Here is a 72,089-nt window from a genome sequence, read left to right as displayed (position 1 = left end):
CACCACCCGCTTCCTCAAGTACATATGATGCAACGTTGCATTTAAGTGCTACACAATATTCACATTCGTTTGATAGTATCATCGTGAAACATTATCTATTGAATTCTACGTACAAATTTTTCTGAAAAAAAATGAATTATTGTATTCCTTGCGATACGGTATGCACAAGTAATGAGTAATTATTATTATCGTCATTTTTTCTTATCCCTTTTTTTTTCTTATCATCATTACTTATTGTCGTTACTTACCTTTTATTCTTTATTTACTTTTCTACATGTAACAGGAAACAGCGTTTAACGCCTCATATACTGGGAAGGAGGTTTGCCCTCACATCCACAGCATACAAGTATTTGGATATTGCAATCGGTGTAGGACCTGTATCCACCGTGGAAATTATTCTTGGCGATACTCGAGGAAATACATTGTTGCTGTCTTACTCAACATGGATGGTGTTTATTCAGAAACGCGAGGATATCAAACAACATGTGCTATCAGCTCCTTCTTCAACATCGTTATCAATTTGTGATTTGGTGCTTACGGTTGTTGCAATGCATGATATGAACATTGTACAAGTGAAATTACATGATGCTTGCATGTATATGAAACCGTCAACTCTATTATTTTTATTCGAACTGGAACAGTGCATCGAGCATGCATATTCGTGGCTATGCCAAAATACGCACTATGTTGGTGAGAAATACCAAGAATTCACAAATATTTTAAAACGGAATAGTATTATGCGTAAACGTGAGGCTGACAAAATCCTTCGTGAATATTACGACAAAAATTCGCCTGTAGATTGCGAGCTGTTGGCATATGCGCTGGATAACATTTTATATGATGCTATTAATAATTAAAAATAAAAAACTGTATCTAATTTTGTGGAATAGAATTACACAATTTATACTCACACTGAATTGTGATAAAAAATTAAATATATCACTTTTTTCGAAATAATCAAAAGGCGTCTAATTTCATTCCCCACCTCCTCTTTATCGACCTCTGATAATTACCACTTCTTTTTACCAGATGCATCTAATTTCTCTCCCCTTTTCTTTTTACCGATACCAGGCAATTATCCTCTTTCTTTTTACTAACCTCTGCTAATTACCAACCGTTAGTACCAATTATCGATCGTTGATACTAATTACCGACCATAGATACTAATTACCGACCGTAGATACCAATTATCGGCTGTCGGTAATAGTTACCGACCCCCCCCCCCCCGGTCCCCCCTCCCCCACCCAACATCTGTCCCCTCCCACGTACCCCCCTCACCCTCATCGCTCCCCTCCCCCGTACTCCCCTCGGAGCCCCCTTGTCCAGAACTCTCCTTTCTCACCTACTTATAAATTTACAAGATACTCGTGGGCGAGTCAAACATGCTAGGCGACCTCAAAATTATATTGCCACAAACAAAAAACTGGCATGTGCCGTTTGTAAAGAACAGCACGAAGAGTATGCGTGTCCGCGATTTTTACAAATGTCGGTTCGCGAGCGATCAGAAGCAGCGCGCCATACAAAACTGTGCACTAATTGTTTAAGGGTTGGCCATAATGCGTACGCGTGCACATGGAAGGGTTGTCCAAAATGTGGCAAAAAACATAATTCTTTGTTGCATTTCCCTAATAGCATAACTCAAATTAATTCCGCGAGACCCACCGAAAATGAGCCGAGTACATCGACTAATTTCGAGACAACAAAGACCGCATTAACCGTAACTTGCGAGTCAGAAGCTTTGCTGGGAACGGCACAAATAAAAATATTAGATAAATTCAATCGAGAACACAAGTGTCGCGTGTTGCTTGATGGAGGCTCACAAACTCATTTTATCACGGAACGGTTAGCAGATTTGTTACAATTGGAGAAAAAGAAAATTGATTTAACTTTTTCGGGTCTTAGTCAACTACGTACACGAGCGAAATATACGGTAAATACGACCATACGATCTCACACTAGTTCGTTTGCTTCGAACGTAGATTTTATTGCGCTACCTGCTATTACCGGCTTGTTACCCTCTCGACAGATTGATCGCAAGCAGATCAATTTACCAAAGAATGTTAGGCTAGCCGATCCAGAATTTCATAAGCCGGGAGAAATAGATGCCTTATTAGGCAACGTTTTATTTTATCGACTACTCAGTCTTGGGCAAATCACAGTACGTGATGATTCAATCATTTTGCAAAAGACGAAATTAGGTTGGATAGTCACTGGAAATTTCGAATCTCAGTGCCCAACTTCTGTAGGTCAAGGCAAATTATGCCATTTCACAAGTCCATTGGACAAGCAACTCTCCCAGTTTTGGGAAATTGAAGAAATGCCCTCTAGAAAATTTTTATCGGATGAGGAAACCGCATGTGAGGAGCATTTTTCCTTAAACACATGACGAGATCTTAACGGCAGATATATTGTTCGTCTCCCCTTTAACGAGAAGAAGGGGTTAATAGGTGAATCGCGTAGTTTTGCGTTAAAACGCTTTTATTCATTAGAACGTAAACTTCAAAAAACTCCGACGTTATTGAAGGAGTATACCGAATTTTTAAACGAATATCAAACGTTGAATCACATGAGCGAAATTCCAGAAGGCCAGGCCGAGGAAGGTTTTTATCTCCCACATCATGCAGTAATTAAACAATCCAGTAATACAACAAAGGTTCGAGTAGTCTTCGATGCCTCCGCAAAGAGCTCGACCGGTATTTCACTAAATGATACACTCCTAACAGGTCCAACGATTCAGGACACACTTTTCAATATTCTATTAAGATTTCGCTCGCATACCATCGTTCTAACTGCAGACATTGAGAAAATGTTCCGTCAAATTAAACTACATACAGACGACACTAGTTTTCAAAAAATCCTTTGGCGTAATTCAATGGAGCAGCCTATAAAAACTTATAAATTGAATACTGTAACCTATGGTACAGCTTCGGCACCATTCTTACCCGTTCGATGTTTAAGGCAGTTAGCAGAAGACGAGTGCGAGAAATTTCCGGTAGCATCGCAAATATTTAAAAGAGATTTCTATGTCGACGACGTGCTCACGGGAGCTCCGGATTTTGATTCAGCCATAAGATTATGAGATGAATTGAGGGGTTTAGCCAAACTAGGTGGGTTTAATTTGAAACAGTGGGCGTCTAATAATTACAATTTAATCAAGGATTTAGGTGAGCAAATTGAGCAAAAGGCGCTTTGCTTAGACGTCACTGAAACAAAGAAAACGTTGGGTGTCTTTTGGAATCCATCAAGGGATGATATCATATACACGATCAAGCCATTTGACAAAACCGAGCGAATTACAAAACGCGTAATTTTGTCGCAAATAGCCCAGCTATTTGGTCCGTTGGGGTTACTTGAGCCAGTGATTATTAAGGCCAAAATAATTATGCAACAACTTTGGAAGGAAAATCTAAATTGGGATGAATCCGTTCCATATAATATTTTTACTTCGTGGTTAATATTCAAAAATGAGCTAAATTTACTAGGTAGTTTTGCTACTGCGAGAAAGATAACGTTAGAGTTCGCAGTTGAATTCCAATTGCATGGATTTTGCGACGCGAGCGAGTCTGCTTATGGAGCTTGTATTTTTATTAGATCGTCCAATAAACATAATAAACATCACGTTGCATTACTCTGTGCCAAATCGCGAGTAGCGCCAGTTAAGACATTATCTTTACCCCGTCTGGAATTGTGTGCTGCCAGATTATTAGCAAATTTAGTGCAGGAGACGATAAATGCATTACCACACATTAAATTCAGTAAGATCAAATTGTGGTCCGATTCCACGATCACCCTGCATTGGATAAGAACGCCACCTCATCTTTTAAAAACTTTTGTCGGAAACCGAGTCAGTGAAATACAGGTCATAACTGATAACAAGAACTGGTCTCACGTATCGATGGCAGATAATCCTGCTGATTTCATCACCCGAGGGCAAACTCCAGCTCAATTTTTAGAAAACAAAATGTGGCTAAATGGTCCGTATTGGTTGTCCCAGGACGAAAACACGTGGCCAGCTAGAAAATTACCCTTTATTGAAATACCTGAAAAACGCGTTTCGGTCTCATTAATAATTAAACACGACATAACCAATATAACAGCACGTTTTTCTTCTATCCAGAGATTAAATAGAGTCGTAGCATATCTGCTCCGTTTCCATAAGATTTTACTGAAGAAAGAGAGAGACATCGGCCCACTTAGTCAAAGGGAGATTCACGAAGCTCATTTACGCATAATAAGGCTAGTACAGGCTGAAGTGTTTTCGCGCGAAATTCATGAATTAAAGCAGGGTAAAACTATCAATAAAGGCAGTAAGTTAATTAACCTAAATCCGTTTATTGACAACAATGATATCCTTCGCGTGGGAGGTAGATTAAAAAACGCACCAATCAGTTATACGCAAAAATATCCGATATTACTACCAAGATCCCATCACGTTACCGAACTAATTATTCAACGCGAACACGATCGTCATTGGCACTCAGGGATTCAGGCAACTTTAAATGCGGAACGCCAAAGATATTGGCCTATAGATGGGAAAAATACAACGAAACGAATTATCCATAGATGCATGCGTTGTTACAAGGCAAATCCCAAAATGCCAAATTATTTAATGGGCAGTTTACCTAGTATCCGAATAACACAAGCCCGACCCGTTTTAAATGTCGGTGTCGACTATTGCGGACCCTTCTTTATAAAGGAAAAGAAGGAACGCAATAGAGTAAGGGTAAAGGCCTACGTAGTTGTTTTCGTATGTTTTGTCACAAAGGCTATTCATTTGGAGCTTGTCATGAATTTAACGACTGAAACTTGCTTAGGAGCAATAAAACGTTTCTTTGCAAGAAGAGGAAAGGCAAAAAATATTTATTCAGCTAACGGAACAAACTTTGTAGGAGCAAAAAACGAAATATTGGCATTACAGGCATTCATATCTTCCTAGAGATTCAAAGAATCGATACACGAATTCGCAGTTGAACAAAATATATAGTGGCATTTCACGCCACCTAGATCTCCGCATTTTGGGGGCTTGTGGGAGGCTGCCGTAAAATCCTTTAAACGACATTTTCACAAGACAGTAGGAGATAGTTTATTCACGTATGAACAATTTTATACTTTTATCACTGAAGTCGAAGCCATATTAAATTCCCGTCCCTTGATTCCACTATCATCGGATCCTAATGATCTTGTCGCGCTAACTCCAGGCCATTTCCTAATTAATGATACGTTGACCAACTTACCGGAGCATGAGCTTGCAGGAATACCAAATAATAGGTTGTCTTCGTGGCAACATATACAAAGGGTTAAAAATCATTTTTGGTCCAGATGGCACCGAGAATACTTGCAGGAATTACACACAAGAAGTAAATGGCATCTAGGAGATAATTCACAGATTAAGGAAGGCATTCTAGTCATGATACAGGAGGACAATATCCCATCAATGCAATGGAGACTGGGCAGAATTATCGCACTACATCCTGGAGAGGACAACATTGTACGTGTCGCCACAGTACGAACAGTACACGGAACGTACAAACGCAGCGTCAAGAAATTGTCCCCTTTACCTATCGAAGATTATGAGAAGGCAAAATCAAGTACCAACTAGACTTAGCTAGTTAAGATTATATACTGCATTTCAGTAATTTAAATAATAAGTTTGTTTTTTCTTTTTCACTCGCGGATCTACACACTAGCTTATAGGCCATTAAAAACATCTATAATGTGGGCAATTATACGTGCCGCTTTCGAAGAATCGGCACCGCTGCCGACAATCGGTACCGCTACCGGGCACGTGTCATCGAACACGTGCCACCGGGCACCGGGTTGCGTATGTATGAGTGTGTGTGTGAATGGGTATTTTAGGGAGAACGGAGAGAAGACAAGTTTAGTTTTAGCCCGGACTCCTTGGAGGCCACTCTTATGAATAAAGCCTGTTTTGAGAAACTTTAACGTTTTACGCTCAACCATCCTACAAAATCAGAAGTGGGATAAGCTTGTGAATAAGTTCACGGGTGAACGGGCAAGTGCAACGATGACTAGTCTTACGCTGGCAGTGCTAAAGGAATTGTGCGAGAAGCAGCAACTACCAACGGGTGGAACGAAATCGACATTAGTCAACCGGCTATTAGAAGCAGGAATTCCGAGGGAAACGCTGCAGCTTACCACGGATTTCGCTATAACTCAGGAGAACTGGACAATGGACGCCGAGGTGCAGCAGAACACGAGCTTACAGGAGGCAACCCGGAACAGGCCTCTCACCGAATTAGAGCTGCTACATCGGGAGCGAGAGTTAGCACAACGGGAGATCCAGCTATTAAGAAGAGAGCTAGAAGTCGCCCGTCTGACCCCCAACTCGCGTGACAGTCCGGTGCGTACGCGTGAAACCAACTGGTGCAACGTCAAGGAGATGATTGGGAATTTCGATGGCAATAACTGCAAAGTTGGAGTTTGGGTAAGACAAGTGCGGAGGCTGGTTGACGCGAACAGTCTCGACAACCAAGCAGCGAAGGCTCTCGTCTGCCATAAGTTAACAGGGAAAGCCCTCAAGTGGTATTATTCGAAGCCTGACTGTGTCGACATGACTTGCGACGAGGTGTTGAGCGGACTGTGCGGTATGTTCGAACAAAAACTTAGTGTCCTCTCAATGCGTCATGAATTCGAGCAGAGAGTCTGGAAGACAGAGGAATCATTCATTGATTACGTGCATGAAAAAATACTATTAGGAAATCGGGTGCCGGTAGCGGACGACGAAATTGTCGAATACGTTATCGAAGACATCCCTGACAAGGGTATCAGGTCCCTTGCGCAGGTTCGAAGCTTTGAAACTATCGATGAGCTAATACGAGCCTTTGGGAAATTAACGCTATCGCAAGACGTGCAGCAACAAAAAATTTTACGAAGGAAGGAAACATATCAACCCACGGAGAAAATCAGCAAGGATCGGCGCGAGCAGAAGGAGCTGCGGCGGGTGAGGTGTTTCAACTGCAACGGCAGCGGGCACTACGCGACGGAGTGCAGAGAGCCGAAACGCGAACGAGGTACCTGCTACAAGTGCGGCAGTCCAGGACATAAGGTCGAAAATTGCCGAGCCCCGCAGAGCAGCGTCAGCTACGTCACCACACCAAGGAACGTGGACGACGAGGTTTTTCCAACGGTAACACTAGAGATTACCGAAGAATGTAAGTCGTTTTCTTCAAATTTAGATGCGTTGATTGACTCTGGCAGTCCCATTAGTTTCGTAAAAGAGAGTTGCGTACCGCGAAGTTATATATGTTGAGCTGTAAACGGTAACGGATTCTCGGGTATAAATGGTAGCGTAATGCAAATTGTTGGGCAGATCGAAGGGATTATTACTCTTAATTGCATGAAACATAATGTAAATTTGCGTGTAGTAGAAGAAGGATCAATGAGGAATTCAATAGTGTTGGGCAGAGATTTCATGAAGGTCGCAAGAATGTCAGTACAACTAGACCCGGAGGTTTTTGAAATTATGAATATAGAGTCACGTTTAGTGGAAGATAGTTCAACGCCACATCTGATAATTAACGAAAACATCCCCCACACTGTCCGTGAGCAAGCGCGCCAAATTTTCGAGGAATGTTACGTAAAACCAATTAGACCCGAGATCCCGCAAAACCAGAACACCATGGAATTATCGCTAACTGACGATAAACCTTTTTATTGTAATCCGCGAAGGTTATCTTACGCAGAAAAATCAAAATTAAAAGAAATTATTGAAGATCTATTGGAAAAAGGTGCAATTAGAGAAAGTACGTCGGAATACGCGTCACCGATTGTTTTAGCTAAGAAGAAAAACGGAGAATTGTGAATGTGTATCGATTTTAGGAAATTAAATAAAGTAACTAAGCGGGACAATTTTCCATTACCACTGATAGAAGATCAGTTGGATCTGTTGCAAGGGAAAAAATATTTCACATTATTAGATTTAAAGGACGGATTTTTTCATATTAAGATGCACGAAAATTCAATTAAGTATACGTCGTTCGTTACGCCACTGGGACAGTACGAGTGCACGAAGATGCCATTCGGTTTAAAGGGCGGACCACTGAAATTCCAACGATACATTACGCAGATATTTAGAGATTTAATCACATCTGGGGATGTATCGGTGTATTTGGATGATTTTCTTATTGCAACTGTTACAATAGATCATCATTTACGGATTTTAGAGCGAGTTTTTAAGCTATGTGTCGCGAATAAACTCGAGTTAAGATTGAATAAATGCAAGTTTCTGCAGACTAAATTAGAGTATTTAGGCTACGTCGTTACGAGCGAGGGCATTCGACCGACCGAACGTGGAATCAACGACGTAAGGAAATTTCCGGTACCACGTAACGTTCGCGATGTGCAGAGTTTCATTGGCCTTTGTTCATATTTTCGTAAGTTCATAGAGAATTTTTCGACAATAGCCAAACCGCTTTATAATTTAACGAGGAAAGGTGTGGATTTCACATTCGGACCGGAGGAAGTTCACGCGTTCGAAACATTAAAAAGTTTATTAATTAAAGCTCCAATATTAAGTATCTATTGTCCACGCGACGAAACAGAGCTACATTGCGATGCGAGTGCAATAGGGTTTGGTGCGATTTTGATGCAAAAGAAAACAGATCAAAAATTTCATCCCGTATTCTATTTCTCAAAGAGAACTACGGACACAGAAGCTAAATATCACAGCTTCGAGTTGGAGACGCTAGCAATCATTTATGCATTACGAAGGTTTCGGACGTATTTAATGGGTATCCAATTTAAAGTAGTTACGGATTGTCAAGCTCTTAGTTTAACCTTGAATAAGAAAGAAGCAAATCCGCGGATAGCTCGATGGGTTTTAGAATTGCAAAATTTCGATTTCACGCTTGAGCATAGACTTAGCTCCCGGATGGGTCATGTAGACGCGCTCAGTCGGCAAATTTTGGTAATAAATGATAATTCGTTTGATAGGAACTTAGCATTATGTCAAAATAGTGATCCGGAAATAGTTAAAATCAGAGAAAAATTAGAAAATTCCAACGATAAAAGTTTTGAAATGACAAATGGTCTTATCTATCGGAAAATAAAGGATCGTGCTCTATTTTATGTTCCCGCGCTATTAGAGTATAGTATATTACAAAAATACCATAACGAAATGGGACACGTAGGTCCCGAAAAAACAGTAGAAAACATTTTAAATAGTTACTGGTTTCCAAAACTAAAAGAAAAAGTAAACAGTCATATAAAAGCTTGTTTAAAGTGTATCGCTTTTACGCCAAAGTCAGGAAAGGAAGAGGGGTTTTTGCATGGAATCCCGAAGGAGAATAAACCGTTTGTTACTCTCCATATCGATCATTTAGGACCAATGTCGAAAGTCCGGTCTGCGAAAAAACGACACATTTTCTTGGTTGTCGATGGGTTTACGAAGTACATTAAATTATATGCGACAAAAAGCACGAGCTCGGCGAAGGCTATTAAGAATTTAAAGAATTATTTTGAAACGTATAGTAGGCCAATAAGAATAGTTTCGGATAGAGGTACGTGTTTTACTTCTTTTGCGTTCGAAGATTTTATGAAAGAACAAAATGTAATGCATATTAAGGTTGCTACTGCCTCACCGCGAGCTAACGGGCAGGCCGAACGTGTGAATCGGACAATTCTTCCGATAATAGCCAAACTGGCGGACGAGAAAAATTGTAAATGGTATGAAATTTTAGCAGATGTGGAATATGTGTGTAACAATACTCTAAATAAATCTACCGGAGAAACCCCGAACATGCTGTTATTCGGAATGCAGCAGCGTGGTCAAGTTATTGATAGTTTGAGAGATGCGCTAGAAACCGCGGGAAAACAAGGCAACGATCGAGATCTGATTGCCAAACGTGCAAGGGCAGCCGAGCAAATAGAAAAACGGTCGTAAGCGAACAAGCGGAATTTTGATAAGAAACGTAAGCCAGCGCGAGTGTACCAAGTAGGAGATAAAGTCATGATTAGGAACTTTGAAAATAGCAGTAATACGCCTAAATTAGTACCAGAATTCAAGGGTCCATACGAAGTCGCGAAAGTATTAAGGAACGATCGGTACGTTATCAAGGATATTGAAGGGTTTCAAGTATCCCAGATCCCATATAAAGGGACTTGGGCGGCCGAAAATATGCGTTCGTGGCTCCCATAGCAAAGATAGGTGTGACATTATATTAATTAGGGTATATTATTATAAGATTATTATTTATATTATATTGGGTTAATTATGTTAAGTATCGGAATAGTTTAATCGGGACGATTAAAGGTCAGGATGGCCGAATTGTGGACAATTATACGTGCCGCTTTCGAAGAATCGGCACTGCTGCCGACAATCGGTACCGCTACCGGGCACGTGTCATCGAACACGTGCCACCGGGCACCGGGTTGCGTATGTATGAGTGTGTGTGTAAATGGGTATTTTAGGGAGAACGGAGAGAAGACAAGTTTAGTTTTAGCCCGGACTCCTTGGAGGCCACTCTTATGAATAAAGCCTGTTTTGAGAAACTTTAACGTTTTACGCTCAACCATCCTACAATAAGATTATATTTAGTTAAATTAGCAATTGTAATAAGATTATTAAGCATTAATTAACTGTTAAGCCAGTACTACGACATTGACAATTTGTTAGATTTCGACACCTTACTTCTCATACCATTGTAACCTTATTCATTTATTGAACGTAACCGTTCAAGGCGGGCGGCATGTCGCGAAGCGAAATACTTAAGAATAGGCCATTTTAGAACAAAGGGGATTTGAGCCCAATACAGGTAGCTGGATTTTTAGGACTGCGACCATCAAGTATTTTCGCGACCAGGACCGTCCATAAACCCAGAGTTCCACGACAGCTGCACCTCACGTGTTAATTACCCCAATAAACTGTGGGGGGATCGGGATAGGCAATGAATAATAACTCGATCCACACCACGACACTGCGGGAGTAACACAAACGTTTTATTATAATCTGTTTTTGGCTACACAAAATACAGGTCAGCGACTCGCGTCGGCAATCGATCGATCCCAAGTGGCCTCCACCTGTTCCTCCCGGGGTTTTTATATCTGTCTACGACAAACGACAGTCCGCCTCCGATTTTCGCCTAAAACATCCGCCAAACGCGACGGCAACAATCGGCTTCGACCATGCGGCCGACCCCGGCGATCGTCTGGACGACAAAACGCCTATCGCTCCGAAATAATACATGGTGACGACAAAGTCGCTACAAAACCTTCCCGGTTAATTAAACGAACAAATTTCCCCAAAATGTTTAAACATCCAAGCTCCGCCCCAAGATTATTTCCTGATCCACCCTCTTCGCAACCAGCCTATTAAAATTCATACATCCCACCTTTCCACAAAATACATCTAACCAATCGTAACCGTGACCAAGTCGAAAAACGCGCAAACACAACTCCGTCGGCAGAACTTTTTCGAACTCCGATTGAGACAGACCATCACTCTAGACCTCGTCAGCTTTAACTTTGTAAATAAAAAAGTTAACGTACATTAACTTGTCTTGCTGTTTCACAAAACCCTAAACACTCACACTAATTCAAGTAGGCGTGTGAGGTACGCGTTCAAGAGAGCAAATACGCATTTCAATACGCGTACAATACAAGTCTCGTCTTAATTTGTAAGAAGTGTATGTATATGTATGTTTGGACCGTGGAACCGTTGGCGTCGATGGTGTTTAGACTAAGGTAGAGTACGTATCGAGTGAGGTGTTTAGGTTTAGGCTGAAATGCGTTCGGGGGGCTATGCCTCGAACGTGCGTTTGTTTAGATCATTATGAAGAGAGCATTAGGAAATGTTCGACTTTGACTGCAGGAACTCACTCTGCATCGAACGTTAGTCAAGAGTAGTTACAGTTTTACGTTTATGGTTTTTTACGTTTACGTTTTATGTCCTTCTTTTTATGTTCTTTATATGAAATAGTATCAGTAAATATTAAATAATACAGGGTGTTCGGCCACCCCTGGGAAAAATTTTAATATGGGATTCTAAAGGCCAAAATAAGACGAAAATCAAGAATACCAATTAGTTGATGGAGGCTTCGTTAAAAAATTATTAACGTTTAAAGTTCCGTCCGTACTGAATTTTTTCTCGAAAATGCGCAAGATTTCGGGGATATGTGTATTCACCAAAAATGATTGTAATTGACCCCCGCAACCGAAAATAATTTTTCCAGAACGATTTGAAATTTTTGAATTTAATTGTTAATAACTTTTTAACGAAGCCTCCATCAACAAATTGGTATTCTTGATTTTCGTCTAATTTTGGCCTTTAGAATCCCCCGTCAAAATTTTTCCCAGGGATGACCGAATACCCTGTATAGAAGTATATAGAAAGAATAATAATATAGATAATTTCTCTGCTTGCAATCTGTTTATTTTCCCAGTTAAAATTAACCCTGCTTTTGAGAATATTCTTTCGCATGGTACTGATGTGGCCACCATGCAAAACATTCGTTCCACTAATTTATTCATTGCTGAAAATTAAAGTTGGTGTTCTTTCCAACAAATTAATGGATCTCCAATTCTATTATAATACGTGTCCTTTAAATATTGTTCTATCTCCATTTGAATTATATTGCCTGGTGTTATAACTTTGTAGCGGCCATTGTATAGCCACTACGCACTTGCCAGAGTATAAATGGTAATGGAATGCAAGGCTAGTTTTAAGCTTTCTATTTTTCCATTTTCCCAGGGTCTCGTGCGAGCCTGTTTTCCTTCAAGGTTTCGCCTGGGCCTCGGACCACCCCGATCCGGGCCCGGCGAGCCTCTTGACTTTTATTACCCTCTTTCACTCGCTAAACTTTTCCTACGCTAAATATTTTTCAGTTTCGTTTTTCCATCTTTCTGTCCTATCTCTTTTTCTCTCCCTTTGTCTATTAGGGTAAGGGATGTATATAGGGAGTAGGTTTTAAGAAAGGATAGGCAGTCCGTTAGACTCCGCGAGGCAGTCTGTTAGAGACGTTGTTGTTAGCCAGTCCGTTGAGGACGTCGTAAAGGCAGTCTGGTAAAGACGTCGTCGCGATTCGCATACACAGTCAATATAAGCTTAACCTACGTGTGGTAGCGTTTGCCCCACACCACCATCACTCGCGCATTCATAATAAATAATAATAATTGTGGGGTAGTCTGGTCGAGTGGTTATTTTACCTCCTAGCTCCCCTCAACTTCTAGACTATTTTTTTTAACACTGTTTTCTAAAGCAGTCCCTATTGATAATTCATCTGTATCATATACATCCGACATTTTCATGTCTGTTTTATTTGCTATTGTATTAATATTTGTTTTCAATTAACATGTTTGTAATATCTTTCTTCATTATATTTAACTTTTTTTGGTGGGGAAAAGGCATTCGTAAATCTTGGGTCTAGAAATATATAAAGTAGTACTATTGTATCTTTTTCTATTTCTTTAAAACAGTCTAATATTTCTAATTGAATATGGTGTATTATTTTGTGGCATCGAACCGCGCGCCAGCCGCGAAATAACGCGCGACTAGGTGCGCACAAGTGTGTATGACTGAGCGAATCGAAAAGTGCGGAAGATGGAATGTTTGTAAACGATTGTATGATTGGTAAGGATGAGGACAGAGAAGCATGGCAGAACGAGTGCGAGAGAGATAGAAGATGAGAGGAACGGTAAGCGGTTGAAAGAAGTGTGCCAGAGTTTGAATGATAGCGAGAGTGAACGGTATAGCGAAGAAATTTATTAATAATGCAGTTGTATTAAATACAAGTAATTCTTTTCAACTCTTGATCCCCGGGGTTCCAACAATTTGTTGTGTACATACTGAAAAATCTTTTTGTTTTAATTTTTGCAAATACTGATGTAGGATAGGGGTAAGAGAATTGACTTACTTTTTATCTTTAATATTAAATCAAGTAAATTTATGTTATACGCAGAAAACTGTAAGAAGGATGCTATTACGGTCAGGATAGCCGTCGGGCGTTTTAAATAAAAATTAAGACACGGTGGGCTTCCTAAAAACTGTATTCGATGTATATCTGCTCGCGGCAAGAGCCAATACAATTCTGTACCCTGACAGAGAACCACGGTCGTGAGGGTACCCTTGACAGTACGGCCCTCCTTTTTCCAAGTATCCTGGCCGATCCTCCTTTAAGAGAGGGACACGCGCCAAAGAGAAGCACATGGCCCGCTTCGAGCATTTATTTATTTCAACGTTTCTAACAAAACGTAGTGTAATTAAAAATTAATATTATATACAAACTATATTGAAATATTTTATAAAAAGTAATTCAATCAAGACCAAGAATTGTAATCAAAGAGTAAATTCACGCAAGCACGATGACATTCAGAACGGAAGAATCACTATCACGGTCGCAAATAAAGTTAAATCACGAAAGTGATTGTGTTTTTACGATCACTGTGATAAATAATAGTGATTTTGCGCACCATCTCTAACCACGAATGCCGTATATACATACAGGGTGTTCGGCCACCCCTGGGAAAAATTTACATGAGCGATTCTAGAGGCCAAAATAAGACGAAAATCAAGAATACCAATTAGTTGATGGAGGCTTCGTTACAAAGTTATTAACGTTTAAAGTTCCGCCTGTAGAATGGCAATCTGCGTACAGCTGCGTTCGCGTGGAAGGTTGCGGCAGGGCAGTGCTAGTGGTTCTCACGCAGCATGAAAAACTCTACTTACCGACGTTATCGACAGCCTTAGATTTTTGCCCACTTATGGAAATGCGAACACCTTACGTTGAATAAGATTCAACCTGTCTTATGAAAATCCAGAAGGGCATATCAAAACTCGCCCGACGAGATTTTCACAGAGAAAGGGTAAATGTCACTTGCAATACCACAACGTTGTGCACAAAAATCATCCATACGCGATCATACACGCCCCACGATTGTCCACACTGTCCGCAAGTATCCACAAAATAATGCTTTCAGGCACTAACCATTATGCAATTAAATGAACACGCACCGCGATTATGTTATTCGTGAGTAACTATGTGTACGTACACCACGATTCTCCAGAATTACTTACGAATAGAACTGTTATTAATTTTTCAAATACACTTTAATTTGAGAATATAAAAAGGAATTTAGTAAGTATTCGCTGATTGTTTACATCACTATATTTCTTACGTGTTACTTAATACATAACTGAATGAAATATGTTTAAAATGTGTCGCGTGAACTGTCTTGACTGATTCTTTTTTACGACTGACTAGCTGGCCGAACACGTGCCGATGTTGCTCTTTGTCTCCACTGAGTGTAGAGTGCATGTGTTTGTGTGTATGTGTGTGAGTGTGTGAGAGAGAGAGATAAGCGAGACGAATGACGTAGAATCGGGGACCTTTTCGGCATTTGTTTCTCAGAACCTCGTCGATCGATGGCACAGTCAGCTGTTAGTATTGTTACATTCTTCGACGTGAACGCAAATCGATGCGAAAATTTCATTTATCCTACGATTCCTTTTTACATTTTTAAATTGTAGTGTATTTGAAAAATTAAAAACGTTTCTATTCGTAAGTAACTCGGAACAATCGTGGTACACGTACACATAGTTACTCACGAATAACATAATCTCGGTGCGTATTTATTTAATTGCATAGTGGTTAGTGCCTGAAAGGATTATTTGTGGATACTTACGGACATTGTGGACAATCGTGGGGCGTGTATGATCGCGTGTGGGTGATTTTTGTGCACAACGTTGTGGTATTGCAAGTGACATTCACCCTTTCTCTGTGAAAATCTCGTCGGGCAAGTTTTGATATGCCCTTCTGGATTTTCATAAGACAGGTTGAATCTTATTCAACGTAAGGTGTTCGCATTTCCCTAAGTGGACAAAAATCTAAGGCTGTCGATAGCGTCGGTAAGTAGAATTTTTCATGCTGCGTGAGAACCACTAGCACTGGCCTGCCGCAACCTCCCGCGCGAACGCAGCTGTACGCAGATTGCCATTCTACAGGCGGAACTTTAAACGTTAATAACTTTGTAACGAAGCCTCCATCAACTAATTGGTATTCTTGATTTTCGTCTTATTTTGGCCTCTAGAATCGCTCATGTAAATTTTTCCCAGGGGTGGCCGAAAAGTCACTTATAACAGAAGTGATATGAAAGAAGTCCATTCGACCGCTCGACCACATTATGCTGATTTATCAAGATATATTCAAACAATTAAATTACCGTCTAAAGCTGTCAGTTGAAAAATTCAGGGTCAGAAAATCCTACTACCAGGTAAGTTATGTTTGAAGAAAGTTTATCGCTGTTAATTCAATATGTTTTTGATTTTGGAATTTGATTTTGATAATATAATACGTTGAGCTGATAAAATTATTGGCAGGATTTCGATAGTTAGATTCTGTGATTCTGCACAGATTTCCCTAAATCTTTGACTGGGAGAAGCGTGAAAAAGTAGTACAGTAAGGTCCATTTCACTTTTTTTCACTTCATACATTGAAGATAATGAAATGGGCGAAGGTAGCCATATACAATTAAGATTCTTCATTCATTCGAATTAAAATGCAACACCAAGAGATATTTATACAAAGCAGTATCGTTGTGCTTCAGAGTCGCCTTTATCTTTTCCCGACGACTGTAATCGATAACCAAAGAAAAGAACAGCGAGTGAGAACGAATGAGAAAAAAAGCATTGTCTTTTATACGAATCGTTGCGGGTACCCCGTCTGGTATCGTGTTTTAAATGTCGTCTTCCACGCTTCAGTGATTCCAAGGGGAATACCTCCAGTTAGGAGCGATAGAAATGTTCAACTTACGAATCACATCTGGGCTGACAAAAAAAATTGATTTAATGTTTTATTTATGTTTTGTTTTTATTCCACCACTTATTTCCAATAAATACAATTGTAGTAACCTTGCTGTATTGAGGAAATGAGTAAGGTAGATAGCAGGAGGAAAGGAAAGGAAAGGAGAAAGAAGTGTTCCAATTCCGGGCCTGCTAGTGAACACATTAGTGAGGCAAATCTAGCAGGCTGTTGCCTCCCACAAAATTCGTGGAGTCGATTTATGTAGCAAATAGATATTATAATACTATTTACAATCACGTTTATTATTAACAAATAAACAGATACATTTGTAACTGTAACTCTTGTGGCCTATGTATCTGTAACTGTTCTGGTTTGTAACTTGAAACTTGCTCTCTGTTCTATTGTAACTTGCTCCGTGATTATATACTGATTTCAAAAATAGACGATGATTCTATTTGCAAATCAGAAGTTTGCCCATCCCTCGTGGGCCAGTTTTTCCGAGGCTCCAAATCACACCCATTGAGGGTTGTACGGGGGTCAGTGTCCGCGATCCCAAGGGGCAGCTAAATAGGCCCAAATTATGGTGAAAGTAATTAAGTATGCTGAATGGCTTAATGACTTTAGGGTACGGAAATTCCTCTTGTCAAAAAAGGTACATTTTCCAGATGACCAAATTAAGTAATTTAAGTAATATTGAAAATACATGACGCGTCCTTTAATATAAAATGTTTAGAATTCCAAACACAGGCCCTGAATTGGACACCGGGATATTGGATGGTTGGTTGAGGCCCATATATACAGGGTGTTCAGCCACCTCTGGGAAAAATTGTAATCCTTAAGTGGACTCTCAATCTTAATTTAGTTGTTGGGCCCATGGAGCCGCCACGGCCTCGCATGTGAATTCATAAAGTCATCTTTTCCTTCCTCTTACCATGCAATAGATTCTTTAAAATGCCAATTGTTTTGTAGTGTAATAAGTTTAAAAATACATGAAGATATTAAAAATTTGGAAATTAAAGTAGGTGAGATTATTCTACGGCTAATGTCAAACACAGAGTATTCAATACTTCTTTATTTTAAACAGTCACTACAAATTATTTTTGAATGTTCTTTGCATACATTTTTATTACACTTTTGGCAAATTTAAAAGACACGTCTTTTTATTAAACACAAATGAACGTTTCATCCGCTTTTTTGTAGTTCTGTTGATGGTCCAGAAATAGTACCTTCTTCAACAGCACTTAGAATACGCTTTACTGTTTTACTACGCATATTTTCATATATTTGAAATTGATAGATAAAATTACTAAATAAATTTTTTATAATTAATCATTCTTTTGGTCAACCTGTTGAAAGACCGTTCGCTCACGGATTTTGATGGGCCTAAAATATGTTGCGAAGGTATTTTGGACAACTTTTTTCTATACTTATAATAGGTGATCGAATTCAGTGTAATGATACCGAAAGTTTTTTGCAAATATCTTGGAAACTGAAGTCGATCATTTATTATATGTATTGGAAAAGGTTATACAAAATGTTGTTCTTTGCAACATATTCCAAGCCCATCAAACTTCGTGAGGGAGCGGTCTTTTGACAAGTACACCATTCTTTCGTTACACATATAAAACTTATCCGAAAATAATTTCAATACTACAAAATATAACTCTTTCAGGAAAGCACAGTTAAAATGTCTCGAGATGACACACTTAAAATAGCTCGAGATCTGAAATTCGACTGCCTTTTCTGGCATCACCTTATGTTTATATTATCTCAGTTCTGATCTGCTTACATTAGAACTCTGTGACGAAAAACAGACCTCGTTACTAAATGTAAGAATCAAACAGTTGCCACTAGTCGTTCAGTAAGCAAAATGTATCGGGGTCACTGCGGTCCCGAAAGTTCAACAACTGAATTATTTTACTTAATGTTGATTTTTACCAAATTGGTAAATGGAAATCAACTTTTCTTTAAAGCATTTAAAAAATAATGAACTAGTGGAGGCTTACATAAATTTTCAAATAATTACTTTGACACATATTAAAGAATTATTAGTTTAAACTTGCGGAGGGCCGCAGCGGCCTTAATACTTAAGGGTTAACAGGAGATTCTAGAGTCCAAAATAAGATGAAAATCAAGAATACCAATTTGTTGATTGAGGCTTCGTTAAAAAGTTATTAACGTTTAAAGTTCCACCTATAGAACGGCAATCTATGAACAGCTGCGATTAGAAACGTTTCGATGACAATAAATCGTCATTTTCATGAAAAGTACGTACCTTATTAGACGCAAAGGTGTCAATGATTCTTACTACGCTAATTTCCATAGAACGAATGACAACCCCAAAGTACATTAGTCATTAATCGATGCGATGTAATAGATAGAAGAGGGGCAGGAGAGGGGGGGGGGGGGTAAAGTGATCAGGTGGTCCATCGTCCCGATTCTCGATCTGTTCTTCGATTCTACTCAATCAATTAATTACTTAATAATGTAGGATCTTCGTAAAGGATTGGAGGAAAATGAACTAATATATTGAACATACCGCTCGCTAACACGTCGCAAACATTAATAATAACAAAACTGTAATCGCTCCTTCGTCTTAAAACCACACAACTCATGCCTCGCATGCAACCCCCCACTCTCACACGCGATTCGACTAAACTGAACTGATCATCATTTACTATATCCTTCACTCCTACACTAATATATATTATCGATATACTTTTACAACGTCAAAATGTGAAGTATTCAGTCTTTGGCACTTTTTGAACATCAAACATCGATTTATTATACTAGTAACTAGATTGATTTAAATATACTATTAGTTCCAATCATGAAAATATACAGGGTATCCCGTAGCATGTGGTACCCACTAGATTCTACATATGAAAACAATAAAAAATGTTCATATAAACAAACGTCCTATTCGATCTTGTTTTCGAGTTATGACGAGTTTTTTCTTTAATACACCGTATTTGCTCATCTTCACAACAAATATTCTAAATGGGCTCCTTGCATCTGAACACAGGACTATAGACGTTTTATTTTTGACTGTCTCACTCTTTCCATTTGTCCAGGAATCGTTCGAATTTCATGGAAGCTGTTGCAGCGCAACAGTAAACTCATAAAGCTATCGGATGTAGAATCACACCTTTTATAAACATTCAAGGCCTTTGCTTACAACCTAATGCCCCTAAGGCGGCTATTTAATTAGTAAAATCACTTAAAATCTGTACGGCCCTCCAAATCCAGTCGCTCTATAACTTTACTACCTGCAATAGCATCGACGACCGGTGCCAGATGTTTTATGGCCGAGACCAGGTACTGCGCGACGCATCTAGCCACCAAGCGCTGGCCCGGGCCCGTATCCTCCTCGCGGAAAACCCCTTGCCCGCAAAAATTATTAAAAACTACCGTTGCATGTCGCCTCCCACCGACCAACTTCTCCGCCAAAATGATTGACCGGCGCATCAATAATAGAAAACCAATCAGCGACTAATACTTCCTCCCATGGTCTTGGATACGCCCATGGCGAGGCTAGCTCTTTGGGCAACCTTGGCCCAGAGAGCAGATTGAGTAAAAAAGGCAAACCAACCACACACAAGACAGAACACGAGTCAACAGACCGAAGAACCTCTCCAGCGGATACTTCGTATTGGAGCCTCCAAGCTTATCCTCCCAATCAGTTGCACAAAATTAAGTTGGCGTGCGACATTGTGCTATTGCGCAAACAAGACGAATCACGGTGTGTTTATTGCTTCGGTAACCCTCGACATATTATAAACATATGACACCACATTCCACAAATCTCTTTTATCCGTTGTATTAAATTCAGCGGATACCGCGAGCCGCAATATTTTGGTCTTTCGAGCCGGATAGCAGCGTTGTGTTTGGAGGGAACCACCGTCTTGAAAACTACAATTTCTGCGAGCTTCGAAGCAGGAATCGCGAGAATCCAATTGCCAACATCAGTGACGGCCAGAATTCACCGCTGGAATTGAACCAACAGCAGCAGCAGCAGTAGCCAAACAACAACTATCGTCAGCATCCGGAGACGGAAGGAACGGCCGAAAGTCCAGCTAAAGGGCAACGTCACGTCGAAGAGCAGCCGTCTCCAGCCTCCGAGGCCACCACACGTCCGTTTTAATCTTCATTTGCAACAAACACGATGGCCCCCAACAAAGCCTTCACGTTCGAAATAAACGCATTTAAACAATTACTAGACAAGTTCGAAGAAGAGACATCTGCGACCGCGATAAGAATACGTCTAGCCGGATTAGTCGAGGAATTTCCTGCGTTCAACAAAGCTCAAGTAGAACTCGACCATGTGGACGAAGGACGCTTGATGCGAGAATGCGTCGGTATAAAATTAGCCTTCAGCGCGTATAAGGCTCGTACACTAGATATAATTGACAGAATCCCGCACGCAGGAGACGTACGAAACGCACGCGGAACGCCACAAACATACGCGAATTCTCTAGAAGCCGACGTAACGTTGCCGCAAATCAATTTACCAAGGTTCGTGGGGTCCTACGAGAATTGGCCGGGATTCGCGCATCGACGACTGCATAAAGTTAATGTATCTGTGATCGCCGTGTGTTATGCTGATGACACACTGGTGCTGGCCGTCGGGGCGCACTGGGGGAGGGCCAAGCGTCTCGCGGAGGAGAGAGCGCAGCGCGTCGTCGGCCGGATCAGGGGGATGGGGATGACGGTGGCGGTCTATAAGACCAAGGTGATAGCGTTCCATTCATCTCGGCAGGATCCGCCACCCCCTCTGATCCGAGTGGGTGAGCCTGATATCGAGGTGAAGCCCCAGATGAGGTATCTGGGGGTGATACTCGATATCCACTGGCGCTTCGAGGAGCATTTCCGTTGCCTCGACCCCCGGTTGGAGAGGATGGTCACGACTATGGGCCGAATCCTACCCAGCCTGGAGGGCCCGGCTGGCCGAGTGCGCCGCCTCTATGTGGCAATGGTACAGTCGGTAGCCCTTTACGGGGCCCCCGTCTGAGCGAGACGACCTGACGGCCTCCAGGCGCAGCATGACGATGCTGCGTCGGGTGCAGAGGCGGATGGCGCTGAGGGTCATCCGCGGGTACCGCACCGTGTCGCATGAGGCGGCGACGGTTTTTGCGGGGATACCGCCCATGGACCTCCTCGCGCGGTCGCACGCGGTGCTGTATAGTCACCGCGTCGACCGTCGTGCGGGAGTGGGGGTGGTTCCGGGAGTGCAGGAACCTGCTTGGGGTGATTTGAAACGCCAGGCCCGGCAGTTTGTGATGCTCGCGTGGCAGGAGCAGTTGGCTCTGCCAACCGCGGGGCACAGGACAGTCGGGGCTGTTCGGCCACTTCTGAGTGAGTGGCTGAACAGCGGCCATGGAAGCCTCACTTACCGGATGGCACAGGTGTTCTCTGGGCATGGCAGTTTCGGGAGATACCTGTGCCGGATAGGGGAGGAGCCGACGGCGTGTTGCTGCCATTGTGACGCTGAGCAGGACACGGCTGAACACAGCCTCGAGGTGTGACCTGCGTGGGAGGGGAAGCGCCGTGTCCTGGTCAGCGTCATCAGGCAGGGTGTCTCGCTGCCGGGAATGGTGTGTGCCATGCTCGCCAGCGAGGGGAAGTGGAGGGCCGAGGCCTCCTTCTGCGAGAGCGTAATGTTACAGAAGGTGGCCGCAGGCAGGGAACGCGAGCTTCAGAGGCGTGCTGAGGCTCGCGCTCGTGTGGTGATGGGAGGGCGTCGCCCAGGCGCCGGGCGTCGTGGGCGGCCCCCGCGGCGTGGCGGATGACCCTGGCTGGGAGGTGTTTCCTGAAGGGAGCCTCCTCCAGCCACGAGGCGCAGGGCTGGACCGGATGGGGGCGGGAGTGCCACCCCAATTCCGGTTCGGCGCATCGGGAAGCACCCTCGGTGGCATGGTGCGGCCATGAGCCACCAGCCGCCGAGGGGTAGAAATGGGGTCGCGGGCGGTTGCGAGTTGGGGCCACAGCCGCCACTGAACGCGGCCACGAGACGGATGGTAGCGGGACGGAGTGGCCTCGTTCTGCCGCCATGGGACAGCGTGACTGCCGGGGGGACCCTTTTGTCCCCCCGTGGATGGGCGCACAGCGCAGGCACGGGGAGGATACCGGAAGTGTGCTTCGAGCGATTCCCGGTATCCTTCCAAATCGTGCGGAAGGATCACCGTGGGGTTTTTAGTGGGTAGGTCCCGCGCCCGTCACTCCATGGGCGCGGGGAATCCCACACACCCCTCCCGCCTCTCCCCAAAGAGGTGGGAGGGAGTCTTACGAAGATTTTCCCCACGAAAAGAAAAAAAAAAAAAAAATGTATCTCTGATCGTGCCTAAAGTAGGAAGCTGCAAAGAAAATTGAGTCCTTAAGCAATTCGTCCAGCAATTATGCCATTGCTTGGCATCGTGATTGACGAATCACATAAAAGCATTGTTCGACATGCCCCAAACGACACGGTCATCGTACCAAGACTTTCGGTCGTTTTTAACCCACGCAGAGACTTACCTCTTCCTGAGCAGTGGGCGGATGATAGAGAACCGATGCCTCTCGCTGAACCTTCTAAACCACGAAAAATGTACGAGAGGCAACAGCAGCATGTCGATGTCTGGAAAAACGCGAAACAACAGAAACCGGTAGCACAGAAGTCTAGACCTAAGGAAATTTAGAATCCGGCTGAAGTAACACGCCTGGAGTTGTGAAAGCGTCCAAGGAGACAATACAAAATGAACCTCTCTGGTAAGAAGGGCCGTATTTCGGAACTCATCCCGTCAAGAGGATCTACAGTCAGAACGCTGACTTTTCTACGTTCCCACTACTGTGTGAGCGCGCATATGCCGACTTTGAAGCGGAAAACCCTAAGGTCAGGAGAGAAATGCCCTTTGCTGCATTCCAGCACGTAATGACGAGTCTACTAAATGCAGTCATGATTGATCATATCGTTATGATCAATACTAAAAACAGATATAGCAATGAGGCTAGCCCATTGAACCTGATATCCGAGACCATGTACATACCAGCACCTATTTGTGAATATTTCAAGTCAATTGCAAATACCACGACACAACAGGGTGATTTAGTTAAAGTTAACACTCCTGAGATCGCTATACCACAGGGATCAATACCGGCACGGGAAAACGTGCCAGCACAGCCAGCTGGAGGATTTGGCACTTCTGGAATGGAAAACCACAATGTATGCGAGTGTTACGTTTCGCCCTTAGTTACGTCTAGGCTGATGGAAGAAACTGTTCGTCAAAACGAATTGAACAATTTTAGTTCCAGGTAACCGTTGACAGAAAGCATGTACCCACCTAACGTCGTACCCAACATGAATCTATTGGATTATAGACCTAACGTCGAAAGACTCAATGCTGAAGATAGACAAAGTCTGTAGGATATCGACTTTCCTAATGGAAACGACATGCAGTCACGCCTCCGCTGGAACGGCGAACTCGCCACACGCGTCTCTGGTACATTACGTACAATGGAGGGTAGGACAAGACGGTAGTAGGAAGATTTACACACGGGCTCTTCGTAAGTAGTACATCATTGATCAGGCACAAAGTCTTCCTATTGGTTATGAAAATTTAGTAGACTTCCTTGAAAGAAACTTCGGTAATACAAACCTGAACAGCTTGGCTCAAGAATACACAAATGACATTCCGGGTCTCATCTGCCATGCTGACAAGTACGCATGGTCGTATAGAAAACGGAAAACTCAAAAATCGAATCTCCGGAATTATCAAAAAACTGAACAACTCAAATGACAAGACCTCCTTTAAAGAAAATTGCAGTTCTTCAGATGATTGAAAATGGCCCTGCAGCAAAGAAGACAACACCCACATCAAAGATCACCCAATATACGCCTCCTCTTTTGGAATGTAAGAAGTATAATGCGGCGTGCAGAAGAATTCGAACTTATTCTAAAAGACATAGACATATTTGCATGTGTTGAATCTTGGTTAAAACTCAACAAAAACTTTCAATTTACAGGTTTTTACACATATAGAAAAGATAGAGTGCATTCTCCTAGTGGCGGTATCGTACTGTTGATGCGCAAAAATTTAGCCTTTACGGAGATCACAAATCTATTTGCTCCTGACGACTCTGTTGAGATTTCTGGTATAAATTTCACAAATGTTAATCCTTGTTTAAGAATAATAGTATGCTACAGAAATCCAGGTCTCGTTCTTTCTCAGCTTCAATGAGAACAAATCATAAGTAACGTAAATAACGACGAAAACTTTATAATTATGGGGGATTTTAACTCACACCATAAGCTATAGAACTGTTCTATTACTGATAGTACCAAAGACTTTTACAAACCATTCAAAATTATAATCTCTTCCTGCGCAACACAAATACATCTACACAAATAGATGTTTACAGAACTAAAAAGTCAAACATATATCTTATTTTTTCTACATTGAACATAGCGGACGAAATATACACACGAATTCACAACGTAACCTGGGGTTCTATCCTATTTTTGTGCATATTGATACTGAAAAAAGTCTTTATCATAAAAAGTCCTTCAAACTTAATTTTCTTCGCACTGACTGGGAGAAAATACTTTTATACTTAGAAAATTCCTATACAGAATACTTCTCCTTCGAATATGACCTGCTCTCGACGAGTGAAAAATATAAAATGTTTATCAATTTAATATCTCAAGCTATACGGGAATTCACACCATAAAGGAAGGTCGTTGGTCACCTTCTGCACAAAAACCCAGTCCGGTGGTTGGGCAATGACTGTAATAAGATCGTGGGATTAAGAAGAGCTTCGTATAAGAAATGGGAACATACAAAGGAACTCCATGACTTAATAAATTATAAGAAAATACTTGCCCAAGCTAAAAAACTCTTCAAAACGAAAAAAAAGATAGATTCAAAAAGTTTGCAAAAAGCATGAATATCTGTAATAATACAAAAATCGTTTGGAACAGAATTAAGGTTCTTAAAAATAAATGGGTCAACATAAATCCGACACATGTTTCAGAAAATTTACAGTTTGGCAATCGAGTTTTAATGCTCTTAATAGAAAAACCCATCATGGGTCACGACTGATCCTGACTACTGTCCTACTTCCGAACCAAATGAATTTTTTGATACACCTTTCAATCTTACAAAATTTAATGTGGCACTAGACTCGCTCAATCCAAAGTCATCTCCAGGTTTAGACGGAATTAATTACGAAGTAATTAAAAATCTACCATTCAAATATAAATTACTTCTTATAGATATCTTCAATCAAATGTTTTCCACAAGTGATTATTCTACTGAATGTAATCAATCCTTTATTCATGTTTAGCAAATGTCGGAGCACCTCGGCCGCGATTCCCGTTTCTATGTTGTATTCGCGTTATTTTAGATTATTAAACCGCGGCCATTTACGTGTTTTTGCTAGCTAACTTCATACAGGAATTCTCGATTCTTACAATTAGAACAGAATATTGTGTCGAGAGAGAGAGAGAGAGGGAGATCCAGTGATCCCGTCGTAGGATGACAGGTTGAGCACCTTTCTTCCACTGCTAGCAGTGCTGTGTGATGACCTTAGGGTGGTTGGAGTTGCAGCCGCCGTATAGGAGCCGCCGTATAGGAGCCACCGTCGAGGTAGTCGTAACAAGCCAAGCAGTCCTCTTGTGTCGGCGCTGTCCATACGCCACACGCACGGTGAGCATGCTCGCGGGATATAGCCTCTTGGAGCCTTACAACCTCCATTTGGTGTCCCGTCTGTGGCATTGCTAAGCAAACCCGGTAGATCAGAGGAGAACCTCGTCTACCCGGTTGCACGCGTCAGTGATATCGTACAAATCGAATATCATCGACCAGAAAACAAATTAATACAGTCCACTTGTTACTGCGCCAAATCGGCAGTTAGCTCTCCCCTCCGAGCACGCCAAACGGTCGCTTGGAGCGTGAGGTAAGCAGCTGACGAGCGCGTTAACGTGATAGCTGTCCGAAAATGCTTACAAATGTTTCTGTAAACTTGTGTTACAGAAAGCCTCCACAGAAGTAAACGGCAGGCGAAAAGAGACGACGAGGCCGCAGTGAGAACCGTCGTCCAGAATCTTTTTTGTTTCTGCATTCCTGTTTATTTTGTCGTTATTGGATATTGTATATTTTATTGTCACACAATTTGTAATAAAAAATTTAATTAAAAACTTATATCAATTTCTCTACCTGTCTATTCCCTCGTCCGGGCCCACGTTAGAACCCTTTAGTATTCTAACAATTCATTTTATTAAGAAAACAGACAACAAGAGTGTTCGCCCGATCGCCCTTTCTTCATGCTTTTGTAAATTGTTTAAAACCTTAGTTAAAAATAAATTGCAATGGTGGTTGGAACATAAGGACACATCACCGATTAATCAAACTGGTTTTCGCAAAGGCCTATCATGTATCGATAACTTGATTAATCTTTCTTTGTACATAAAAGATGGCTTTATTAATAACAAAAGTACACTGGTCGCCTTTCTAGATATTTAGGGGGCTTTCGATAATGTAAATAATGGTATCCTGGTTGACAAACTAGCTTTCATACGATGTCCAACGCTCTTAATTAAATTTCTTAAATTCCTTACTTAACAAAAAGAAATATATACAGGTGTCACAAAGGACGAAGTCAGAATTGTGTATAAATGTGTCCGGTTAAATACCAAACAATGGACCGATCGAAAGGGAAGCGACAGTGTTCGCGAGATTGTTCACGGGGACGTTCGCGCGAACGTGAACAATTAAAGAATCGAGGGGGTGATAAATCGAGTGCGAAGGTGCGCGACCGCTCTCGAGATTGCTCGCGGAATCGCTCTCGGGACTACGCGAAGGACCGCGTAGAAAACTATTCGCGGGATAGTTCGCGAGACCGTTCGCGGGATCGTTCGCGAGACCATTTGCGGAACCGTTCGCGAGACTGTTCGCGAGACTATTCGTAAGACCGCTCGCGAGATCGCTCTCGGCATGGACAACGCGGGTCGAGAAGGGGTCGATCACGAGACCAACACCGCGGATCGAGCCGTGGTCGAAGGGCGGAAGAAATCCGTAGCCGCTCTCGTGACCGCGTGCGAGATCGCTCGCGCCGACGGGACGGTTCGTCGTCCGAGGATCTGCGGGCCACAGTAAAACGCCTCCAACAGGAACTGGAAAGCGTGCGACATAGACCGTTGGAGGACGAGTTCGCGGTCCCGAAGTTCGATCCGTCGCGGGACAACGCCGACATCGAGCAGTGGGTGCGCCAGGTCGGCCGACTCGCGCGACGATATCGGTGAAGCGACGACTATACAGTCATTACCGTTGCCCGCGGACTAAAAGGGCACGCGCGTCGTGTATACGACAAGGAAATGAGGGACGACCAGTCGTGGGAAGCGGTAAAACGCACGTTGACTCGGCGCTTCGTACGACCGCTACTATTCGCGCGATTGCTAAGGAAAGCGGCGAATTATACGGCGAACCCCGGACAGAAACTGGGAGACTACTGCTTCGAGAAGCTGTTCAAGCTGCGGGCGTTAAAACTGAGCATCCCGGACGCGTGCTTGGAGGACGCGATCATCGGCGGTATCGGGGACGAGACAATCGAGCGGATGATTCGATCCAACCGATATGAGGACGCGAACGAACTATACGCCGTCATGAAGGAGATGGGAACGATGCCACGAGTGACGGCTCAGAAAACGGTGACGTCACGACAAGCGATGATCCACCATGGGCTTGGGGGTAGATAGCCCGAGCCGACGGCTCCTACGGCGGCAACAAAGACGACGACGCCTGCGACGGGGGAGGCAAATCCACGGCAGGCAGTTACCTGTTTTAATTGCGGCGACGTCGGCCACTTCTCCTCCAGGTGCCCTAAAGGAGCCACGATTTGTCGACAATGCGACAAGCGGAGACATCTGGAGCGGTTCTGCGCGCGAGCTAAGCGGGTGAACTTGATACGGGTGAGTCCAAACAATATGTACTTATTACCGGCCACGATCAATGGCCATAAAATCACGTGTCTCGTGGACACGGGAAGTTCGTGCACGCTTATCCAACGACCGGTAGCGATTCGGCTAAATGTCGAGATAATTAAAGACGGCGAATTGGAATTGTGAGGTTTCTCCGGATCGGGGGCCGTTAGCGATTCGTTCGCTAACATTATTATTCGAATTATGGAAGCCTCGGTGAAGGTGCGAGCCATCGTTATCGACTCAGAAGCGATGCACTACGAGGCGTCAAGACAAGAATCGAGACGGCGTCACGATACGGGAGCTGCCGCGAATCGAAAGTATCCAGCGGGATACCGTGGACGCCTACGCGACGGAAAGCGACGCAATGCAAGAACTCGTTTTTGATAAGGAGGTATGCGGGCCGAGTCTCAACGTCGATGCGAACGCTTGGGAAAACTAACGCCGTACAGATGGAGTTTCGTTGCACGACAGATATTCCGGTCTGTTACAACCCGTACCGTATGGCGGCGATCGAACGCGGAATTGCGCGGAAAATTATCGAGAAGCTGATGGACAACGATATCGTGAGGGAATCCGTATCACCGTACGCGAGCTCGATTACCCTAGTCAAGAAGAAGACGGGCGATTATTGGTTATGCGTGGATTACCGACGCTTGAACGCGGTAACTGTCAGGGATCGGTATCCGTTACCCTTAATAGAGGACCAGATCGATCGATTAGGGGGTAATAAATATTTCACCGCTCTGGACTTGGCATCCGGATACTATAAGGTACCGATGAGCGCCGACTCAGTAGAAAAGACGGACTTTATTACCCCGGATGGGCATTACGAATTTCCACGAATGCCGTTCGGGCTCACGAATGCCCCCGCCGTTTTCCAACGACTGATCAACGCAGTTCTGGGGCCGTTGAGGAACTCTGTAGCCTTTCCGTACATCGACGACATTATCATACCGTCGACCACCATCTTGGAAGGACTGCAGCGGCTGAAATTGGTGCTGGACAAATTGCGAGACGACCATTTAACCCTGAACCTGGACAAGTGTTCGTTCCTGATGACGACGATTGACTATCTCGGGCGAGAGATAAGCGCGGATGGTGTTAAACCAGGACGTAGAAAGGTGGAAGCCGTGATGACCATGCCAAGACCAACCTGCGTCCGATAAGTTCGCCAATTTCTCGGTTTGGCGGGATATTTCTGTAAGTTCATCAGGGATTACGCGACCCTGGTGACGCCATTGACAAGATTGACGCGGAAAGATGCAGCGTGGACCTGGGGAGCGCCACAGGAGGACGTGGTCGTGGCGATTGAGGAAGCGCTCACGACGCGGCCCATTCTCGTGATTTTCAATAGCGCGCTCAAGACGGAACTGCATACCGACGCCAGCTCATTGGGATTAGGTGCTTTCCTGTTCCAGTTCACAGCAAAGGGTAAGCGGCAGGTAGTAGGATACTTCAGTAAGCAAGCGACCCATGACCAGAGTAAATACCACTCTTACGAGTTGGAGATAATGGCTGTGGTGCTTGCTCCCCGACATTTTCGCGTATACCTGCTCGGGTTGAATTTCACGGTCCTCACGGATTGCAACGCGCTCCGTACAACATTCACCAAGAAAGACTTGATACCACGTATCAGACGATGGTGGTTGGAGGTACAGGACTTCAACTTTGCCGTCGAATATCGAACGGGGGCACGAATGCAACATGTCGACGCCCTCAGTAGGAACCCTGTGCCAGGAGTGGAAATTTATCCGGTGGATATGACGGAGGCGGACTGGATGTTGTCGGCTCAATTGCAGGATGAGCAATTAGGCCGAGTCCGCAAGATACTTAGAGAGAATGTACGGAATGCTGATACGAAGCAGTACTTCTCGAATTACGTATTATTATAAAGGAGGTAAGATCTACCGACGCTTGGAGGACAGATACACTGCGTGGGTTGTACCGCGCGCGGCACGTTTTTAAGTTTGTCGATTGTGCCACGACGATGCGGGGCACCTAGGATTGGAAAAGACTCTGCGACGGATCCGCGAGAATTATTGGTTCGCGGAAATGGCACAATTCGTAAAGAAGTACATTAGATCGTGTTTGAGTTGCGCCTATTATAAACGGACAGCAGGGAAGAAACAGGGGAAGCTCCACTCTATTTAAGAGACCCCGATACCCTTCCACACGCTGCATGTCGTCCACGTCGGCCCATTCGAGACGAGTGCTAAAACAAATAAGTACCTGCTGGTCATTGTGGACGCCTTCACGAAATTTACCATCATCGAACCCGTGAAGGACACAAAAGCGAAGCGTGCGGTAAAGGTGCTGCGACCGCGACCACGACCGCGGCCGGCAGAGAAGCGGATAGATGGGACGAGTACGTCAAGCAAGTGTAGAGCGCCATGAATACCACGTATAATAAAGGTATCGCGGCGACGCCCACCGAAGCATTAATGGGGCACAACGCAAGGACGGTTGCGGAGGCCCGGCTTCTGCAGGAAGTGCAGACCAAAATGCAACGATTGGATCTCGACGATTTGCGGGATAGGATTACGAGGCACATCACGGAAGACCAGAAACAGCAGAAAAAGCGCTACGATAAAGCTCGGCGGGAAGCGACGCAGTATCGAAAGGAGGACCTGGTGATGGTGGAGATCATCAGCGAGCGGGTTACGGGAGAAAGCAGGAAGCTTTCCCCAAAATTCAAAGGACCCTTCAAGATCCACCGGGTATTCGGGAACGACCGATACGAGGTCGAGGATTTAAGGCAGGGAGGTAGAAGGGCCAAGACGGTGGTTACAGCCGAACGGCTGAAGCCTTGGGTCGCGGCCATTGAATGATCATTGCCAGACTGTTCACAGTTATGTTTCAGGTAGTTGATGGGTATCGGATAGGGACGGGCCCGCGACCATGGATGGTCAGTGCCGTCGCCGGCGGAAACGAGGTCAACGAAGGGACCCCGAGCTGAGTGCAGCGATACTGATGTACGAGCTCCGCCGACGGGATCCCAACATCGTCACAATTTGTTGTGCGACCGTTTGAGCCATCACGCCGATAGTGATGCCTAGCCACTATCGGGTGATGATGACGAACTCGATGTCATGACAACGATGATGTTGTTGACGCCGTTGTATGACTGTACTATGCCGTCAGGCCGGTGTGATGTCTAGTCGCTACCGGATGACGATGAATTCGATATCACGGTAATAGTGATGACCTAGCCGCTATTACGTGATTGTACCGTACCATTCAGATGATAGTGATGTCTAGCCACTATCGAATGGGTTAAAATCTCGATGTTATGACGACGGTGATGTTGTTGCCACCGTTGTTTGACTGTACTGCGCCGTCATGCCGATGGTGATGTCTAGCCGCCATTAGATGACGATGAATTCGATACCACCGTAATAGTGAGGACTATTACGTGGTTGTACCAAGCCAACATGACCACAAGTAGAGTTGCAGTTGTGCGACAAGGAGGATTGGAGCAGTCAACGTCGTCGGAAATTCAATGACGTCGACGAATGTCTCGCGATGAGGCACCGCTTCGAATCGTCGGCAGTTAACCAGAGTTGATCTACGCCGTCGAAAGAAAAAGGGAAAAAAAGGAAGAAAACGCAGGATAATCGTGGGTTTTCTCCGAAAAAGGGGAGTATCGTCGAAGGACGAACCTTTTGTCACTTGGAGAAAGGGCTCCGTTGAAAACTTTGGGCCAACCACGATATATTGGCTAGATACTCAGGCCAGGTTTTTGATTCTCTTGTTACAGAAAGCGGCTTAGACGACAACCGGAACGTGAAGGGAGGCCGCATGAGGACAAGCGGAATTGCAGGCTGGCCGAGTGTTGGAAATTCCGACACTTTCCCGTGCACATGAGGCATGACAACGGGCAAGGCGTCGCGCAGGCAAGCGGACCCCAGCGACGAACGCCAGGCCGCGCCATAAACCACCCCAGAAGACCCTTGAAAGGCCTTTGTCAAGAGGGCTGCATGGCGACTTGGGCGAGACCGGGAAACACACTTGCTATCGAGCAATTAACGGCGACGCATCGTGCTCAGCTTCGCAGCTTAGCAACGTCTTTATTGTATTTTTAGTATTGTTTGTCTTACACATGTGGGGGAGATTTTTCTGATTAAAATGAGACTAAACACGATATAAATCGGTTCATGTTTATTAGGTCATAAGATTGAATGAAAAATAAGGAATAAGAAACATTGCAATTTCATGCTTACCTTAATATGTTTAACTTTTCCTATGAAGACGTAAGCTCTTCTAATTCTGCTGTTAAACAGTTAGCTCTCATTAGATGATATTTTAAACACTGTAACTTATATTTTATTTGTTCTTTCGGTGATTGTATGTTGTGTTCGTTTTCATTATCATTGTTCTCACTTTCATTGTCACTGTGCTGCTCACTTTCATTGTCACTGTCTGCATCACTTTGTGTAACTTTTTCTTCTTCTGCACGGCACATATTCAGAAAAATAGTCGCTTCTTCTTGTGAAATTTGTCCATCACTGATCACAGATAATACGTCTTCCAAACCGTCTTCTTCACTCTCGTTTGTAAAATAGTTTTGGATATGTGAAGGAGCTGGGATTATTTTATTCCAACTATGCCGTATATTTCCCGGCGTAACTTCTGCCCATGCGTGCACCAAAACGTCTATACAGTCTTTTATATTATAATGGGCATAAGATTCATTAACCCCACCCTCATATGTTAAAATTGAGCGGCACATTTCTTTCTGAAACATTCGTTTAGTTTTCAGAATTGTGGGGTGAGTGGCCCGGTGTGCGTGCGTGCGAGCGACCGGGTCATGTTGCGACAGACCGGCGCCGGTATGTTTGGAAAACTCGAGTGACTGAGAAGGCGTGAATGAAGAGTGTTTAGAACTGAGCGATAGGAAAGTATAAATGTCTGTATGAATCCAAAAGACAGAGTGCAAGCGAGATGAATGCAAGGGGATGGACAAATACAAAAAGCGTGAATGTTCAGCGGGCGAGTCAGTTGCGGAGTCGCGTTCAGCGTTACACATAGTCCCTACGGAGCAGAAGATGTAATATTAGTTTAAATATAATATATATATATATCAACGCGTTAGTGGAATTTAAACCTTCGCTGGAAGATATTTTAATAAAAACAAGTCCTCATCGTGCTCGGATGGTGAGAGTTGATAAGCTGTGCAGTTATCAACTAATAATATTACTTTTCCAGTGATGTCTTTCCTTAATTGAAATTCGCGGACGCTTGGCTTAAAATGATTTTCAAACCAATCTTGAAATATTGTACGGTCTACCCAAGCATTTTTCTGCGATTTGTAGTAGACTGAAAGTCTATGCAACGAGTGTTTCAACGCTCTCGGCTTTTTGTATTTATGAACTACCAATGGCTTAATTTTATTGGTTCCAGTAACATTGGCACATAAACTGAAGGTAATTCGATCTTTCTTAATTTTGAAACCAGCTACACTTTTCTCAATAGATAAGGTTTTTGTTGGAAGCGCTTTCCAAAACAGCCCACTTTCATCCATATTATAAATATTTTCTATATCGATGTCCTCCTCTTGTATAAGTCGCTGAAAATATTGTTTAAAAGTTTCTGCTACATTTGTATCAACACTGACTTTTTCACCACACACATTCACTAAATGTATGTTATGGCGCCGTTTAAAATTTGTCACCCACGACATGCTCACTTTAAAGTTTGAGGACGTTGTACTATTTTGCTGTAATTCTACAGCTTTCTCTCGTATAAGCATATCGCTTATTCGATCGCCAAGAGCTGTTCTTTCACTGAACCACGTGAACAATTGTTCTTCAAGATCAGGGTACATTGCTTCCTTTATTCTTTGTCGTTTTTGCTGCTTTTTACCCTTCGCAGCAAATTGCTCAATACGAATTTCGTTTTTTTTAATTCTCCGAACTGTTTGCGGATGTATTTCATATTTCGCAGCAACAATCCGAACAGGAAAAGTTTTTAAATTCTCCAGCACTTGAAAGCGTTGTTGAATATTTAACGTCACTTTTTTAGTCGACATTTTACAAATTTTTTTAAACTTTATTCATCGCGTACAGATTTTAATAACTTGACGGTCAAAAACTATTGGAAATTGTTGGTGGAATAAAAAACAATTTGAACGAAATTACTTTTAACTAAGCTTTAATATTTATATTACTGCATAGTTTGAAAGAAACATTCAGAATGGAAAGGTCAGTGACGAAAAATTCGTCCCGTACCCTCAAACCCAATCGGTCCTATTCTTTGTCTAAACAAGCCAAGGAAGGGACACAGCTGCATCCTCTTGACTTATATCTCGAAACGCGAAACGCAACACACGTGTCGATGTCTGTTGTCAAGGAAAGAAAATTTTCTCTTTTGGAATAGTAAAACCAACAAGAACTTTCTGCCTTTCTGTACATGTAATTTATTCTGCGAACTCTTTCTGCAACCGATAAATTTTCCTACTCTAAGTCGACGCGTTGGATTTCGCCAATCCGATGAGTTTTTACATTGTTTGTCGGAACGGAAGTACGCTTAGGAGGGAGTGTACTTGCTGATCGTCGTTTTCGCCGAACACCGGACCGAAGGCTCGTGTCGTCACCCTCCATGGGTCGCTTGACTCGGCCTTGCAGTGCTGAGAAAATCGCTGGTTTATGACCGTTACTATTTATTGTTAAGGTCATCGGTAAAACTCTACGGAAAAAGTCATGCTGCAGAAATTTAACGGGAAATGATGTTGCGTACGCATTTTTTATCGTGACGGATAATGCAACTCGTACTTCGTACGCCGACTTAACCTCGTGCGAATGATTGAAATGGATCGAGAAATGGACTGTACATATGTATTTGTTGTAACGATGGAGTAATCCGAAGTATCAAATTAACTTATTTTTATTATAATATGCCAGTTCAAAAAATTGGTGGAATTGTGCCGTTTGCTGCTAAGCATGATATGTATTTATGTTGTTCAGATGGGTGTGTACAATTTTTGGGAAAATATGATTCTTTCGTGAAATTTTAAAAAGAAATTAAAAGGACGTACATATTTACAAGTAGTAGGGGCAGGATGACAGTGGGAAGAGTGGGAAATTTCCGCATTCGCCAATGATCATGGAGAGGTACCGATTGCACCTCTCAAGTGACCGACGCAGGGACTCCGAACAGCTTTGCCAATGATCACAACGCGTAATAAAAGTAAGGGTCGTTCCGAATTTTAACCAACATGCGGAAAACATAAAATTATGACACCTTAAAACCCTTGGCAAAGCGGTACGAGATAACAAAAATTAGAATTTTAGCAAGTAACGGTTTCTTGGAAATTTATTGTTGCTACGGTGGGCTTCTTAAGGTCGAAAAAGTTCGTCAATAATACTCGTAATGAGAGTTCGCTAGACGACATACGGATTTCCAAAATAATTTCGCTAACCTGTGTACCATAAACCCTGCTAGCAATTTTCACACCAAAACTTTCTGTTTTACGTGCGAGTTAACCGATACACATTACATTTCTGAAAATATTTCAGTTTGCACAAAATCTGAAATTGTGTGCCTAAACATGTTCAATTTCGAGTGAAATGCCCTAGTGAAGTTAAGGAAAGGTATTTAATGGCACCTCCAAACGTGTACGTACTCGTGTCTTCGCAAGGTCAGTGGATAGTACATTTATCGAACGGAGGTAACTAACGAAACCTCCCATCTCATAAGTGTTGCAGTTTTTGATCACTTACGGAACGGTGGAAGCGTTCCGTTTGAAAATAGCTATCTCCCCGTTCGATAAATGTAGCCAGCACCATGATCCGTCGTTCTTTGATGTTTCCGAACATAGAAAAGTACAGCACAAGAAGGATAAATAAAGAGAGAAAGACTCGCAAGTACAATATTTAATTCAATATTATGCTACCAAAAATTGACCGATTTATATCGTGTTTAGTTTCATTTTAATGAACTACTGTGCAGTAGTGTGGTCACATTGACATGGATATTTAAATTGGGCGATAAATCCCCGAGTTTTAGTCCCTCTTTCTTCTTTAGCTACTGACTCTTTCTACGTTCGAGGCGTCGGCAAACTACAATCAAATTCGAAAGACGATTCTCCTATTCCGTAAGTGTGACCGGACCCGGAGTAGCGACATTTATCGAGTTTTCACTGTATTAGCAGAATCAAAATTACCATATATCAATGATCGTACTAAATTCTTGTCTAATAATTTCACAACAAAACAATAAAACAGTTTTACTATAAAAACAAAAAGAAAGCTAGAAACCTTAAAGGACTGATGGAACATTGTTGTTTAAATATCACGTGAGTCCGAGACGGAGAAACTCGACCACGATTCTCGAATCTATGCTGAATGCGCGTAATTCTAGAAGGTTGGGCTGACGTCGAATTTTTTCGTCGTTTAGATTAGTATACCGCGGCCATTTACGTGTTTTTGCTAACTTCGCTGGAATTCTCCGATTTTAGAACAAATTCTAGGAATTGTGTTGTTAGCGCCGAGAAAGAGAGAGACAAGTGATCAATTGAATAGAGATCGGCAGCCGAAACGCAGCAGTGGGACTTGTCCGCAAAAAATATTCATATTTTGCTGTAAACTTGTGTCACAGAAAGCCTCCACCGAAGTAAAACGGCAGACGAAAAGAGGAGACAAGGCTGAAGTGTGACCCGTCGTCTAGTAATTCTTTTGTTTCTGTTATCGTTTATTTTGGTATTATTTAAATAAAGTGTATTTTTGTTATAATATAGTTTTGTAATAAAAAAATCAATTGAAAACTTGTAACAATTTCTCTACCCGTCTATCATGCGGATCCACGTTAGAGTCCCTAAGTACTCTAACAATCCCAGTCAATACTGAAACTGACTATCTACTTAACCTCTTAGGCACGGCTGAATTTTGCGCGGAGCTGTTTCTCTGTAAGGCAGAGTTCAACGCGAATTACGTGTAAATGATACGGCACTGCAATATGTGACGGACAATGCTGTTCTTTACACGAGTACATTGGAATGAAGTGTTTGATGATAAAATTATAGTTTTTCTTAAAGATATGATAGACGCATTTTAACTTTAACAATTCATTCTAATAATTAATAATACAATTCAGTATGGCACGTCTTAAAACACGGTACAACATAAAGACCAACATCACAGTCTTCACATTCGTAGCGCGATCGTCGTCTTTTATCGTTTTTTGAACATACGACACAACTTCGTAGCGTCTTTTTAGATTTGTTAGACTTACAGTAGGATGGGAAATGTTTGTCGGTTAGTCTAAACGGGTAATCAACCGTAGATTTCCTGCAGATAATGTCATTGTTCATGTACTGTACTTTTTAAAAATTTCTTTTAGCAATTTAAGATGAAAGGCTCGCATTGTAACGTCCGGTTTTTTTTCAAACCTGTACAAACAGTATGCATTCCAAATAGCGACATCAAGCAAATGGAAAAAAAATTTCTTATACCATTTGATGCTCTTTCGGATAGACTGCACACTAGATATTACTTTATCTCTATTGTTGACTGCTCCCATATTGGTAGTGTAATCGACAATGCACGATGGTTTTTGTACCCTTTCTCCTGTCCGATAATTTATTTTTTTCGTAGTTACGTAATCCGCGGAGTGGCAAGTTGACAACACGTATACATCGCGTTTGTCTTTCCATTTGACGGCGAGAACATTGGACGACGATCGGAAAGATAACTCACCACTTTCTAATTTTTCACTCATAACGGGCATGTCTTTTCTTCGCGGTTTTACGGTGCCGCACGCGTTCGTTTTGTTATTATACAAGTAACTAAATAAGATTGGGCTGGTATACCAGTTATCGACAAATAATGTATGCCCCTTTCCTAAATAAGACTTAAGTAATGTCAGTACCACCTCAGCCGATTTTCCTAAATATTTATCGTCCATTTTTGTGATATCGGAATCACTTCCGGCATATACAACAAAATTTAACACAAATCCCGTTTTGCAGTCACATAATACGAAGGATTTTATACCAAACCTATTGCGTTTGGATGGGATATATTGCTTGAATGAGAGACGTCCTTTGTATAACAATAAGCTTTCGTCGATGCATAAATTGCGAAATGGAGTAAAACAATTTGCAAACGAATTGCAAAGCTTATCGCAAAGTTCTCTAATTTTTGTCAATCTATTGGATTTTTCTGACTGAACTTCACTAAAATAAAGGTTGCGTAACAAAAACGCGTATCTATCTCTACTCATTATTTTGCCGAAAACATCAGTTCGAAGAAATTTTTCTTTTGTCCAATACTCTGAAAAATGCAGTTTCTTTACCCGCGACATTAACAAACGAATTACAAACAAATTATACATTTCTAGAAAAAGAGCGCCTGGAAGTGTTCTTCTTGAACTTCCTATATTCATTAGTTTTTTCCACAATGAATAAAACCAAATCTTCTGAGAAGAATAGCTGGAAATAATCGATCGGTATTGCCGATCGATTGAGCCGAGTCCTCATGCCAGAATTTCGGGAATCAAATACATGTACTTGCGGCTCCAAATTTTCGTGTGACTAGATTATTCTTCTGACGGTTTCCCTTCTGGGCACATCGGAATCATCTGAGTCGGAAGAACTGGGTATTCGAAATCTTTTTATATTTTTCCTGCCACGCATGTTCTTGTTCATATTATTTTCTATTTCCGAGTCGTTTTCTGAATTGTAATGAATTGATCTTCGTTTTCTACCTTGAAGCGGCATTTTAAAGTTATAGATTCTAACAAATTATAAGGATGTGTTAAAAAGGCATGATAAAAGGAGAATCAGGTATATTAAGATCAAATGGTATATTTATTTAAATAAAAAGTAACAATTCATACTTGACACGGGTAGATAAAGAACAGGCTGTATATTGTGAAAACAATTAACAATCGATATGAATGCAAAACAATATATAAAAATGATTACTTTATTCAAACCGTGGGCGAGTGTGCCAGTAGAGTGTGCCACTATAGTGGCGCGTCGTACAGAAAGATGACATCCGCGAAAGCCACTATAGTGGTGCGTCGTACAGAAATATGATATCCGCGAAAGCCACTATAGTGGCGCATAGTGCCTAAGAGGTTAAAAACTGCGGCTATCCCAATTCAATACTGGACAATTACCTATTGTTCAGGATTGACCACGCCGTGTGTGGCCAATCAACAAGAATGGGAAATTGCACGAGTCGAGACATCTATTGGACAAATCAGCTACAATAGATCACTGTCTCGGTTTGTCGCGATTTCCCCCACCCGCACGACACTCTCACTGCGCGGTTCTACCTTTCTCGTAAGAAAAGAAACGCTCTCGTCTCTTTCGGATCTCCGGCAAGTGCAAGTGATCGCGTTAAACCAGAGAAGAACATGTGTTCGTGTTAAACCAGAGAAAACGTGCTCGCGTTAAACCAGTGAAAACCGATCTCGGTTTCCGATCCGCTCAAGTCGCGGTTACTTTGTTAATAAAACCGACAAGACCGTTTTATTAAGCAAGTTATTGTAATTAAAGTGTACATAGTTAAACTATTAAACTTAAGTGTATTTATAAACCAACTATAATCAAAGACAATACTTAATTGGGTTCCGTTTTAAACTAAGTTACGTTCTACAATTAATTTAATTAAATCGAGGCTATCCAGTGCCCTGGAAAGTCATCTCGATCGATACACCTATTGAATAGTCACTCCTTTTCAATTTATACTGACGGTAGCAAAATTTCAGGAGCCAATTCTGTAGGGTCAGCTTGCTTTTGAACTTAACGTTTCAACTATAAGAAGCTCTCCTACTACTTCATCGGGTTTTACTGCGGAATGCATTGCGCTGAATGTGCTCTAGATTTAACTCTTCTTAACACGGAACACAATTATACAATCCTACCTGATTCTCTCAGTGCCCTCCTTTGCGTTCAATACCCGAAAATAGACATAAGAATTAATTCTTACATCCTCAAAACTAAAAAAAAATATAATGAATTCAGACTAAGAATTGCAAATTATAGCGATATAGAATTTATTTGGTTTCTATCACACTCGGGTATTTGGGGTAACGAAAGAGCTGATGCATTGGACAAATCTGTTATTATCGAGCATTCCGACAATAATATTAATATTTCAATGACAGACTTCAGAGAAATATTAAAACGAGATTGTCTTTTAAATTCCATAAGGCTCATTAAAGAACAAGGGAAGGAAAAAGGAAAAGAATATTTTGAATTCTTTTACACAAATCTTAATAAACCGTGGTTCTAGGGCAAAAAAATCATACGTGAGCTTATCACTACAATTAACCATTGTAGATCCAACGTCGAGAAGCAGGATCTAAACCATATTATTTTTCTAATAGAAAGGCTTAAAAAAAAATCTGTATCTCCCTCTGGACATGAGATTCCTTCTTGTAAAACCAAATATTGTAGCGTGTACTCATGTTATATCATTTTCTTAAAAAATGTAACTTCCAAATTTCAGTTATTTACACAACTTGTAATCACTTTTGTAAACTGTTACATTCATGTATAGCTATATAACTCTCACAAGAGTTTCATGAAGCTAGATAATAAAATAAAAAATCATACGAGTCGGAGGTAGATTAGCAAACGCGGACATCTCCTTTAAATCTAAACACCCTGCCGCACCGTACTACCAAACAAACATCATATTGCAGATCTAATAGTACGCGATACCCATGTATATTTCCATTGTAAATTTCAATATGATTTTTTGATTGGATTGGATATAATAAAGAAATTCCAATTAATATAGGATGAAAAAAATTTAGAGATCAGACAAAAAATATATAAGAATATCACAAAAGAAAACTTGGAAAATAACAAAGATAACAAAACTACAGATAAGTATGTTATAAATTTTAACGAACATATAAATATATCAAATTTTAGAATTTCGATAGATCATCTAGACTATAAAAGAAAAACAGAAATAAACAAATCAATAGAAAAGTATAGTGCAATATTTGCCAAAGATAAATATGATGTAGGGATGGTGAAAAATTATGAAGCTAGAATCGACCTACTAATGGACAGATTCTGTAGCAAAAGATCATATAAATGTAGCATAGAAGATAAAAAAGAGATAGAAGCACAAGTTGCAAAATTATTAGAAAACAATCCAATAGAAGAATCATACAGCCCCTTCGCGGCTCCAGTAATTCTAGCGTACAAAAGAGAAGAAAATAAAAAAACAAGATTGTGTTGTGATTTTAAAGACTTAAATAAAATTGTCGTACCACAATCACAACCCTTTCAGCTAATAGAAGATTTAATGGTAAAAGCTAGAAATTGCAAATTCTTCTCAACATTTGACATTAATTCAGCGTTCTGGTTAATTCCTTTACGAATAAAAGATAGAAAGAAAACAACGTTTGTCACGCAAGAAGGACACTTCCAATGGACGTGTCTACCATTTGGACTAAAAACATCGCCAGCAATATTCCAAAGAATATTAAGCAACATAATCAGAAAACACAAACTTTCAAATTTTACAGTAAATTATATAGACGACATACTAGTATTTTCTAAGGATTTTACGGATTACATACACCACTTAACAAAATTACTAGAAGCAATAAAAAAAGAAGGATTTAGACTGAAATTCACTAAATGCAAATTTGCATAAAATTTAGTAAAATATCTAGGACATGTGATTAGTAATAATTCAATAAGACCAATGAACGATAATTTGATCGCAATAAAAGACTTTCCAACTCCAAGAACAGAGAAAAACGTCAGACAATTCTTAGGAAAAGTGAATTTCTATAATAAATATATACCAAACATAGCCATAATATTAGATCCACTACATAACTTAATATTGAGAAAAGGACAAAAATTTATTTGGACCGAAGAATGTGAAAAAGTATTTGAAAATATGAAGCAATTATTTTGCTCTCAACCTGTATTAGAAACATACGACCAAGATCTACCGATTTACATTGAAACAGATGCAAGTTTACAAGGCATAGGAGGAACAAGGCATACAAACAATATCTCAAGAATGCACAAGAAAATACAATGAAACGGAACATACAATAACAGGTTTTGCGCCAATATAATTAATGCAAGGAAAAAACGCAACAATTGTACCCAAAGAACTCCATCAAGAAATAAAAAACAACTTATACCAAGACAGAAAGCTTGCTTTAGACATTATTCGATAAAAATAGAAAAAAAAAATGGAATTCAACGTTGGAGATGTAGTATACGTAGAAAACGGAAATGGATTAAACAGAAAAAAATTAGATGAACTAAAAATCGAACCTTTTGAAATAAAAGAAAAATTATCCAACTCTATTTACAGAATTAATACAGGTCACAAAAAAGAAGAATCGAATATTTTTCACATTACGAAGCTCATTCCAATACCAGAAAGCATCAACGACGATGACGAAAAAATCACAATACATATTTGAAATTACATGTAGCGACCAGTTAACAAAGTATGTAAACAAATATATTTTAATTATATCTATTTTAAAAGCATGTGCGGCCTTTTCCCGTATGAAAAATTACGAAATATGAATTAATAATTCTTTAACAGATTTTCTAAAAACACTTTTCCAAAAAATCTGAAAAAATTACGCATTAATAGTCATAATGTTACGCTATAGTTGTAAAAATATGAACCTAATCACGTTAGTAATTAAGGCAATATAAAGCTTTTTCACCATTTTTTAATCATTTTTTATTTTTTTGACTACGTTCCACCCCTTCGAAAAATTTGAAAAAATTAGAGATTACTAATTCTTTTGAGAGCTTTATACTGGAGCCAAACAAACGTGGTCACTTGATAATTTCGATAAAAAATCGTCAGTTAAAATATTTTCGAATTTTTTAGAAATTGAATTTGCATTCAAAACTTCTGAAAAAATTCTCGAGTATGTACATCAATCAATAAAATAACCATGATTTTTTTCATAATTTTTAGTTGAGCAGAACGGGAGATACTAAGGATAAACCAAAAAATGGTTTTCACCCCGTAATTACTCCTGTAGTACATAGAGATACCGGGTTGAAATTCTGTGAAAAGGAGTTTCTCGAACCATTTATCGAGTGGTATTAACCCCGTTCACTTTGGTTTGGGGTCACTTTTACCATGCTTATTCGGCTAGACCCTTTGAAGAAAGAGTTTGGAGAATTCACGAAAATTTTAGTGAGTATCATCACGATAAGATAATTTTGGCAAAGTGGGTGTTGGCGAAGAGGAATTGATTGAATACATGATCGAAGCAATTCCAGACGGTGGGTTACGAAGCCAAGTAAGGATGCATTGCTTTACGGGACCGTCGGAATTATTAGAAACTTTCGAAAATATATCTTTAAAGCCCAACGTGAAGAAGAGCATCGTTGGAGAAAATGGAATTATGACCCATAGACCGAGTGGCAATGTAAGTGTTGTGAACCAACCACGGCGGTGTTTTAATTGTCATGGAGAGCGACATCTGGTAAGCTCTTGTCTCAAACCCAAGAGGGAGTGCAGGTCTTGCTTTTCCTGCGGCGAACAAGGACATGGCTACCAGGAGTGTCCAAAAACATCGAGAACGAAAGTAACGAAGTCAACGAGCGTGTCGCTGATTGAGAAAAGTTCGACGACCGAGGAACAGCGGATATGTTTACCACTCCAGGGCCCATCTCGAGATTATTGCGTTCTACTTACGAAAGAAAAAGAAGAAAATTATTTCGTCGAGGCATTAATAGATTCCGATAGTGCCATAAATGTTATGACATATAAGATATTTAAAAGGTTTTTTAGAAAGTATAAATTAGTGTAAGGTAAGCACAATTTTAATTATGGGGGTATGAACCAATTGCCATTATCGATTATGAGTTATATTTATGTTAAAATTAAATTACAATCGTTACGGAATGAAATTTTTGATATTAGATTTATGGTAGTACCTGACTCGACAATGTCTTACAGCGCTTTGTTAGGACGCGAGTTTATAACCACCCCCAGGGTGACAGTCGTTTTTAGTAACGTAGTAAGCATTCATTATGATAAATCGTATGAAACTGAAATATTACATATGGAAGCCATAGAAACAAAAGAGAAATTAGATATTGTTAGAAAATCGAAGTAAGCGAGCGGCTAAGACGGGCCACATTTTGTCAACGCGCGACCCCTCTCAAGGAAAAGTTCCTTGAGAGCAGGGGTGTCATAAACAAACGATCACCCTGGCGAAGGCATCCTCCTCAGGCTAGAAGAAAGAAACATTCTTGTAGCGACCATCGCCTTGAGTAATTCGAATAAAGCAATGCAGTTTTATTTTGAAAACGCCCATAATATTTTACCTGATTCTTATAATATAGTTACGGAAAATTTAGATGAGTCACCGTCTATTGAAGTTAAACAAATTTTGGTAGAACCATTAGATAATTATGTAAACTTAGAACACAAAACTGAACCGATTGATTGTAAATTTCAAAGTAATCTTACCGAAAATAGTATTTATAATGAAACCGATGAAGATCAAGATAAGGATACAAAAACATAATAAGAGCGTATTTGATAAGAAATATAAGAAACCGTATAGGTATAAAGTTAGAGATTATGTTATAATATGATAAAACAAAAACTTTTGCTAAAATATAAAGGACCTTATGTAATAGATAAAGTATTAGGCATGGACAGATATTTAATTAAGGACATTGAAGGATTTCAATTAAGTGCGAAACCTTTTTCTGGTGTATTTAGTCCTAATAGAAAGAAATTATAGATAGGTGATAGTGAATGTGAAGTGGAAACAAATTGCCAAGAAGAGCACTTATTATTATTGTTACATGGTAACAACATATTTACAGCGCGATCCAGGTACGCCCGAAGAAAGGTCCAAAGAAACCCTGAACTGACCCGTAGCAACAATACGCTTATGAAGCCATCGACCATCGGTTGCCTTCTTCTCAAAAACACAATTACAAATTGAAACTGTAGCAGAGAAACAAAATCAAACAAATATAGAGCATGAAACTCAACCATCGCAGTTTGATGATCAATATTTTGCGTGCGCTAAATTAATAAGTATGCGACTTCGCGAAATCAATTCAGTAGTACCGTCGGTAACTAGTACATCAAATTTAGCTTCGCATTCTTCTTCGCCGATAACTATAAAACAAACCAACAATCTTCTGCCAAAAATAGAGATCCGTCCCTTTGGTGGAAATCTTGTTAATTGGTACAGCTTTCATGATACTTTCAAAAATTTAGTCCATAATAATGATGAATTAATACCAGTTCACAAATTCTATTTATTGCAAAATGCACTTCAAGGCCTATTATCTTCGATAACGAAAAATTTAAATGCTTCGGAAGAAAATTATTTGGTGGCTTGGAATACTTCAAAACAAAGATGCAACAAACCGCGCCAAATCATTCAAACTTACTTACAATTGTTATTGGAACTTCCAGAAATTTATCGTGAAACTCCTGCCAATCTACGTTCTTTGGTAGAAAAGGCACAGGTTTACATAAACGCTTTAAAAGCTTTAAATCAACCGGTTGATCAGTGGGATGCATTGCTCGTTTATATAATAGTCAAGAAATTGGATAAGGGCTCGCGTCGCGCTTGGGAACGTACGTAAGAGGACGAGGAAATGCCCGCTTTTCAACAATTATTAAAGTTTCTCGGCAAACAAGCACGGGGTGATGAACTCGACACAATTTCTTTTGACGCGAATAAATCAAACACACAACACAACAATTACAATTCAAAAATGCCACATAAAAATCGAGCTAATCATACTCAATCGTACGTACGTACACAAGTGTAGACTCAATGCCCTATCTGCGGTCAAAATCATGCAATCTACACATGTAGTAAATTTTTACAAATAAATGGAAAGGAACGTTTCGAATTAGGTCGAAAGGCAAAACTTTGTCTAAATTTCTTAAAAAATAATCACCAAACAAGCAAATGCTATCTAGTGGTTGTAAGAAATGCAATCACAAGCATAACACGCTTTTGCATTTTAACGAAACACACAAGGCGCGTAATCAAAATTCAATAAGCAACACTGTCGAATCAAACATTCAGAATAGAGACGAACGACCATCAATAAATCTAGTTGTATCATCCGATTCGGAAGTATTATTAGGAACAGCCTATGTTAGAGTACTAAGGGACTCTAACAAGAGTCCGGATGAGGGAACAAACAGGGAGAGAAATGGTTACAAGTTTTTCAATAAATTTTTTATTTTACAAACACCAGTATCAAAATCTATATGGTACAAAATGTAAAACACAAAAGAAAAGGGAAACAAAAGAATTGAAACGGCGGCTCGGGGTTTTCGGCCGGTCTCCTCTTTTCTGTCTCCAAGTTTTAATTTACTGCGGAGGCTATCTGAAACAAAAGAATCCGGCAAATAAATACTTTGCGGACAAGTCACCAATTCGTTAGTTGCTTATCTCACACTCCAGCGACAGTCTGGTGTGTCTGGAGGGGAGAGCTAACTGGCTATTTAGCGCTATAGCATGTGGACTGTATTTTTGCTTTTTGGTCGGTGATATTCGTTTTCTACGATCTCACCGACGCGCACAACCGGGTAGACGAGGTTTTCCTCCGTTCTACCGGGTTCGCTTCGCAATGCCACGGACGGGAAACCAAATGGAAGTTGTAAAGCTCCAAGAGGCTATATCCCGCGAGCACGCTCACTGTGCGGGTGGCGTATGGACACCACCTACGCAAGAGGACTTCTGGGCCTGGTTCGGCTTCCTCGACGGCGGCTCCTCAGGAGCGACCTGCGGCCTGCCCACTCAGCTGCCTCGCCAGCGATTCCTTCCACGAAGGAACGCCCAACAGCCAGCCGTGGCTACCTCGACGGAGGCTCCTAGGGTACGAGGAACTGGCCTGCGGCTCGCCGGTTTAGGACAAAATCCCCTGCAATACCAACCACCCTACGGGCACAGCCCAGTGTGGTCGACTCACAGCTGGTAGTGGGTGTAGAGGTGGAAGGAAGGCTCTTCGAACCCTTTGCTCCACCGTACGCTTGTGTTCAACCTATTGTCACCTCACGGCGATATAATCGGAGCGGGTTCTCCGAAGCCCGATGAACGAAGAGCACCACGAGGTGATATCCTTCCTGAATATCTACCTTCCGGTTGCTCCTACGCCGTATAGCTCTAACGGGTCGAAACTTCCACTCCACCGGTCGGTGTCCCCTATATGGTACACAAGACGGGTGATTTGAGTGGGTTTTCCGATCCCTTCGAACGGCGAACCACCATGAGGCGATAGCAGTATGTCGGTATCAACCTTTCAGTGACTCAAACCGTATTAATTTGGAAGAGACTCTAAGTGTTTCACACCGAATCCCTAACGTCGCAGTAGCAGCAACGAACTGTAACGTTCAATCTCTATCCTGCGTCTACGATCGCGTCACGCGCTGCGTGTACGCCGATCGCTGCAACAACAGGCAGATTGTCCTTTTTCTCGGGAAAATCTCAAGCCGCTATGATGAGACTTTCCAACATGGTCCGTCCGCGAACTGATTCTATTACGAGGAGCGAGATCGACCCATTCTCCTCGGAGCTCGTAGGTAAATGGGAACGAAACCACCACAAATCCGACTCTCGATCGCCGACGGCTCAAGAATGAACCGTGACGATCTGCAAGCAGCGACGGCCGCGGCCGGCTCCGTCGCGCAGGCGCAGAACCGGGTTGTGACGCCTCGCGCTGCTGGGCCCGGGCAGCTACGCGCCGCATAGCCACGGCACGGCGCCGCCGCGTTTCGTCAGTCGAACTTTTTCCGATAGATCTCTCTTTTCTTTCTTTCTCTCTTTCTCTCTCTCTTTCTCTCTCTCTCTTTCTCTCTCTCTCTCTCTCTCTCTCTCTCTCTCTCTCTCTCTCTCTCGGCGCTAACAACACAATTCCTAGAATTTGTTCCAACACCCGAGAATTCCAGTGAAGCTAACTTGAAAAAACACATAAATAGACGGGGTATACTAATCTGAACGACGAAAAAATTCGACGCCAGCACAACCATCTTGAATTACGCGAATTCAAAATAGATACGGACATCGCGGCTGAGTTGCTACGTCTCGGACTCACATGATATTTAAACAGCCTACATTAAGATTTTAGATAAGGACAAGAATGAATTTCCGTGTAGAGTACTTTTAGACGGAGGTTCACAAATACCTTTTATAACAGAAAGATTAGCTGATCGTTTAAGATTAAATAAAACAAGAATAGACTCTCCATTTTCAGGTTTAGGGCAAACTTCAACTAAGGCACAATATACGGTCAAAACAACTATTAAATCCCGAACAACTCCATTTTCATGCGATTTAACCTTAGTAGCTTTACCTACCATAACTGGTTTCTTATCGTCTCAAAAAATTAACAAGGATAATCTATCTATTCCTAAAAATATTGTGTTAGTTGACCGGAATTTCCGAGATTGATACTTTAGTCGACAACACTCTATTTTATCGATTATTAAGTGTAGGGCAAATGAAATTGTGCAATAATTCAGTAGTATTGCAAAAAACTCGACTTGGATGGATTGTAACAGGAGAAATTGATCTTTACAATAACCAGTCAAACAAGACAAAAATATGTCTTTTGACAACTAACCTTGAGAAACAATTAAGTCAATTTTGGGAGATCGAAGAATTGCCTAATAAAAAACACCTTTCTAGTGAAGAATTAGCATGTGAAACACATTTTATTCAAAATATTGATCGGAATTCAACCGAAAAATATACGGTACGATTACCATTTAATGAGAAAAAGGATGGTATCGGAGAATCACATAGGATGGCTTCAAAACATTTTTATTCTCGAGAGAAATGGTTAGAATCGAGTCCAGAATTAAAGAAACAATATAGTGCATTCTTAAAGGAGTATATAGATTTGAAACATATGACTGACATAACCAATACAGATAATCTACACATAGGTTATTATTTACCACACCATGCGGTCATAAAAGAATCAACCGCGACCACAAAAATCCGGGTAGTCTTTGATGGATCTGCAAAAACATCATCCACTCTTTCACTAAACAATACATTAACGCAGGGTCCTACAATTCAAGATGATCTAATTTATATAACTATGCGTTTTCGTACTCATCAATTTGTATTAACAGCCGACATTGAAAAAATGTTTCGGCAAATTCAAGTACACCTAGATGATGCAAAATTCCAAAAAATCTTTTGGCGCAAAAATAAAAATGAACCCATCAAAACTTACGCCTTAAACACGGTTACTTATGGGTCTACTTCAGCCCCATTTCTCGCGGTTCGAAGTTTAAAACAATTAATGAAAGACGAGGGATATAAATATCTATTAGCTGCAGCAATACTTGACCGTGATTTTTATGTCGATGATCTGCTCACTGCAACAAATGATCTGAATCAAGCCCGGCTTTTAATAGATCAGTTAATTAAATTACTAGATTTAGGAGGTTTTAATTTACGCCAGTGGCTGTAAAATGAGCCAAAGCTTTTAAAGGAACTAAAGAATTCCACTACATCTCAGCTCGTATGTTTAGACGCCAATGAAACAAAAAAGATTCTCGGAATACAGTGGGATCCACATACTGATACTATTACTTATAATGTAAAACCCTTTGCTGAACAAAGAACTATTTCGAAAAGAACAATTCTGTCCGAAATTACCCAGCTTTTCGATCCTTTGGGTCTATTAAGTTCCGTAATAATTCAAGCTAAACTAATCATGCAGAAACTATGGAAGGTAAACCTACTTTGGGACGAATCAATTCCACAATCGTTACATACTGAATGGGTCAATTTTAAAAGGCAGTTACCAATACTAAATCATTTCTCAGTGCTTCGTAAGGTTATATAAAATAATTCAGTAGAATTACATTTACATGACTTTTGCGACGCAAATGAAAGGGACTATGGTGCCTGTATTTATGTAAGATCCACTGATAACTTTAATAATCATTTCGTGGGGCTAGTATGCGCAAAGTCACGCGTCGCTCCTATCAGAACAATCTCAATACCTAGGTTAGAACCTAAACTTCAGCAAAACTAATTTTTATTCTGACTCAAGTATTACACTAAATTGGATTAAAACATCACCTCATACTTTAAAAACTTTCGAAGCGAACCGTGTCTCTGAAATTCAAACGCTCACTGATAAAGATAATTGGTATCACATATCAACACATGATAATCCTGCTAATTATATTTCCCGCGGTCAAACTCCTTCAGAGTTTATTCAAAATACGTGCTGGATTAATGGATCTGTGTGGTTTTCTAAAGATGAATGTTTTTGGAAAATCACGGAAATATCAATGCTCAATATCATATATTCAAAGCGCCTTGGTATAACCGCTGGCAGCTCGTCAACAAGGTTTGATATTATTGTCGTTACGCGACCACGCCCGAGTCTCGCCGGATTGTTTTTCATACCCGGCCGGCGAATACAAAATTTAACCGCTCGCTTCTTTCACGATCAGTCTGTAAGTGAGAGTCGATTCGTACAGAAACAATCTTGTAAACCGTGAGCTCGTCAGGCTTTTCACGAAGAAGAAGCGAAGGGAGAAAATAAAGAAAGTTTCCCAAGAGACCGAGAAAATTAATTATCCGGACTATCCACAGTTCTTTTAATCTTTATCCTTTTTACTCATCGAATCGGTTTGTTAAATATTGACCGAGACAAAAAAATCAACAAACATTAACATACCACTACAACACAATGTGATGTTAATTACTACAGAACAAAATTATAACAATGTAAAATCCAAAAAAGGGATAATATTCATAATGATGCCATCAAACGATTCTCACCTATTATTACTTTGAATCGTTTCGTTGCTTTTTGTCGCCGAGCAATTACAAATAAAAGGTCAAACAATAAAATCAACGGTGAATTCACAGTAAAAGAGTTAGAAGATGCACATTTACAAGTAATAAAGGTAGTTCAAGAAAAGGAATTCCGACATGAATTCCAATGTTTAACAAAGGGCAATGAATTAAATAAATATAGCAAGTTGCTGAGATTGAATCCTTTTGACAAAGTGTCATAAACTTGGTTGGCGAAAGCAGTCTCGAGTGGTTGCAGCCCCAACGGACTGTCGGATGGCCCACACGTGCGCGGCTCTTCGCCTTGGGCCTCCCTTGTTTCATCGATGGTTCGCACCAGAGGTCCATGCCCAACGGACCGTTTTGTTTATGTGATTCCACTAACTCATTCAGACTGATGGAGCCACACAACGGTCCGTTGGTGCAGTCCTGCCACATTGGCAAGAGTGGCAGGACAAACCGGGTAGGCTGTCCTACAGGATGACACAGGTGCTCACCGGGCATGGTTGCTTTGATGAGTACCTGTGTCGAATCGGGAAGGAGGCGACGGCGGTGTGCCACCACTCTGGAGACCCTCGGGACACGGCGCAGCACACGCTGACAGCCTGCCCAGCGTGGACAGATGAACGCCGTGTCCTGCAACAGCAAGTTGGGAGGAACCTCTCGCTGGCCACAGTAGTTGGCAAGATGGTGGCCAGCGAGAGGACATGCCAAGTGGTGGCCTCCTTCTGTGAGGTAGTTATGTCACAGAACGAGGCCGCCGAGCGGGCGCGCGAGCAGGCCGCGCATCCCGCTCGGTGAGGGAGGGCTCGGAGAGGTGCAAGGGCGTGGCGACCTTTGCCTCCTGGCCCCCTTCAATAGCTCCTGAAGAGGTGGGGCGGCCCGTCAGCTTTCACCTCCGGCCACCACATCGATGGCCGGGGGATGGACGGGGCCGCCCGTGGGGGCTGCAGGTGCTCGGCGTAAGGGGCTCGAGCACCGAAGTAAGCCCCGGGGCCGCGGGCGTCGGGTGACTTGGCATCCGCGGCGGAGAAATTAAGGGGGGAATGATACGTTGTCGGTCCCCCCGAGATGAGCCACGACAGGCAAGGCGTGGCGGGGGACTCTGTGATGTCTCACTGGAGTTCGCGGTCACCCGCCCCAGCGCCCGAGGACGGTCACCGTGGTGTCTCAGCCGGTAGGAGTCCGGCACTACTTCAGGGCCACGGGGTGTCCATGAGGATTTCCCCACGTTAAAAAAAAAAAAAAAAAAAAAAAAAAGAAAAAAGGTTCGCACCAGAGGTGCCAGAAGTACACCGAAGGTGCTCTCTCACACTATGCCTGATCAGACGTACGTGAGCTCGTAGCATTTCGGAAAGTCGACAAAGGGAAGCTGACGCATGCCCTCTTTCTCGATTCTCCGAAGCTGCCCGAAGTAATTTCGGACTGCCTCGTGGGAGTCGAGAGAGAAAGGCTCACATTTGACTTCTTGCTCTTAACAACTGAAATCCGACCTCCCGTCTACGGCATACGATTTGGAATCTCGAGCCGAGATTCTCGACTGCCCAGGCATTTTTACTTTCCAACGTATGTAGGCACAAATAAGCAAAGTACCTATAACGAAAAAAAAATTTTGTAAAATTTATTTTACGGAAATACACGTTTTAAGACCCTCTGATCATATTTTAATTATTGAAAAAAAAGAAATTTTTTTTTATTATTCTTATGTGTGAGCGTACATATGTATATTATTAATACGATTTTTCAAAATCAAAATACTTTTAGATTGAAAATTAATAAATTAAAATGAGAGTCCACTCTTTGCCAGTATTGTGCAGGCTGTAATATTTTTCAATAAGAAGAATTCTTATTTTTATAACATAAACAAAATAGTAGAATTTATAGTTGCAGAAATTAATTAATAATGATTTTCCTCGATATGTTTTGAGAGAACCGTATCAATTTGATATGACGAACTAAATATTATGTTTGATTGGGCTTAACTTTGTATAAAAAAATAACTGTATCGGTCCGTCAAAATTAATAACGTGCACCACCAAACTGTTTAGAAACAAAAGAAAAGTGTTCCCGTTTGACAGTTTAATACAAAGTATGGGTTGGATTTAAAATTTTAAAAGGACATATTCAAATATTTTTAAAAGTACAAAACGTAGCGTTTCATTTCAGAACAGTAACATGAATTAGCAGGTAATGTCATAAAACTATTTTACCCATTTATATCCCTTTTTACCTGAAGTATAAGGTAAAAAGTACGAGGTAGAAGGTACGGCCTTTCCATCAGAGTTAAATACAAAATTTTGTAATTTCTGTAAAAACAGAACTTTCATTAGATGTACGTGGTGCTTGAAATTTGTATGTTTTGACTGTTTTTACGAAAAGTACCATCCAGATTCATGTACTTCGTACATTGAAAATAACATGTTAAATGTAATTGGTTAAATTTAACTTAAAAAAAAAATATTCGAAGGTCATATAAAAATATAATGTTACATTTTGTGTACGATTAAAATATGATTGAAAAAATAAAAACAAAATTTGATCTGCCAGGTTCGAACCTGCAGAGCAAAAGAAGCTCGAACTTACAGGTAAACACCTTATCACTTATGCCCGCTGATAAGTTGTAAGTATAGTTCTATTTCTGAAGATAAGTACCTGTAATAACCTAACCCAAAACCGGGTACCATTCCAATTTTTCCTTGTTAGAATCGAGTTTTCAATTTGTCTTAGCGAAAATCGCAGCTGGTTAAGCTGCTTACTGCTGTTTTTAAGTACCAAGCATTTATTTCTCAATTAACCCTTTGCGAGTAAGACCATTTTGCACATTATTCTAAAACATTTGTGGTATTCGTTTTCAATGCGATTTAAGTAAGCATATAATGTATAAGATTTCATTTAAGTTTTTCTTTTCTAGAGAAGATAGAGAAAAAGTTTTTTAATTTTTTTTACATAAAGTTGAATGCTTCCCAAGATTTATATGAAACATTTAAAAGATCTTTTATAAATTACGCCTATGTATTGGAACAACTATAAAACAAGAGGTATATTCATTATTATCCATGGGCTGATTATAGTCAAAGACTAATCGGACTTTGAAATGAGAACATAAAACTTAAATGTAAAGTTCCATTTAAATTCATTCAGCCATTTATACTCAATCGTATTAATAATATACATATGTACGCTCATACACAGAAATAATAAAAAAAAAATTTCTTTTTTTTCAATAATTAAAATATGATCAGGGGGTCTTAAAACGTGTGTTTCCGTAAAATAAATTTTACAAAATATTTTTTTCATTATGGGTACTTTGCTTATGTGCGCCTACATAGGTCGGAAAGTAAAAATGCCTGGGCAGTTGAGAATCTCGGCTCGAGATTCCAAATCGTATGTTGTTGACGAGAGGTCGGATTTCAGTTGTTAAGAGCGAGAAGGCAAATGTGAGCCTTTCTCTCTCGACTCCCACGAGGCGGACCGAAATTACTTCGGGCAGCTTCGGAATAATCGAGAATGAGGGCATGCGTCAGTTTGCCTTTGTCGACTTTCCGAAACTCTACGAGCTCACGTACGCGTGATCTGGTATGTGTGAGTAGGGCACCGGGTGCTGAATCTGGCATCTCTGGTTCGCACGCGGGCCCAAGAGTTGACGTGTGCGGTGGAAAGTTCCCGGAGTTGCCAAACGTAGTACCCACCACCTTGGACGCTAAGCTACGTCGGCATCGCTGCACCCCGCCACGAATGAAAACTCTTGGTGGAAGGAGGGTGCAAGAAATCAGCAGCATAAAAACGGCGGAATGCCGTGTTTTCGCGTCTTAGCATTTCAAACACCATATAGTTCGCTAGCCTTTCAACATAGTCTGTGCATAGGCTTGATCACGTGTGTATTCTTGTTGAATTTAAATATAACACAAAAACCACAGTTAGTCTCATTAGTCCCCTGAAATAGGAGTGGTCCTTCGAACCTTTCGTTTAGTTGGCACACCACGTGCAAGTTACAAGATTCGAACGATCCATTTCGAGTTCGGATTAAACAAATACAAAACAAGGAATATAACAAGGATAATACAAAATCTCTCCGGAACCGTTAAAAGAAATTGAAAAAGAGCAAGAGTAATTGGAAGGATTATTGTATAATTTAAGAGTTTAAATATTACTTTTTCACACGTTAGAAACATTTATTTGAAAATTATGTTTGAAGCTTTTGTGGCGTACTTACGGGCCACCCGTTAGAATATACGAAAGAGGAGAAAGAACGCTCGGGCGTGTTACGAGGCGCACTTTTCGGGCAGGAAAGTTTTCACTTTCCTGCATAGGAAAAACCCAAGAACAAACGGGACCTTTGTCCTACGCGACTACCCGCTCCTTATGGGGGAGGTCGAAAAGTCCTCCAACGCGCCCAGACACTCTTGGTTCTATCGTCGACCGAAACGCATCGAGTATTTTTGGCGTTTCGCAGTAACCATTGCTGGTGTAGTTATTGTGTATAAAAGCTTGATTGTAAATAAACTAAGGTATTGCATCGGTTTGCAGAATCAATTAACCCCACCCACCTCAAGAGCATTTCTTTGCAGTGAGAAACAATACGTTCATTAATAATTATTGTACATAGTATATTTAAAAAGTAATGTTAAATGAAATGAATAAAATGTACACAATTCTTTACAATTGACAAGGAATATCTTTTAAATCTTAAGATATCATGTATTTTAACTAAATGGAATGTTTTCAGCACATCTTTCTCTAACTGTTCATATAAAATCACTTCCCCCTTTAGACCACTTTTCATATTATTATTGTTCAAAGCCGTCAGTATCATTACTCATGGCTGCGTCTATCGCTACCATGCTACACGCTACGTTACAGAATCATTTGATCGTACACAGCCAAATATTTCCGGACGACTTTTTATATATTTTGTAGTTATTGCTAAGTGTTTGTTCTTTTATCGGGTTACAGCTTAGTTTTGTAGTGGATGATCGTACAAATAAAGAAAATATCCGACGAGATAACGGTCAGAGTGGTTTATGACTCGCGGTAACGAAAGCTATTTTTGAGGCAATATTTTCTGCGTAAATAAAAGAATGTTCAGGTAGCTTGTTCCTCGACTGCCTCAATAATCAATCGGAAACGTCATAAACCATGCATTTTTGGAAGGTTACCGTACAGGTCCAACGGCTTGCGCTCGAGAAAGCGTGAGTTATGGGTCTGATGGAAATTTTGCTGCATTGCCAAAGGACAATGATAGAAAATAGCCAAAATCTTGGTTCGCCCGGCACCTAAAATATTGATAAAGTATAATTCTACATGTTTTACGATATTCGGAAAGTACAATTTTATATCTGTGCTGTTTGTGGTCGAGTCAATCCTCGTTCGGACTTTGTAAAAGTATAAGGTGTCCCGACTAATATAAACTCGAAGGATCATTTCTTCTCAGGGGACTAAACTATACGAAATAGTTTCTATGTTTTTATTTAATGTATATCTAAACGAGTCTATTTAGCGAATCGGGGGGTGTTGCAACGAATCTGTCGTTTGTTATAACGTTGATTTCTTCATCTCTCTCGTACCAAAGGATTTGTGGAGGGTGCCACATTTGGCAACTCCGGGGATTTTCCACCGCGTACCTTAGCCCTAGGCCTGCGTGCAAAACATCTACGAAATAAGGGAAGCCCAGGTACGCGAAGCCGAGCACGCGTGGGCCATCTGACAGTCTGTTAGGGTTGCAACTACTCAAGATTGCCTTTGCCGATCAAGTTCATGACACTTTGTACTTTGCTAACAAAATTCTATATTTTTGCCCATGCTGGCCTTGACTAAACCCGGTTCTGTGTCATAAAACTGGTGTATTCACCGAAGCCCAAACAATATCCTGTAAATGTCACAAGGTGAGAAATTGAGAATCTTTGATTTAAAATGAGCGTATATTTTAAAACGAATGCATGAAATATGAAAATTCAAACATTATTTCATTTCTAATAGTCGACATTTACATATATCTCACATGAAAAACAGGCGCCAAAAATATTAGTTAGCAACCACATAAGGTAGTTAAAAAGGACAACAGATAATAATTTATTTACTCGAAGAATTATATTTTACGACTTCCACAATAAGGAAGTAAAACTTGTTCAACGTATTATGTTATAAATTCTCTTCCGTTTGAAACGATAACAAAGAATTTTCCAAAAATAACCATCAGCGAGCTTAGACTTTGCACATCTGGATCTTATGGGTTAAAGCAAGTCCCCAATTTTCATGTACGATATAAATATTGATTATTAATAATAAAACAACTTTAAATTTTCATATTTCATGTATTTGTTTTAAAATATACCCTCATTTTGGGTCAAAGATTTCCAATATCTTACCCTGTGCGGAACTCACTTCATCTACTTTTTTCATAACTTTTCCATCATTTGCAGGATATAAAATTATGTTTTTAGAATACCTTAGAACATGTAGAATTATACTCTATCAATATTTTAAGTGCCGGGTGAACCTAGATTTTAGCTATTTTCTATCATTGTCTTTCGTACACGCATGCCTCATCACCCTAGCCGTTCTAAGGGTGCAAGGAATGGGAGGAGATGAGAAGCGACGAGGTCCTGATTGGCAAACGCCATGAGCGGTTGTCAGGTGACCAATTAGGATGAGTGTAGGAGTAATAGAATTTTCCTAATAACTAAAAATTTGGAAAGCTCTCATTCGTATTCCGTCTCCGAAAGAGTGAAATACGCATTTACAAACATTGCAATTATCAGCGAGCTGATACAAGTTCTTGATAGAAATTCTTCAGTTTTATTTGAAGTTTATATTTTATAGTGTGAGTGTGTGTGTGTATAATAATATTATACTCTTATTGTTACAATACAATAATTATTATTGTTCATTTCTCTTCTATTTGGTAAGTATAAAAATACTTAAAAGATTATTGCATGGGCTATTTGTAATATTTAACATTTCGTTATTTGTTATCTAGATACTTACTATTTGTTTGAAAATGGAAGGTCTTCGTACAAACAATGATTTATTTTTCATATTGAGAAGCTGCAAAAGGGATATGAGTGATTATATATTTTTGTTTAAAAAAATAAACGAAAAAATTCATGTTTCTGCCGAAAATGCGAAAAGATTAAAAATAACTTTAAGTAAATTTACTTCTAATTTAAAACAAAGATGGATCAAAGCGCGTTATACAGAAAGTAAATTTTTACAACAAAATAGTAAATGGTTAGAGAAGAATTTTCTGTATCCTCGTACAATAATTGAAGGATCGTCGAGAAGTGCTACAGATAGACCATCGTCTTCAAGTGTAACTATTTATAAAGGAAGGAAATTATTGTCAGAATGCAGCACTAGAGAAAAAATGAAAAGAGCGCGATCACTAGTGTCGAATTTCACATTAAGTGAACTAATGAACGCAACAAGGATGAGCATGCGTAGGCATGGCATGCATCAACAAGTTTGTCTTTTATAATATATAGAGTCAAGTGAAAGCACGAAAAGAATTGAAGCATTCCTTAAAGGAGACTTTTTATCTCAAAAAAACCATTCAATACAGAAAAAGCTTTGAGCATTTTTATTATGGCAGATCTTTCCAAATTTCAGTACATCACTATGCGAAATGAATTTATAAAATGTAATAATTACCAATGGCCTTCATACTTTAAATTATTGATAGAAAAAAAAAATTGTTATCCTGCTAAAAATACTATAAAAATAACAGAGATATCTGCAGAAGTAAGCCTTCAAAGTATATTAGATCATACCGTTTCACGTCTAATGAAAAATATAACTAGATTAGGAACCAGTGAGCTATTGCTTATAAGCAAATGGGGCTGTGATGGTGCATCTGGACAACAGCGATACAAACAACTGCAATATGAGAATTTAAATATTGATGAAGACACCATTTTTATATCAAGTTTTGTGCCAATAAAATTAAAACATAAATCGACTGATGAAATAATTTGGGAAAACCCACGCCCATCGTCACCGTGGTTTTGTCGACCCATTAGATATCAATTTGTCAAAGAAAGTAAAAAAACTATCGAAGAAGAAGTTAGCGACATTACAAAACAAATTGAAAATTTAAACCTATATCATGTCAATAATATTAAAGTTGAGTATGTCATGGCACTAACGATGGTTGATAATAAAATATGCAACGTGATTACAAGCACTTCATCATCTCTGCGGTGTTATATTTGCCAAGCAAAACCAACAGAGATGAATGATTTCGCGAATATCGTCGCTACATGCTTGGATTAGAAGCTTGGAGTGTTTACTACACATAGGATAATTTACCTTTTCAAAAATAGACCGCAAACACAACGGAAACAAAAAAAATACGAGAAGAGAAGAAGGAAGAAATTAAACAACTGTTTAAGGAGAAGATGGGCCTTTCTATTAGTGTTATAAAACAAGGATGGGGTTCGTCGAATGATGGCAACACTGCCCGACGATTTTTTGCAAACCCGGAACTCGCGTCCGAAATAACAGGAGTTGATATCACGTTAATTAAAAAGTTTCACTTTATACTACAGGTAATTACTTTTTCATCAAATAGATATTAAAAAAAAATAGCAATATGCACAATATGAATATTTCGTAGTTCATGATTGGTATTATGTACCTTTCGTTATAAACATTCATCAATTATTTATGTTACAGGTTATTTCTTCCCAATATAAAATAGATATTGAGAAATTTCGTCAGTATACACCAACAACTGCAAGAAGTTTCATATTATACTACAGATAAGTACTTTTTCATGGAATAGATATTTAAAAAAAATAACAATATGTATGATTGGTACTATGAGCCTTTCGTTATAAACATTCATCAATTATTTATGTTACAGGTTATTTCTTCCCAATATAAAATAGATATTGAGAAATTTCGTCAGTATACACCAACAACTGCAGAAAGTTTCACATTATACTACAGATAAGTACTTTTTCATGGAATAGATATTTAAAAAAAATAACAATATGTATAATATGAATATTTCGTAGCTCATGATTGGTATTATATGCCTTTCGTTATAAAGATTAATCAATTCTATGAAATTACAATTTGAAGAAAAATAAGAATTAATATAATATTCATTAAACGCCTCATTTACTTATGTTACAGGTTATTTCACAGGTTATGTTACAGGTTGCTTCTGGATTCAGAAGCAGAAGGACTATTATTATAATTTAATCAAAAATACAACAATATATTGTACACTTTATTCTAAATTATATCTGTAATATAATAAATTATTATTGTTTGATTATTTTTTTTCGTCTACATGTTACTTGCTATCCCTACAATGTACAATTCAAGTTTCATGTCGATATCTTCTATAGTTGTAATGTTACACGAATATGTCACTAAATTTGTCAATCCGGACCACTGTGCGGCGTGGCGGATGACCCTGGCTGGGAGGGGGTTCCTGAAGGGAGTCTCATCCAGCCAGGCGGCGCAGTGGCGGACAGGATGAGGGCGGCAGTACCTCCCCCACTCGAGTCCGACGCAAGGGAAGGCACCCTCGGCGGCCTGGAGTGGCCAGGAGCTCCCGGCCACCGAGAGGTAGAAATGGGGGCACATGAAATGGCAGCCCCATGACGGAAGGCGGCGGGACGGAGTAGCCTCGTCCTGCCGCCATGAGACAGCGTGACTGCCGGGGGGACCGTTTGCCCGCTGTGGATGGGCGCAAAGCGCTGGCACGGGGAGCTTACCGGAAGTATGCCACGAGCGATTCCCGGTATCCTCCCAAATCGTGCGGAAGGGTCACCGTGGGGTTTTTAGTGGGCAGGTCCCGCGCCCGTCATTACACAGGCGCGGAGAATCCCACACACCCCTCCCGCCTCACCCCAAAGAAGTGGGAGGGAGTCTGTCGAAGATCTCCCCCACGACAAAAAAAAAAGTCCAAAATACCTTCTGTTGAATATAACCCCAAATCAATGTCTATAAAACACATACACACATAAATATAATTAGAATAATCGAGTCACTAGATGTTAAGCTACATTCATAAGATACTCTGTAAATAGTTATAACTACACACTAAACATACAGGCCCCCCAAAGGATCTGACACATATTTTGTACAATACATAGATAAGTTAAATACTAATGTTATTCATATAAAATAATCTTATGTAAAATCTTTACTTGTTGACCGTAATCGGTCAAGGAGGCCGGTATGTTGCGGCGCGAGTAAGCCCCCGCAATTTAACACTTACGGCAGGGTTAGTTGGTGGCAGTCAAGGCCCTCGTTCGAGTCGTTGGTCGGGCCTGCAAACGACTCTCGGCCTTTTGTTATCCAAAGGTAACCAAGACGGGAGTTTTTTGGACAACTGAAACGCACGTGCGCGGCTAGCGCGTACTTTCACTTTGCTAGCTTTCACCAAATTTTCAATAATATTCAAATTTGCCAGAAAACTCCGTTCCAACCCCGAAAAGGGCCTTCTCCTTAGAGCCTGCCCTTTCCGCCAGTACATTTAAGCCACAACCACACAGAACAACTACACCAATCATTCACAACCAACATCACTCCCACAACACGACACATTAGCCAATAAAAACATTCCACAACCAATGTAAACAGCGACATCAGACAAGAAATGGACATTCCACGTTACGCATTAAAAAGGTCAACTTCGCTCGTTCACTACAACCAAGTTCATTATCCAACAGTCATTTTTCTAACTATTTCGATACTATTAATATACTCTTCGGCAAGCGCCCTTTTATGCATCACTCAAATTTTACCGGTCGCAAGAGTCCACACAACAGTAGGTATAAAAACATAACTTAATTTTCTAACGCGACATAATAGTTTAGTATAGAAATAAGGACGACGACGCGGCGTTCATCGAAACGAAGCCATACCGCGCCCTTAGTTTTACATAGTTTTACGTAGGGTAGAAACAACGATGTGGCTTTCGCCGAAAACCCAGGTCATTGCTAAAAATAGCTGGGCCCCAACCAATCAGCGACAACCAGGGCAGCGCTAGCGCGCATCCCCAAGTATAAATACGGGCCCTCCGGCCCATGAACGTCAGTCACTATCCGACTACCACCAGATATAAGATCCCCAGTGCCGGCTCCTACGCGGATGTGCCAAGCTGTTGGGAAAACTACCTCTGTACCAGTCGGGTACATTAGCAAGGACATCGGAACTCGTCGTGGCTAGAGCGACCCTGAGTAGTACGGTATTGCGGCACCTACGCGGAGCGTCGCCACCTACCCTCAGGCCCCTCGCCCTGCGCCAGACGTACCCGAGCGTTCACCGTCAACGAATCTACCACCGGTCAACGTAGGAAGACACGACTCTAGCCAAATAAACCGAAGTCCTTTTTCAGGGCTCGACTCCAGAGAAAACCCCTTGTAATCTTTGCCAAACCCTCGACCATTCCCGCAACCTTCTCCCTGGTACTGTGGAAATTTGGTTCCTCCGTACCACTCTCCCTTTGCCTTCCCAACTTCCCTTACACTTTTAATTTATGGAAATATTTTATTATGCAAAAAATTTATTCTACATGTCTCCCGCTGTTCGAAATACATGTTTCTATGCGTTTTATAAATTCTTTTTCCACTTTTATTAATATGTCCCTTGGTACATTTTCACATGCAGTTTTAATTCTGTTTCTTAAGTCTGCGGTGCTTCGTAATGGTGTTTTGTAAATGTGCTGTTTAATGTAACCTCACAGAAAAAAATCGCATAACGAAAGGTCTGGTGATCTCGGTGGCCATGAAATTGGTCCACCACGGCCGATCCATTTTTGTGTTCATTTAACCATGCCCGCACAGGTAATGCGTAATGTGGAGGAGCCTCATCGTGTTGGCACTACATATTTTGGAACGAAATTATTAGCGACATCACCATCCTTGATGCGGCAAACTTAAATCGTGATGGGCAATACTTTTCATGTTTCTGACTCTTCGGGCCTGCCGTTCCGAGCGTAGACTCTTGCTATCGGTTTCAACAGGTACAGTAGGACACCGCAACAGTAGGACCGCTTTTATGATTTGCCACTTTCAAGCCGAAACGTCCCCACCGAAAATCAGTAAACTTCCAAGCGTTATATCTTGAAAACTAATAAAAATCGGGTAAATATATTGTAGGTTAATGAATTCGTCTTGAAAAACACTATCGGATGATCAAAAAAAAATATATAGTTCCATTTAAAAAACGAAACTTCACCATCATATCTTTTAAATTAATGACATAAACAAAATTTTCGTTTACACCAAAATAAACATCCTATTTTATCCTGCAATTTTCATATAAACAATTTTTTCGTTTCATCGATAGTTATTGAAATATCGCGACCGTCACACTTTAGCGGGGACACCTTGTATTTATAATGGCGGAAAGTATGTTTTATTTTTTCACCATATTAGATGTTTCCATAGACAAGGAATTAAAAGCTTTTACTTTTATAGATAAGTATTCCTTCAAATATGAAGACTTACTTGACATTTGTCACGGTGAAGCTGATTGCAGAAGAAAAGCTATTGTTGCTAAATAGAAAAATGCTAAACGGTTGCAAGGATATTTTACCATTCAAAAATGTAACGATTCAGATGCTGAACCCTCAACAAGTGGAATGATAAAACGTCCTACTCTGCCGTATGATCAAAAATCAGTACGTTCACAAAGACGGGAAGCATCAATTCTATCGGAAAACATGGATCAGGACATGAAATTGATAATGCAAGCCACAGTAATGAATGCACGGAAAAGGTGTTATAAAGATTTAACGACTATTTTAACAGAATGTACAGAAAGTCCCGAGCGAGCAAGAAAAATGAAAACAACACTTTTCGCTAACAAAAAAGAACCAATTCCATGTACACCAGATGAAGCTATGGCATTTTTATGTGACAATCATTTAACAAAAAACTAATACATAAATTATAGATTAGAATGTCAAGAAAGAAATTGCGATATGCATATATCCACCGTATGACGCTGTTCTGAAATCCAAAAAAATTACAGACCTCATGGAATCGTAAATACAAAAACAACAGCACAGCTTCCACTTCAAACTCTTTTAGAACACGTACAATAGGATTATTTTACTACAAACAGAAGTAATTGACACCATAATTTTAGAATCTGATAACATTGACATTGAAACTGAATTAATTTGCTACTACGGTTTCGATGGCAATAGTGATCATTTTAAATACAAGCAGAAATTGGAAGGAACTTTATTCGACTTGGACAATAATCTTTTTGCAACGACAATGATTCCGCTTCAACTTCTGACAGACAGTAATATTATCACATGGAATAACAGTACCCCACAATCAATAAGATTTTGCAGATCTTTAAAACTACAATATATCAAAGAGACTACATTACAAATTCTCAAAGAGAAAGAAATGCTTGACCATGAAATTAACAATTTGCAGAGTATTAGAATATCATTTTGAAATAAAATTTTAAACGTTATATGGCGTCGCCTCCCATGCTCGCCACCAGAGGGGTCGCGCTCTCACAAGCGCTCGACCGACCCCTCAGTTCCTATATATACACTCCTCGAACGACTTCCCAATATCCCGTCGTCTAAGGCAGGGCCTGCTAGAAAGCCTTACTGATGAGTCCACTAGCAGGCCCGGACGAAACGCGCCCCCTCCTTTCCTTTTCCGTCCGTCCTACAGAACACTCGAGCAGCCCCCCCGTCGCAGCGAAGCAGCGCCACAAGTCCCAGAGAAACGGGCCGAAAAAATACATTAGGTGATAGGTCCACTCGTATACCTCGTATACCAGGTGGCAGGGGAGGTGAACCCCTACGTGACGCGTCCCCAGGTGGCGGATAGGGGTAGCCGCTGGGATGGGATGCGGAGATGAGGTCATCAACCTGAGAAGGCTGGTAGCCGCATCCTCGCATGGCACCCCGGAGGTCGGAGTGAAAGCTCCCGCGGACCAACCACCGGTATGAATGCTTTGCGTGTGTGCATATGTGTGTGAGTGACCGGCCCGGAACATGGGATATTTGCCGCGGGTTTTTTACCTAAGGCTGCAGGTTGGCCAGTTGGCTGCGGATGAGTCCTGCGGCCAACGTGGCCACCCCACCGGCGGCTTAGTCCTTTGCCACGGGGCCGTGGGCGCTGGTGACCAGGCGCCTGCGTTTGAGTGGTATTGCGGCGGGAGGAATGCCTCCCACCGGGAGGGGCCTGAAAAGGCACGACGCGGCGGGGGACTCTCTGTGATGTCTCACTAGAGTTCCCGGTCCCTCGGTGCCCGGTCACTGTGAGGTTTTAGCCGGTAAGAGTCCGGCACTACCCGCCGGCCCGCCCTTCGGGTGAGCCCGCGAGTGTCCACGAGGATTTCCCCACGTACAAAAAAAAAAAAAAAAAAAGTGCGTTCCGACGGCCAGCACCAGTGTGTCATCCACATAACACACGGCGCTGACGCCATCGGGGAGGTCGGCCCGGAACACCGTATCGTACGCGACGTTCTACAGGAGTGGCCCGAGGACCGACCCCTGCGGAACGCCGCAGTACACTTGCCTCCGCATATCTCCATACCGGCCCGGATACTCGATCTACCTGCCGCGGAGATAATCCCCGACGACTGCCCTGAGATAAGGGGGAACTCGATGATATTCAAGCCCCCTCCTTATCTCCTCTCAGGGCAGGGTATTAAAGGCGTTGGCAATATCCAAAGATATTGCCAAAGCCACCCCTTTCCGGGAGGCGGCCGAGCCCGAGAGGGCCCTGACGCGACCTATCGCGTCGATCGTCGATCGACCCTCCCCGAAACCGTACTGGCTGTCGGCCAGGCCGGGGGCACCCCGCGACAGGTGCTCGACGAGGTGAGCAGCAATCACGCGCTCGAAGATCTTGCCTACCTCGTCCAGAAGACAGATGGGCCGGTATGCGGAGGGAGACTCCGCGGGCCGACCCTCTTTCCGGAGGAGGACCATTCACGCCACCTTCCAACTGGAGGCGAATCGTCCGTCCCTCCGGCATCGGCCAAACAACCGCCTGAGATCGGCCCCAAGAACGCCCTGGGTCAAGACCCAAACCCGGCCGGGCACACCATCCGGTCTCGGGGCCGTGTTACGCGCCCCGAGCCGTCTGATGGCCGCGGCCAGCTCCACCTGCGTGACCCCCAGCTTCGCCGCCCACTCAATTTGGACTGTCGCCCTCGCCGGAGGACGTGGTCCCCCCTTCCCAATTGGAAAGAGTGTATTGACCACGTCCTCCAGCAGCCGGGGGATTATTCAATCATTTGCTAAATTCAACTTGATCAATTCAACGTTATACAAATTACTATTTATATTGAGCCAATCATTAAATTAATTATTATTGCATTCAAGTGTTAATTGTTTGTATTATAATATTTTGTTTACTTATTTTTTCTTACAATACATTTTTATATTTGTTCTAATTTGGAGTTGTGTTCAACAATTTATTCGTTACTCCAACTACCAATCCATTTTCCTCGGCAGCTATCTGTTTGACTAACATCTCAAACACCTACTATCTGTTGCTAAAATAACAGACTCTGTAAATCAGATGATATTTATAAAGGATCAAGCAAGGATAATTTAAAGAGATAGAAGAATACGGCTAACAAGGAATGTTCGCGTACGGTTCGGCTTCGATTTTGATGAAACTTTGTACACTAATAAAACAGCCGAAAATAATCGACACGTATTTTTTTAGCTGCGGTAACTCGAGATTAAGGGGTGAAACCACCCTTTGAAGCTTTGGCTCGAAACGGCTATCTCGAAAACGGAAAGACATTCGTAAAAATTGTTAATGGGCGAGGTTAATGGTTTCTTGTGTACAATAACATGATGTTAAAAAATTTAACAAAATACAATTTGTTTCTAACAAAAAAAATTTATTAACTTAACTTTTCATTTTATTGAAATTTTCATAATGACAAAAAGTGACGAGCATTTTATTCCAAATCCATTGGTATCTAACATTTTAAAATTGCCTCTTACAATTTTGTAGATTTTGATGATTTACATCTTGCACACACATCCACTATGGTAGTAGCCGTTTTAACTTTGATTTTAATGAAACACTGTAGGCTTGCACTAAATTATACAGTAACAATAACAGTAACAAGTTTCTTAACAACAATGAAAAGATTAATTGTTTTTGTTACACACCTATGACATCGTGGCAAAGGTGGAGTGATTTATAAATTATAAATACATACAGTGTGTCTAGCAATTATTCTATGTAGTTTCGACAGTAGTGATACTCGTCGAAAAAATGTTTGAAACATAAAGATTTCTTATACCATGCGCATTTAATTATTGCCACGTCATCATAAATATGGCATCTTGGACATTTTCAACAAAATAGCAGTACATTCTCAACAGGATTCTGGAATGCATTTGGTTTTTCATCTGTACAGTTTTCTCTATATAAACTCGGAACTCGTCCACGATATAGGCAAATATCGTATCCCCTCTACTTATCCCCACTGCGTACTGTTAGAACTCAGCACTCGCTGTACCGGCGAGTGTGCCTTCCTATGGGCGGTTCCCCAAGAGAACGGCGCGCTTGACGATCGGCCGTCGAACATCATACGATACGGGTTCAAATTAATAAGGCAACACTAGTGCAATAATACAAATTTCTTATTTTTCCTTTTCTTGTTTTGAAACTTTTAACATGTCTGTGGCAGTTTTCTGATTCAACTAAGATCAAGTACAACATAATTTTTAATATTGTTTTTCATAAATTATAATATACATTTGTCCTTTCTTTAAAGTGTATCCTCATCTGAAAAAAGGAATTGTAATTTAATTAACCTATCATTTATTTGCGGAAATCGTGGAACAACTCAGAGTAAAATAAGTTGGTTACACAGTTTAGATTCACAACTTGTATCTTTTTGAGTCACATTACTATTGCAGTAAACGAGCGATATATACATATACCTGTATGTACTGAAGTTATGATACGATTTAACTAATACATATACAATAATAAATCAACAACGAAATTTATCTTTATTTTCTTTCTTTCTTTTTTCAAACTTCATCAACATATTCGTGACACTTTTCTGATTAAAATGACATCAAATGCGATATACAATTTGTGACCGTTCCCCCGTGGACGGTCCGATTCGAGGGGGACGCGGAGGAAGGTGGCAGGTGCCGACTCAGTCGGCGGTCGAGGGTTCGCTGCGGTGAGTGACGTAGGCCGGGTTGATGTTTGAAGCGTAGTTATTACTAACTTAGTCTATGTACAAACTTATGGCTACGGAGGACGGCGCGGCGAGCGGTCAGTCGCTCGACGAGAGCAGCGCAATGAGCGTTCAGGCGCTCAACGGAGGGGAGAGGACATACAATACCCTACCTACGCTGCTACGAGGCCGCGATGTCGGTAGGGCCAGGGTAGGAACGGTGGGATAGATTCGACCCAGTATCCAGGGTTATTGGAGGTGCAGTGTCGGTCGGAGGCCACAGTGGGTGCGGAGTCGGGCAATACCCTACCTACGCTGCTACTAGGCCGCGATGTCGGTAGGGCCAGGGTAGGAGATCTAGGAGCGGTTCGACCCAATATCCAGGGTTACGGGAGGTTCGGCGGATTGGTCGCGAGAGTGCCCCTCGTACTCTAGTATTTACAAAAAGTCGGAGCTCGTGTAGACCCGTATGGTTCGTACGTAATCTCTCGTCACTTAAACTGGTTTCGACGAGCAAGACACGAGTCCGCCGAATGCGGCCGGTGGCCCGGTATTAATACCCGCGCGGCGCGTAATTAGTGGCGAGAAGTCGCAGACGCCTAGCGGCCGCGCAAGAAACCACCGGTCGCGGGAACTCGGCCGCGACGGTGCTCGGTTCGCGGTCCCGCGTCGGATATGCGCGTTACAAATTTAGATCCCATTTACTAACGCAATAAGCGATCAAAGGCATTCAACGCTCAGGTGACTCCACGTCGGCTGTATCGAAACATAGGAGATGTTTACGGGAGCCTATACAGAATCATCTATCAAGAGAGGTAGAGGACGACCTGGGCGGACGACCTGGCGGCCTCCCTGCGCAGCATGACGATGCTGCGTCGGGTGCAGAGGCGGATGGCGCTGAGGGTCGTCCGCGGCTACCGGACCGTGTTGCATGAGGCGGCGACGGTTCTTGCGGGGATGCCGCCCATGGATCTCCTCGCGCGGTCGCACGCGATGATGTATCATCATCGTGTCGACCGTCGCGCGGGAGTGGGGGCGGTCCCGGGAGAGCAGGAACCTGCTTGGGGCGATTTGAAGCGCCAGGCCCGGCAGTTCGTGGTGCTCGCGTGGCAGGAGCGGTTGGCCCTGCCAACCGCGGGGCATCGGACAGTCGGGGCTGTTCGGCCACTCCTGAGTGAGTGGCTGGACAGAGGTCATGGAAGCCTCACTTACCGGCTGGCACAGGTATTTTCCAGCAATGGCAGCTTCGGAAGATACCTGTGCCGGATAGGGAAGGAGCCGACGGCGCGTTGCTGCCATTGTGGCGCCGAGCAGGACACGGCTGATCATACTCTCCAGGTATACCCAGCGTGGGAGGGGGAGCGCCGTGTCCTGGTCGGCGTCATAGGGCGGGAAGTCTCGCTGCGCGCCATGCTCGGCAGCGAGAGGAAGTGGAGGGCCGTGGCCTCCTTCTGCGAGACCGTAATACTGCAGAAGGAGGCCGCGGGAAGGGAGCGCGAGCTTCAGCGGCGCTCTGAGGCTCGCGCTCGTAAGGTGGCACGAGGGCGTCGCGGACGGCCGCCTTTGCGCGGCGGATGACCCTAGCTGGGAGTTGGGCCCTGAGGGGAGCCACCTACCGCCAGGCGGCGAAGGGTCGGACCGGGTGGGTCCAGCCCACGGGAGGGCATCCTCGGTGGCCTGGAGCGGCCATGAGCTCCCGGCCGCCGAGGGGTAGGAACGGGGTCGCAGGCGGTTGCGAGTTGGGGCTCGCAGCCGCCACTAAACGCGGCCCCAGGACGGATGGCGGCGGGATGGAGTGGCCCCGTCCTGCCGCTATGAGACAGAGCGACTACCGGGGGGAACGTTTGTCCCCTCCGGGGATGGGCGCAAAGCGCGGTCACGGGGAAGATACCGGAAGAATGCTTCGAGCGATTCCCGGTATCCTCCCAAATCGTGCGGAAGGGTCACCGTGGGGTTTTTAGTGGGTAGGTCCCGCGCCCGTCATTCTACGGGCGCGGGGAATCCCACACACCCTCCCGCCTCTCCCCAAAGAGGTGGGAGAGAGTCTTTCGAAGATTTTCCCCATGACAAAAAAAAAAAAAAAAAAAAACACCGATTCGGTATAGGCTCGCATAAACATCGTCTGTGTTTCGCTACAGCCGACCTGAAGCAAAGGAAGCAATAGCAAATTCGGCGATGCTCGGGCGTTCAGTCCCTCTTTGTCATATGCTCGCTGTTCTTCTCTACACTCGCCGCCTCCAGTAGGCGTGAAAAAAGTATCAAGAATCGTTTCTCGTCCACGATATAGCCGAGTGTTGAGCCCCGAGAGCGTCGCTTCTATAGAGACAATACTGTATATTCCTTTGACAGGTGGCAACACTGTCATACTTCGACGCTTGTGTTCTGCCATAGTTACCATTTTACCACGGAGCGCTATACCATTCAAAAACGCGTCTAAATTGTTAAAATTTATTATAAAAATTCGTGTTCTGTTCCCCAAACTTTTCGCAAGCTACGAAATATTTACGGCAGAAATGATTTCGGTTGCTGATCGAGCAGTCCCTGTACGACGCAGTAACGCGCGGTCAAAGGAGAATATTGATGCTGTTACTGAAAGTGTAGCTGAAAACCCAAACCTCTCATCGTGTACAAGCAGTTGGTCTTTCTGCGACCTCAACATGGTGAATTTTACGACAAGACTTGGGCATGCATCCGTATAAGATCCAACTGACACAAGAACTGAAGCTCCAAGACCACCAAGCTCGTCGTACGTTCGCTTGATTGTGCTCTGGAGCAGTTGCAAACGGATCCAAATTTTGGCGAAAAAGCCATCTTCAGTGATGAAACACATTATTGGTTGAACGGCTTCGTGAACAAGCAAAATTGCCGCATTTGGAGAGAGAGTAATTCACAGCAATATCAAGAGTCTCCATTGCATCCGGAGAAACTTACTGTTTGGTGTGGATTTTGGTCAAGTGGCATCATTGGGCCGTACATCATCCGAAACGAGAATAGCCAGACAGTGACTGTCAATGGCGAACAGTATCATGCCATGATAACTGACTTTTTGTGGCCTCAATTAGATAACATGGACCTGGACGACATGTGGTTCTAACAAGACGGCGCAACGTGTCACACATCGGGCATTATATTGGAGTTATTACAAGCAAAGTTTCCAGAACGCGTTATTTCCAGAAGAGGCGATGTGGAATGGCCGCCAAGATCGTGCGATTTAACGCGATTTTCCCAGGGGTGGCCGAACACCCTATATATGCATATATCGATCGATGCGCAATGGATACGTTGGGCCACCTGAGCCGTTAAACGCAGCGGACGTGGTGCGCATGTGCGAACGGGAAATGCAATGAACCTGTGCATGCCGATATTTGTATGTTTAGATTTAATGGCCGCGCGATAGTACGTTTGTTTTTTCGTCTCGTTGTATAAAATATTTATTAGTTATT

Source organism: Colletes latitarsis, chromosome 4 (genome assembly GCF_051014445.1).
Source record: "Colletes latitarsis isolate SP2378_abdomen chromosome 4, iyColLati1, whole genome shotgun sequence".
Taxonomy (NCBI): domain Eukaryota; kingdom Metazoa; phylum Arthropoda; class Insecta; order Hymenoptera; family Colletidae; genus Colletes; species Colletes latitarsis.
Note: the sequence above shows the minus strand (reverse complement) of the source record.